The sequence below is a fragment of the Hipposideros armiger genome, unplaced genomic scaffold (assembly GCF_001890085.2).
Source record: "Hipposideros armiger isolate ML-2016 unplaced genomic scaffold, ASM189008v1 scaffold_29, whole genome shotgun sequence".
Taxonomy (NCBI): Eukaryota; Metazoa; Chordata; class Mammalia; order Chiroptera; family Hipposideridae; genus Hipposideros; species Hipposideros armiger.
The window spans coordinates 6364611-6435819 of record NW_017731379.1 but is presented as its reverse complement, the minus strand read 5'-3'; the positions used below and the strand labels follow the sequence as shown (position 1 = coordinate 6435819).

The window sequence follows — 71209 nt, the reverse complement described above, 5'->3', positions numbered from 1 at the left end:
CGAGGACAGGGCCTTGTTTTGTTCCCTGCTGTGCCTCCAGTGTCAAGAATAGTGCCTGACACGGAGAGGGGCTTGATGAGTGAACAAACTAAGTGCTGCACCTGACTAAGTTAGACCAACCATGGTCTAAGGGGATTCTTTTCGAAAGAAGTTCATTGGATCTTCACTCTTTTTTATCCTTCATTTTCTGAAGGCTCATTTCACAGCAACTGTGATGGTTACTTATGCTGAGTGAAAACACTCTCCGACTCCCTGGCCAGACTGAACTCCTTGAGGGTAGGAATTGTATCTTTAACATCTTTAAATCCCCAGCATTTCACATATAGTAAGTGCTTAATAGATGTTTGTTGAATGACTAAATGAATGTATTCTGGGCCTTGGACATGCAGAAAGGTGAATCAGCACAGAGCCAAAGAAGTTAGTAAGCAAATGCTCACAGAGTGCCTGCTGTGTGCAGTGCACTCTTCTAAGCACCACTGAGCAACACAGGAGAAAGTTTATTTCCTGTGCTTTAGGCATTTACAATCCACTTAGAGGAGGTAAAACATAGACTCAGATAGTGCCTAAGGCTATAGCTAAAAGTGGGTTCATGCTTAGTATAAAATAATAGGTTAAAGTTTGGGAAGGTAAGTTTGTAAGGCCCTGCTGGTCAGTCCAATCAATGAATATTGAGAACCTACTATGTGCCGACATTGCCTTAGGTCCTGGTGACACAAAGAATAATCAAAATGCAACCTTGCTTTAGGGGGAGCTTCCAGTCTAGACAGGTGGTGAGGTCATTCCAACAACATGGGCAAAAGAGCCAGGAGAGACATAAGCACGGAGGATACTGGAAACAGAAAGAGGGAGCAAATAACACAAGGTTTCTCGACCTTGCACTGTTGACACTTTGGGCCAGATCATTCTTTGTTTTTGGAGTCTGTCCTGTGCGTTTTAGGGTGATGCTTAGCAACATCCCTGGCCTCCACCCGCTAGATGCTGTAGCAACGCCTAGCCATAACACTTAAAAATGTTAGACCTTAAGACAAACTATGGAAGTTGTGGGGCCCACCCCAAAATGAAAATGTAGGACCCCTTGTTCAGAAAGCAGGAAAAAAGTGTCATTAGATACTAAAATTTAGATTTTTCATTTTTTTAGTGGTCTATTCTCTCTCTCTTTCTCATTCTCGCTCTCACTCCTTTCTTGTTCTCGCATTTTTTTTTAAGATTTTTTTATTGGGGAATTGGGGAAGGAGAACAATGTTGGGGAATTGGGGAAGGGGAACAGCCAAGTTGCTGTCCTTCAGTCTTAGCTGTGTGACGAGACCCGTTCCTCAACTGAAGCTACCCGAGTGGACTGGGTAGGAGATTAGAAAAGACAGACACAGAGACAAAAGCTGGGATCCAGAGGTCCACTGCTGAAGACGGAGCAATGGCCCAGTTTATTTTTTGCAGAAAGCTTATATAGTAGCAAGCAGTTGCAGAGAGCAGTAAGCAGCTGCAGGGGGTCTGTTTCTCGGATTAGATACAGTAAGTTACATCCTGTTATGCACTTCTCCAAGTGCACAAGCAAGTTACATTTTGTTACGCACTTTGCAGAGGTGCTTGCAGCTTTAGCTATTCTTTTCTCTTCTTGGATCAGTGGGGGTGGAACGTTTCCTGAACTGTTCCATAGGCTGTGAGGACCCTGTCAGCTAACAGCCTGCTCCCCACAGCTGTGGAGGGAGCAGCTAGCTCAGCTCGAAGTCCAGTGGCCATCCAGCCACCCGTCCGCAGCTTGCAATCGCTCAGCTCAAGGTGCCCTGTTCAATCTTAGTTGCAGGTGGACGCAGCCCAGCATCCCATGAGGGAGTCAAACTGGAAACCTTATTGCCAAGAGTGCACACTGTAACCATTGAGCTATCCAGCCGCCTGTGGGCAGCTCAGGGCAGCTCAGCTCAACGTGCCATGTTCAATCTTAATTGCAAGTGGGTGTAGCCCACCATCCCATGTGGGAGTCGAATCAGGCAACCTTGTTAGGAGCACATGCTCTCACCAGCTGAACCATCCTGCCACATGTTGGCGCCTCAGCGGCAGCTCAGCTCAAACACAGCTCACTGGCCCATGTGGGAATCAAACCAGTGACCCTGTTGCTCAGAGCTTGCACTCTTAATCAACTGAGCCACTCAGCCAGCCCTTGCTCTCGCTTTTTATTTGCTACTTAATGTCACATTCCCTGGGAAATGGGGGATGCTAGCAGGATTAGTGCAAAGCCTTGTAAATCCGAGGACCCCACTCTGTGACTCAGTGTGTACACATGCACTCAGCTCACTATCTGTCAGTTTCCCGCTCTGACCAGCCATTGGACCTATGAATTATGCCCCAGCTGAGGGCATGGAAGTCAAACCAGGCATCTACCCTTCCCACCGCTGCTGCTCCAACCCATAGCAGATAGGCAACTACCCAAGGGTACTGCAAGGATGAGGGTGGGTGAAAGGCTTGCATAGTCTCTTGCCTAATGTTCCATGGCTGCCAGCTTGAGTCAGGGATGGCCATTGTCATGCCCCACCCTGAGATACCACAGAGCTAGAGCATCCTAGCTCAACCTCCCCGGGTCCACCACGGTCCCCCTAAGGGCACAGAGAACAGCATTGGTTGTCAGGTGGGAGTGGGAAGACAGAAGCTTGGCAGGGCAGGGACACCAGGTTATAAAGGAGCTGGAGCCAAAAATCCATCCCATAATTTGGGGGTGCAGGGGTGCAGCGATGGGACCTCATGAGCTGAGGCTACAAGCTCCTGGGGTACGCTCCACTGTCCCATCAGATTTCACTTACAGAACAGAAATTCAAAGATAAAACTACTAAAAATTTTGGGATGGACTATAGAGCATTAAACCCCAAGAACTCCCAGGAACCTGCTAGCCCTGCCAGACATTGCCAAATTACCCCTCAGGGCAATAAAACAGCCTATGTTGAGAACCACTGAACTCAACCTGGGGTTAGGGGGTTGCCTTTCTAAAGGAGTGAGCCCTCAGCTAGTTCCAGAAGGTTACAAGGGGGAAAAATTATTAAAAGGAGCAGCACTAATCAGGAGAGCTTCCTGTAGCTTGTGAATTTTAAAGCAAGTTTTGGGGGAAGTTGTGGGACCTGGGTTGGCCACTAAGGCTTTGCTCAGTTCATCTTTCTTCCTGAAATGCCTGTGACTTTTTGTTGTCAAAATCCTATGTATCCTTCAAGGGCTCTGAGCCCACACAGAACTTTTCTGGTTCCCCTATTATTATTATTAGCATTTGCCCCGTTTATTAATTGTGCCAGGTAGTTTACATATATTGCAAGGATTTCCTGCCAAATCCTACACTGTTTTCCTTTTTGCAGTTGAAGAAACTGAGGTTCAGCGTGGCAATTTGCTCAAGGTCACACCTAGGAAGCAGCAGAGACCGATTTGAAACCTATTATCAGCCTGACTCCAAGCCCCACGCTGATTCCCTTCTTGTACCTGCCTCTTGGCTAGTACAGAAAATGTTTGAAGCCAGATAGAGCTGCTTTTGGATCTCAACTCCGTTTGGGCAACGACAGGCTCTCTGCAACGCAAGCTCTCTGAGTATCAGTTGAGAAAACTAAAAGTATAATGACACTGTCTCATGCTATGAGGACTAAATGAGATGCTTTCTGTAGAGCAATCAGCACAGTGCTTATAAAGCCGGCTCCATTCTATCCAGCCATAGAAGTAAGTGTATGTGTGTCTGTCTCTCCTACTATATAACCAAAGTCCTTTAGAGCAGGAATTGAATCTTGTTCACCCCAGTAGTGCTGGACTCCTCCTGCAGTGCCCAGCACATAGTGAGTGCTCAATAAATGTTTGCCACATTAACTCAGCAGCCCTGCATGGCTCTTCACTCCCAGTCCTGAAAGCAGGGTCTTTGTCTAGTCACCAGAGCATTAAAGGATGCCATCCCTTAGCATGAGGCCTAGTGGTCACCCTCATGCCCAAGGCGCATGTCGTCGACAGCACTCCTGACCAGACACAAGCAGGCCGAGCAGAGGGCAGCGTCCACCCTGATCCTGCCCTACAACTAAGAACTAAGAGGGGAGTAGAAGAGATGTACATGGGAGAGGCACAGAGTAATACTAAGTGGGTAGGAGTTTCTGACTCATAGAATGGACCCAATGCCTTTCCTGGCATCCTTTCAGCTTTTCCATCACAGAAACATGGCACTGGGCGTGGAAATGGGGGTCTCCTATCTTATCTTATTCCTAGGTCTTGTATCTGCTCCTGGACAGCCACTTGTGATAATCTTGTCATTACACAGAGGCAATGTTGTAGAGAAAACAGTGGAGTCGAGATTCGGACGACTTGGGTCAACAGGTAGCAATTCTGGCACCTTCAGGGGGTCATTTTCCTCTCTGAGCCTCAGTTTCCTCATCTGTGAATACTAATGCCCGCCTTGCCTTCTTTGTGGGACAATTTTGAGATCAAACAAAAAAAAAAAAAGAAAGATCTTTACACACTACACAACACAGAACAAATATAGTTCTTTATGTGACAGGTGTCTCCTTAGACAGGAAAAGACTTCTCTCTCTCTCACACACACACATAATCACAAGATTTCTCTCTGTGCTGAGGCTGTTCAGGGTGTTTCCATGTGCTCCCCCTCTGTTTGGGTGAGTAGAGACCTTGGAAGACGGGAAAGAGCCAGAAGGGAAGCACTTAGCATGGGATCAGGCAATCTGTCATCCCACTCCTTAACTCTTTGTGGATCCTTGGGCTAATTCTTACCCTCTTGGAGTCTTCATCTCCTCATCAGTCAAGTGAGGATGATACTGTCTACCTCATAGATTTGTGAGGAAGAATAAAGGGGAGAGGGTAGCAAGGGCACCTCACGAACACTTAAGGGCATTGCTTTTTTTCCCTAATCACCATAGCCTTGCCCATATCATTTAGTCAATAAGCATTTATTGTGCACTTGCTGTGTGCTGGGCCCACTGCCAATCTCACTTTTTATGGGTGTAGTAGAAGAAAGAGGAATAGATTATTGCTCTGGAGTGAAGGTTCTCTCTGCTTGGTGTAGTATTTATTAGTTTAATATCATACCAGATGGCTACTTTTTAATTTAATCTTTTACAACATACTGGGAACACCCTATTTCTGAAAATGGCCCAACAGGAGGATGTGAGTTGTTGAATCAAAATGAGAGAAATCTTTCCTACCCTCAGGAGTTTCCCTGGCAAAGATCATCTGATTGTCAGCCTGTTTGAGAACTAAAAGCAGTTAGAAGGGATTTCTAGAAAGGAAGCTGACCCCTGGTGTTTGAGATCTTCCCGTTTCCATTTGTTATTACTTCGCAGCTCTCTGCGGAGGGCTTCACACCAATTATAGTAGATCCTTTGATAGTGTTTGTCAGTTTTACACCAGAAACTGCGCATTTACAAGGAAGGGAGCTCCTGAGCCATGTGCTATGATTGAGAAAGCACTTGTGAAACCAAGCCCTGCTTGTGCCAGCCCCCATACAAGGTGTTTCACTGATGAGGTTATAGATTCCATTATTATCTCCATTTACATATGGTGATAAAGACTCAAAGAAATTAAGTAACCTGCCACAGCCACACCCTCTTCCAGAAAGCAGCGGGTCTGTTTAACTCCAAAGCCAAGATTTCCCTAGTGCACTGAGCTATATCTCTTAAAAAAAATAATTTCTCCTCCCTAAATCCGCTTCCTCATCCCATAGATGAAGTGAAGTGAGATGCCCCTCAGGTCTCCTTCATAGCTATGGATTTCTACCTACATACCGGTAGGTGTTTATACAAAGGTTGACAAACTGTGGTCCATGCACCAAATCCAGCTAGCCAATTGTTTTTGTTTTTTTTTAAAGATTTTATTGGGGAATCGGGGGAAGGGGAACAGACAAGTTGCTATCGTTTTGTTCTTCAGTCTAGTTGTGGAGGACGTTGCTTCACTGGCCCAAGTTGGCACCATCATTGCGCTCTTCCCGGGCGAGGCAGATCAGCCGCCGGCTTCTGGACTGCCGCTCATGGCGGCTGCTGGCTGCTCACGCTGGCTGCCGGCTACACCTGGTAGCTTATGGTAACCCACTGCAGCAGGGGCTGCAGCCCCAGCCTATGCCGTCGACTCACGGCAACCCAGCTCCAGGTTGAGCTGTTGTTCAGCATCTTAGCTGTAGAGGGCAGTGTCACTGGCCCTCATATGTGGGATCCGAACCGGGGCCCTCTGGCATCCCAAGCCAGTTCTTAACCAAAGCGCCACTCGGCCGGCCCGCCAATTGTTTTTATAAATAGAGTTTTATTGGAATACAGCCACGCATATTCAGTTATGTATTGTCTATAATAGCAGAGTTGAATAGTTGTGAAAAAGACTATATGATCCTCAAAGCCTAAAATAGGTTACTATTCGGCACTTTATAGAAGAAAAAATTCCAGCATCTGGCATATACTGATCTATAGGTTTTAACAGTGATAAACTACACATGGTACATGGGAAAGAATCTGGAGAGTCACACATCAATAGTAAACAGTTGGGAGGGAGTAAGGAGGTGGTCTCCACTCTTTCCATTTTACACTTTGGCATTACAGTAAAACCTTGGATTGCGAGTAACTTGGTTTGCGAGTGTTCTGCAAGGTGAGCAAACATTTCTAATCCATTTTAACATGGTAAACAAGCGATATCTTGCAATACAAGTATTTTGTTTCCAGAACGTATTATGCTCACAAAACAAGGTATTACTGTATTCATTTACTTCTCACAAAGTTATAACTTACAGCAACCCTCATAAATCCTATATGTGTAGCCTGATGATATAGCCACCATCCCAATCACCATCCCAATCAAGATACAGAACTTTCCTAGCATGACTGAAAGCTTCCATATGATCCATCCCTATGAATACATCCCCCAAAGTAACCTCTATTTTAAACTCTATCACCATGGATTCGTTTTTCTTGCTTTTTAACTTCATATGAATGAAATATACCCTTTTGGGTCTGGGAATGGTATTCTACAACTTTATTGCTGACGATTTGGGAAAATCGAGAAGTACAAATAAGGAAATAAAAATCATCCTTAATGGCATCATCCAGAGAGGATCACTCGTCCATTTATTCAACATGTATTTTATTGAACAACTGCTATGTATCAGGCATCTCTCTAGGCATTGAAGCGTAAGACATGAGACGGTCCCTGCTTTCGTGGAGCTTACTGCCTGTGGTGTATTTTTTCATGGGCTAGTCAAAAGTCCCATGTCCAGCACTGCGCAGATGTCTGGCCCGACCTTTTGGACCATCTGCCCAAAGGCCTGGAAATAGACATTCTGGTAATTTAGGACCATTTAGGAATTTCAAATCATAGAACAGTTAGGGAACTTAAATAGTCATCCAAACCAACTGACCATTTTTCAAAAGTAGCATCAGAGGCCCAGAGAAGGTACTCTCCAAAGCTTTTGGGAGGGTGAAGAGTCATCCAGAAAGGAATGTTGTATCCAGAGCTAGAAATTCAGGCTACTAACTCTGCAGTCCAGAATGTTTCTCAGGCTGCGACACTGCTAACAAGAAGGCCCTCAAACTCCTTCAGACCAGGTTAGGGCAGTATTTATGTTTTACTCTAGAGATGATTTCATTTTAAGGCGTCTAGAGACTCTCCAGAATCAATGGGAAAACCTTGGGGCCAGGGGCAGCAGAGGATGGGGAAGATCAGGCTCTCCCTGCTGTAAGCAAAGCAGGGTAACCATGGAAAGTAGGGGGAAGACTGTTTGCACACAAAAAAGAAGGAATATCAGTTATGCTGCAAAGTTACAGGAGAGGTGAGTCCCCAGGAATCATGTTTGCCATTTTGTGAAATTTCCAAGATGATGCTTTGAAAACCTTTGTAGAGTGATGAGCTAACTGATTTTCAAATTATACCAGGGACTGCATCTCCCATAGAACATCTTGGGATTTGAACTGCAGATTCATTTTTTGAGTAGAAGGACCTAATATGGTCTCTTCAAATTCAGTAAGTCTTAAAAATACAAGATGGGAATCAAAGAGCCCAAAGAGATCAGCTGCCTCACTTGGTGTGTTTTCATGAGGTGTTTCTTCTTTCTAAACATGTAAAAGCCTGTCATACTCCAGGAGCCTGCAGTTACTTATTTAATCTTCACAAAAACACAGAGTATTATTATCATTTTCCACATGAGGAAACCGAGGGTCAGCAAGATCATGTAAAGTGCCCAAGTCACACAGCTGGGTAAGCATATCTGAGACCAAAATTTAGGTCTGTTTGATTCCAACATCTACCCTCTCTTCTCCGCTGTGAATCCTCCACTTCTCCCTCATAGACCCTCCCGCCCCCCTTTCAACTTCCCATCTCCCAAAGCAGTAAAAGCTGGAGTCCTTTCTCTTTCATCCTAAAGACCCGTTCAAAAGTCCTGAGCCCCAGTCTCAGCCCTTCCATTAACTTGCTCCAATGGCTCCAAGCCACCTCCTTCAAATGTCCTGTCCTATTTTCCCATCTTTAAAATGGGGGCTACTATATTAGTCCACCACCATTTTATCCTATGTGAAACATAAACAAAGAGTATTTCCACTTTATTCTTGCTTCCTCTATTTGGGGGAGGTTTAACCGAAGGGTTTCATGAAATAATTCACTTAGCATTTTGGACTCATATCCTGAAGGTTGTCAGTCTGCTGGCCTTTCCTTTTCAAATTTCCATATGAAGGGGGCAGGTATTGGATCTGTTCACAGATCTATAGTTGCAGTCACTTGGTGAGCACCCATATTGCACTAAGTGGCATATACAAGGTAGATCTGGGCAGGAGGGTTATAGGAAGCTGCTGGATATAAATAGATCACCTGCACGACATACCTGGACACTCATAGGAAGTTTCCCTGTACTCTGTGAAACTTCCTATACATACACAGCATTTGCTTGGAGGGAGGGGGTAGAATGGGTTTACTCACACCTGAATTTTGAAAGATAAGGAAGCGTGAGCGTCAGGCTGGGCACACAGCCGTTGGAACTACAAATCAAAGCTTTGTTGTTAAAAGGGAAGTGATTGCTGGTTTTTTAATGGGTTTTCCCAGCGAAACACAGAAACTGATCTTCATTACACTTGACTGCTTCTATCATGATAGCAAGTGAGAGACAGAGAAAAAAAGATTGTTCTCCAGGGACATTTACTCTCAACACTTCATTATCCTGGTTGAGGGGAGCTGGGTAGGCAGAGAATGTTCTCTCAGTGTGCTGAATTGTTGAGTGGCAAGGACCTGCCATATGTTACAACAAACTAGAACACAATAGGTGACACGAAGGGCCCTCATTTCCATGAACTTATTCCTAGGGGAAAAGACTGAGACAGCACAAATCTTCCCAGGGCTCCATCACACAACCCTTTTTTTCTGGCTCCCAGCACAGGCGGCCCAAGCATCACTAGCAGATTCTATATTTATAAGAGGCAGCCTAGCTCCTCAACAAACTGCCTTGAATCAGTCATCCCTGGAGTATCAGCCCTCATGTACCTGGAACGTTTGATTCTGAGTCAAGCAGATTGAGAGCTGCTGATCCTCCTTCCTCCACACTGAAATTCCTGTCTTCCCGAAACTAACCCCAGCTTCCTTCTAATGATCTTTTAAAGGTGAGAAAAGTAGGAGAATTTGCTTAGAAGCTCCTTTGCCAGTTCCCTGCAGATTCCTAATTTTTGTCCCTCATCTCCCAGTACCTCCAACCCCAGCGCTAGATCTGCCTGATTTTGAGAACCCTAAGCCTCCAGAGGAGCTAGATTTTACTACTGGGAACTGATTTCCTGCCTTCCCAGACTGCAAAGTGTGAACGCTATTATTAGACTAAGGAGTTTCACAAGTGGTCTCATTCAATGCATATAAGTCTCCTCCCCGCCGCGCTGTAGGGATCAGTATTTTACGGACGAGGAAAGTGTGGCTTAGAAAGGGGGACGGGGTGTGTGTTGGCCCGGGAGCTATGGGTCTGTGAGCGGAGGAACCTAAAATGCCCTTTCCTCTGTCTTTTGCAGGTCAGGTTCCAGCCTGCAGGTGCGCCTCAGGCCTCCTTCCTCTCCTCTCCGCGCCTCAGGGAGATGCACGTGAAACTCCTATAGTACTGAAAGGTTCCCGGCTTCCTTCCTGGCTCGGCCCTGGTGGGGGAAAAACTTCTTTTTCTCAGTGGCTTTGTGGGCCCCTTCTCAATTTGCGCCTTCTTCCGCCGTTGTCTCCGTGACCTCACGGCTGCAGAGCGCGGTCCCTGACCCCAGGAACCGCTTGCGTCCTGGAGTTGCAAATAAACCAGAAATCAGTAGGTGGGCCAGGGGTCGGGGGAACACGTGGTTCTGACTGTCCATCCAGCTGCAGGCCAAGCTTTGCTTTTACTGCAAAGGAGGCTCCGCAATCCTAGTGTTGCCCCGAAAGCGGAGGCTCTTTGATTTTCTGGGTTTAAACAGGGGAGCATGTTCCAGGCGTCCGGCTCCCCGGCTGGGGTCACCCGGCAGCTGGGGGAGCTCAACTTTGGCTACTCCCCCAGCTATAACTTAGTCTGCACCTCCTTCCAAGGGTTCTCCCGGCCTGCTTCCCGTTCGCCTACGCTCTCGGAGCCCGCAGTTCCGCAAATCCAAACCGCCAGACCTGGCTGGTGAGGGCCTGGGGTCAGCAGAGTGGTAACCCAGGTAGAACTAAACGGTAATCCGCCCTCACCCCGCCTAACACCCCCCACTTTCTCCAGGTCTCGGCATCCGTTCTCAAGCGGTCGGTATCTCCTCCGCCCGCTGGCTCTCCTGGCCCACCGCCTGAGTCGGTCGGGACACCTTGGAGTCCCTGCTTCCCCATGCGCCTCCATCTCCTTCTTTCAAGAACACCCCAACTTCCTCCAGCTCTCACCTGAACCCCCGAAATGCAGTTTCTTCTCTCCAGACTAAAGCCGGACCGCGGCCGGTGGAAAAGCCCCGGAGTCTTCCACACTAGGCTGCAAGCTACTTTGCTTAACAAGTCCAAAGGTCAGCTAAAGTTTGGCTGATAAACAGAACCAGTACACGTAGGTCTCCAGCCCTCAGCGTGAGTACAATGGACCCTCGCAAGCCCCGCTCCCGCCCGACTCTCCAGCTCTCCACGTCTGTCCCTCAAACTCTCCCTCTCTCTCGGTTTTCCCCCCACCCCACAACCATTTGCATCTTGCCGAAAGCCGGGCCCTCCCCACTAATTTGCATATCTTATATGGCCTAATGGTGGCGATCATGGCAAGTTAGAAGTTTTCTGACTTCTCGGAGGAGACTCCGGGACCCCGGGGAGTAACAGGTGTCTGGAGGCTGAAGGGTGGGGGGCTTCCTGGACTTGGGGTTCTCTTGTGAAACTCCCCACCACCCTCTTCTCTCGCACCCACACACCCCCTTCTTTTTCTGTCTGTGGAAAATGGTGTCCAAGCTCACGTCGCTCCAGCAAGAACTCCTGAGCGCCCTGCTGAGCTCCGGGGTCACCAAGGAGGTGCTTGTCCAGGCCTTGGAGGAGTTGCTGCCATCCCCGAGTTTCGGGGTGAAGCTGGAGACCCTGCCCCTGTCCCCCGGGAGCGGGGCCGAACCCGACACCAAGCCGGTCTTCCATACTCTCACGAATGGCCACGCCAAGGGCCGCTTGTCCGGAGACGAGGGCTCCGAGGACGGGGACGACTATGACACTCCTCCCATCCTCAAGGAGCTGCAAGCGCTCAACACCGAGGAGGCGGCGGAGCAGCGGGCGGAGGTGGACCGGATGCTCAGGTAAGTGCGGTCCGCGTTGGGGAGTGCGCGCCGAGACCCTTGAGCCCTGGGCCTTGTGCCTGTTTCCCACCACTGTAGTCCCCCGGGGGGCGCTCCGCTTCTCTCCCAACACCTGGACCCCTCCCAGTCCCTCAGCCAGACAGCCCCGAGCCTGAGGCTTCACCTCCGCTTGCCCAGGCCAATGCCCGGGGCCCGAGGCCCCCTCCCGGCTGAGCTGGGGCTGGGCCTGGTTAGCACCCGAGCTGCGGAGCCCTTTCCCTGGAGGTTTGCCCACACAGCTGAAGGTGCGAGAAGGTACCGCGAAACATCAGTGGTTTCCCAGGAGCAGAGGCTCGGGCCGCACAAGTCCCAGGCGCATTTCTCCCGGGCGCCTCCTCTCTGGCTTGGGAAAACGCAGGCCGACCTAGGGCACAGTGTCCTGCTGTTCTTTGCAGAGGGACGGGCGGCACCCAGGCCCGGGACCTGAGGGACAAGTTCTCAGGTGGGCACTCCTATCTGCAGCGCCCAAGAAAGGCCCCAGGATTATCCGGAATCCCCCCCACCCCCGCCAAAAAAAAGGTGTAGATTTGCAAAGGGAAATGTTTGCATGTTATAGGGTCAGGGTGAACCCGCACGGAGCAAAAGAAACCACATATCTATGCAAGAGAGGAGTAAATGCGGGTAAAACCCCAGTTCACGGCGGATCTGGTCACAACCTGAGAAAGGAGGGCGTTTCTGGATCTTTCTGCTGACACCCGGCGTCCCTGGGAATTCAGGCGGCTGGCCGGTAGTTTATCTCCCGGTTCGGGATCGTTTGCTGGGCCTCCTCAACCGACCTAGGGCTTTGACAGCTGGTTACTAATTATTCAAGGAGTGGAGCGGTTCCCTTTGACCGCACGTAGCTCCCGGCCACTCCGCTTTAGGATCTAACCCCTCGCGTGGCCTCGGACACTTCAGCGACGCTGTTTCAAGGCAGGACCAGGACTAAAGTCGCGTCCTGGACTCGGGCAGCCTCGGTTGCACGCTCGCAGCGGCAGTTTGGGATGGGATATGACCTTGCATTTGAATTTGCGATCTGGGGGGACCTGGCAGCTTACTCTCTAGCAAAGATAATCAGAGGACTTCTAGATTTTCCCCCACAAAACTACTTTGCTAAAGTTCGTAGGTTTGAGGTTCTTCTCTCGTTTCCCTGCGTGGCGGCGGTTTCTCCCCTTCCGAGGTTCGTGTGCAGGAAGGGGAGAGAAAGGGGTGAGAAGGAGCAACTGAGACGCCAGGGCGGCTTGGCGAACTAAGGCCCATTCGCCCGGCCGCTGGCGCCTGCTTTGTAGCCGGACTCTAGGAAGACGTGGGAAGCCCAGGGCGACCGAAGGCGCCCCTCGGCACCTAGCCCCGCGCGGGGCTGAACGCCGCAGAAATGTAACATAAGCTGCAGCACGTGGAGTTAGGGTGTTATTAATTTATTTCTATAAATCATCAACAGAAAGATACACAAAGAGTTGTGATTAGGTTGAAAAGAGAGGCGGGTTATTCATTGGTGAAGTTGTAAACGCGGCTTCGCGGGGGAAGGAAATCAAACCGCGGATGCAGGGTTGCTTCGCGGCTCCCAGCTCACACGCACCGCGCTGCGGGCGCTGCGGCCAAGGCCCCCAAGGCAGCCCCGGGGCCGCCGACACCGGCAGGCCAGGACCGCGGAGAGCCGGGCCTGGCCATGGGTCCTGGACTTCAGCCTTCTAACCCTCTGCAAAGCCCTGGCTCCAGCTGAGAGGGGAGCGAGGCTAGGGGGCCCGAGACCCTCGCCGGGGTGGAGATGCAGGACAGAACCCAAGCGTGTTCTCCCCTCTCCAAGCGGGTGCTGCTTTCCTTCTCCCACCTTCGGGAGTGGTCAGACTTGATTAAAGTAATTTTTCAAGAAATCGCTAGCGGTTCCCAGGTCACTGCACAGTTGGCTCCTGGACGCCAGACACACGCACTCCCTTTTTTGGCCCACGTTGTTTCCCTAAGGCGGAAATAAAAGAACAGGAAAAGTCACTTTGGGGAGCGCTTGGAAGCTCTTTATACCTCCTAGAAGAGAAAGATGAGAAGGGAAGGTGGGGGACTGCGGACTGCCGGGTCCCCGGCTCCAGGTCCAGCCGGCCTCACTCGCGGGCCTCCAGGCTGGCGCGCCGGGTAGCGTTTGGAAAGTGACTCCTTGCAAAGAAGCAGGAGTTAAGGCTTCTTAACCAGCGCGCCGCCAGCTGTGCTGGGGTTCAGGGCGTTTCTGGTCGTGGGCCGCGAAGGCATTGTTTGAAAAGGAGCGTGCTGGGCGGACTGTGCGGGCCCCCAGGTCCCGCGTTTGACACCTGCTCTCGGAGCACAATGGCCGTGCGAGCTTCTCCGGATCCGTGTCCTTATCGGGGTTGGGAACCCCTGAACATGAGCTGTATTTTCAGTTTTTAAAAAGTAACCAGTTCACCAGGCTCTCCCCGGTGAATATGTGTACATTCTGGGGTCAGAGCTATAAAGGTAACTACGCCATCTTACCTCCAACTCTAGCCCTTTAATGCAGGCTTAAAGGTTTGCTATAGTTTGTAAGGTTTTCCTAGGTTTTTTGGGGGGTTTTTTAACCTTCCCAATTGTTAAGCTAATTCACTCTTTCCACAGAACCCCTAGCTCTTAGAACATTACACTATTTTGCTAGGTTTCTTAGACACACAAAATGAACACAGGTAAAAAAACAATTTAAGCAAAACAAAAACAGCCAAAGAATCTGTTAAAGTACTATTAACTTTTAAAATTCAAATACTCTTTCTAACTTTAGAAGCTATCGTTTGAATCTGTTGAAAGTGTTTTTCCACTCTTAAAATATCTGTGGAAATATTCGCCGGAAATAAGCTTTTAAATGATCTCTGATGGTTCTACTGGTATGTCCAAAATGGTACATTATTTTTCTCTTAACTCTAGGTGAATTCTCCATGTTTGAAATGAATGCATTTTCTCATTTTTTGTTCTTGTTGTTACTTCATTATATTGTATTACTTGAAAGTACCTTTATAAATACTTGAGAAATTTGTTAACTTATATATAAGTAATCTTAAAAGTTTGCATTTCTCAAAAACATTTCTATCAAAGCCTGTGTTCTCATGAATTTAATATCAAGGAATTGCTAATCAGTTATTCAAATGCTTACAAAATATCTCAGTTACTAGGTTTTTAATTCATTAAACAAAATTTATTTTATTTGCCATATTATAGGCACCATTTGGAAATAAATTGGTTATTTAATTTATGACACTATCTGTTTTTACCTTTTCCCTTCTGCTTTGCACCATTTTTAAAATTGTTTCATATGAAACTAATTTTTCCCCTAATTTTTTTCATGTTCTATCAGGCTATTATATACCTTAACATACAGTTATTTTTCAGTTAAATATGTACCTGCATTAAACAAACAGTATGTGTGGATATATTGCTTCTTTAATACTTTTGTTCTACACTGTGCCTTATTTTCATTATTTTTTTGTTTTAAATGACATCTCAGTTTTAAGTCACCTCTTTAACAAGCAAGAAATAATACTAACAAAATTGAAAACATATTAAATAAATAAACTCCAAAGGCATAATACACTGTTCTAAAGAAACTATGCACACCTGAGTTTATGAGAAATGAAAAGTAGAAGCAAGTTCTTATCTCAAGCTTGAAATTTAGGAGAAACATTGCCTTCCAGATACTCTTACCCTGTTAGAGCAGAAATGTAAGAATACAGGAAAACAAGGCATTGGGGATCGTTCATATCTTATCCAGAAATTGAAATTATTCATCCCCATTAGGTTTTATTTTGGAGGTGTAGCTGTTTTTGTGTGGTTGATTTTGTTGTTTTGTTTTTAATGTTACTTGCCTCACTTCAGTGGAGTGATTCTTCAGTCCCAGGAAAGAATATCATTGTACTTCTTAAAACTTCTAAAATCCTGGAAATCATTTAACATTTGGCTAAGAAGTCCTCTTTGTGTCTCAGGAGGTAGACATATGTGTTTTACTCCTGTTTTATAAGACAAGCAACTGAGCCACCTGTTTAGAAGGAGACCAGTGTGGGAGAAGTCTAGGTGAAGTTAGAAACTAATGCTATTCCCATCATTTTGGGATCAGCCAGCCCAGCCCCAAGCTAATGGCCTCCACTTTTCAGTGAGCCTCCTGTCGTTAAAGTCTCTCTCTCATTACAAGAAAATGAAGGAACACACGATAAAATAGGAACTTTTCTTCCTGCTGAACGAGAGAGTGCTGGTAGTACTTTCCCATTTCTGAAGATAGGAAGTCTTCTTCATATTTCCTCTCCTAATCTCAGATGAAAGGGGTGGAGTATACTACATAGGAGCTTTCATTTTCTCTTTTATTTAGGCTCTATTTTGGTCTCATAGCCCTCCCAAGGATGTAGCTTGGACAAGTAGAAAAACAGGTGAAGATCAGAGTTTTGCACAGAGTTTAGGTAAAACCCCTAGAAAGAGACTATTTATCCCCAGGTATATTCCACCAGCATCCTAACCGTCTATTTATTTGTCTAGTGAGGACCCATGGAGGGCTGCCAAAATGATCAAAGGCTACATGCAGCAACACAACATCCCCCAGAGGGAGGTGGTTGATGTCACTGGTCTGAACCAGTCACACCTCTCCCAGCATCTCAACAAGGGCACCCCTATGAAGACCCAGAAGCGTGCCGCCCTGTACACCTGGTACGTCCGAAAGCAACGGGAGATCCTTCGACGTAAGTGTTTTAATTCTGCCTCTGCCTCAGCCTGGAATGACCTTTGCCCTAACCCTGACCCCTGTGGGATGCCTCAGTTTCCCCTTCATCAAGAAGGCCTGTGTGGCACCTGGGAAATATAAGGAATCTGGCATGTGGATTTGGCCTTCACAGTTGCTGTACAATGGATTGGCTTATATCATTTTCTTCTTCCACAGTTTCTTACGACCCCACCAGGTGTTTTGACAAATCTTTCAGTGTGTGCAATGTACCTTGAATGTTTTGGTCTTTGCTTCCAACATCCTTCTCTTTGAAACCAAGCAGGTAACATGTATAAATACCGGGGGTGCCAAAAAAGAAAAATGTATACACATGACTTGTATTCATCTTTTTTTTATCGGTGTATATTGAGTATTACCATTTTAATACAGTTTTTTCCTTTCTTATTCTTTTTGGCACCCTCTGTAGATATATTCAGAACCTGACGCTGTTATTTTGGGGAGGGGCAAGTGACTAAGTTCTGAAGCAATTAAAGGTGCTTACTTTACCAAAACTGGTAGAGTTTGGGGTCCTCAGCTTGTGACCCTGACTAAAGAAGAAGCTACTTCTGGCTAAGGCAGGATACAATAAAAGTGTCTGCCTTTGGCACTCTGACTAATCAATTCTTGTCATTCCTATTCCTATCCCCAAATTTCCTTTCTGTCCCAAGATTTCTTCCATTCAGTAATACCGAGAAATTCTTGTTTTGAAGTCTAGGGAAGTTTGTACTTCATTTGAATGTCAAGAGTATGAGTGACATACTGTTTTTATTTTAGGAAACGATACTTTTACATTATATTTAATTATTTGGATTCCGCCCTTTTCCTAGGAAAATTTTGTATGAATTTTCACTCTTCAGCACCCTGTCCTCTGGGCTATGGGCTTCTCTGTCTTTGACAAGATATTAGTTTCCATCACTTTCTGGGTTGGGTTTTTCCCCCTCTCACTAGATGGCCGCTTTTAAAAATCACTTTTGTTTTCTATCACACACTGCTCAGAAGTGATTGTTTCAGCATTTATTGTCTCAATGTCCATGGGCTGGAAAGGCCTTCATGGTATTTTTAGGTATTCATCTCATATTGTGGTCGTTGGCTCTTTTGTTAGAAGCATTAAAATGGATAGATTAGAAGAAGCAAAGTGAGACCTCCTTACAGCATGGAGGGGTGGGGGTGGGGGGGTGAGGCTTTGGGTTGATCCACCACCCATGACTAGGTCTGTAAGAATTTGTGTTTCTGACATGAAGCAACTCTGTCTAATTCCTGAAAAGTCCATTATCAGGAGCCACAGCCTCCAAAGGCCAGAGAACCCTTGGAACCTGCCCTTACTCGAATCCAGAGGCCCACTCGACATCTTTAGTTTGAGCTGCCTCCCTATGTTCCATGCAAGTTCCCTCAGAAAGGAGAGGGAGGCAGGAAAGGCCAACTGGAAGCTTCTAAAAAGACAAGAAGTCCCAGAAACTTTCTCAAGATACTTGAGAAGGAACATTTTTCAAAATTTTATGATAGACTCTGCAAGGGATTTTTAAAAATTGTCATCATTGTTCAAAGTCACATGAGACATAAAGCTGAAGAAACATTTCTTCATCCTGTAAATATTATATGAGCACCTAACCAGGTGCCAAGCACTGTGCCTGGCTTTAGTAAAGGACACATAGGTTCTTTTCTCCAGAGACTTACAACCTAATGAAGGGATGAAATGTCTGAACAAATAATGACAACTGCTTTCTAAAGGCTGTTATAAAGGTATATACAAGAGGCTGCAGAGGAATTGCTAAACTGCCTGGAGACATCATGGAGGGCTTCCTAGAAGAGGTGACATTTGAACCAAAATCTGACAGATGAATATAACACACACAATCATGGGATAAAATTAGGCAAGATAAATAAAAGAGGGACACAGATAGCAATACTTGGTGCATGGAGAGAGAATTAGATGAAGGGGCCCATTTAGAGGACTTTGTTCAGCACTTCACCACAGAAAAGGGTCAATAAAAGTTAACTGTTGTGACATCTGTTCACATCAAGTGAAGAACCTCAGATTAATACCAGGTCCTTGGGCTTATCCAGACTTGCTTTGGCTCTTAGTCATAGTTATTCCACAAGCCCACAGGAGGAGAGAAGACACTGAGACAGAACCCTGCTGAGCAAGGAACTTCTCTCTGCCCCTCTGATTGTCCCTAAACTAACTGCAATTAGATTGCTGCTATGAATACCAAATAATATAGGAGGTGTGAAAGCATTTTGAAAAGAATAAAAGCCATAGGAATTTGGGTCATCATCGTCTTCCTGATGAGGCGTAGATGTTCTAAAGATGTTCTAATGTCGGGACCCTTAGGTTTCCACCCAGTCCCATTCCACAGATGGGGAAGATGAGAGACTTGGAATTTAAGTAACTTGTCTGGGGCCCTATATTATCTCATTGAGTCCATGACTTCCCTGCCAGTAAATTTGGCAGAGACTCTCCCAGGCATCTAAAGGAGTTGTTGGGAGCCAGTGAAAACAGAGCCCTAAGTGGCTTGAGAATCCTCAAAGTAGGTGGGACCCAAATAAAAGGGGGACCCAGTGACATGTGCAGTCCATCAACCAGGAAGACCGCTATTGACTTGGACAGTCAGCACCTGGTGAAACAGAGCCCTATACCACCAGCAGCTGGGGTCCAAGTGGGTTAGGGGCCCACTGCTCCTTGTAATGGACCAAAATGGAAATGAATCCCTTGATCGGTAGTAAGTTCCCCATTGCTGGAGGTACATAGACTCGAGGTGGAGTGTGCTAGAGGGGATTCAAGCATTAAGTAGTGGCCTGACTTTAAACCTTGAGGATTTTGGATCCAGTTGTCTCTGAGACCTGTGGGAGTGACTTTAGGAACCGAGAAATAAAAACATCAAGGTCCAGAACATGGAGGCCAGCCGTTAGGAAATGAATCTGTTATGTATCCTTGCTCAGCAGGGTGCTTGGCCTCTAAGCTTAGTCATCTGTAAAATGGAATCAATCACCCTGATGAACCCTGCTTCGTGCAGAGGTGAGGAAGAGAACAACAAAGCTCTCTTCTTCCATAAGTAAATATTAAATCTCACTTAAACCATATAGGCTAGGGTATCATCACCAGGCAAGCTGCCATCCTTTTACATTCATTCGACTAAAATGTACTGAGGGTCGTGATATACCTGGGTCCTGGGACTGGACGGACAGGGAGCATCATTCCATCTGCACTTATCTTTCTCCAACTTATTAAATGCCATTCCTAGAAGAGTCCTATGTTTGCTGTCATCTCCATTTGCCATGTTTAAAATGTGCAAGTGGGTCTATAAGACCTTTCCCTCATAAATGGACCCCTGGACACACACACACCACACACCATTGCCTTTGAAATTATCTGAGGTCTAAAGAGCTTCTGCTCTTTCTAATACAAAGCTCCAGCTATATTACTTCAAAGCTGTGGTCCAAAGGTTTGGGGTTTGGGGTTTTTCTAAGAGCATAACATCACAATGTAGATACCTAGAATATATGAAGAGAGAGAAGGGGTGGAGAGAGCTATTTTCAGTCTCTGAATATTTTGTCTAACTGCAAATTGTTACTACCTTTGAGTAGTTTCTCCCTAGACCTGAGACTTGGTTGAGCTCATCCGCTTGACATCAAAATACAAGAGTTCAGGAGACAGAGTGTTGCTTCATGTCTGAGGCCAGTGAGCCCATGGAAAAAAAATAAATAATAAATTGCTCTTAAAACAATGGTCGGCCACATTTGAGCTCCTTCAAAGAAAGGAAAGGGGTGGCTTTGGTGGAGTGAACTGAGGTGGGCAGTGAGGTGAACCTATCCTGAGCCTCCCCCTGCACCCTCCTATGCAATAACAGCAGATTGCAAAGCTTAAGGGAGGAGATTGGAAGTGTGTTTGTTCGTCTATCTGTCTGTCTGCCGAGTGAAGGCTACAGACCCTATCAAATCTACTCCTTTCTCTTTTCAGAATTCAACCAGACAGTCCAGAGTTCTGGAAATATGACAGACAAAAGCAGTCAGGATCAGCTGCTGTTTCTCTTTCCAGAGTTCAGTCAACAGAGCCAGGGGCCTGGGCAGTCCGACGATGCCTGCTCTGAGCCCGCCAACAAGAAGATGCGTCGCAACCGGTTCAAATGGGGGCCCGCATCCCAGCAAATCTTGTACCAGGCCTATGACCGGCAAAAGAACCCCAGCAAGGAAGAGAGGGAGGCCTTAGTGGAGGAGTGCAACAGGTAACACCACCAGAAGCTCACCCGAGCAGGTGGGCACACACATGGACCTGAGATCCAACCCCTCAGTCCTGGGATCTTAGAAATACTAGCTACCTAGATAAGGGTGGCTAAGCCAGGGTTTCCCAAAGTGTGCTCCACAGAACCCTAATTTTTCCATTTGTTAATATATAAATGTGAGGAACATCATATGCATACTTCCTTTTTGGGAGGCATGACATACATTAATATATGAAAGGCTCTGAAAAGTCCTGCAGTCAAGAAACCCACTCAGCTTTGTTGACTTGGTTGTTAACTGTGGAATCCTTTTTTTTTTTCTGGGGCATATCCCTGTGAACTATTATTCCAGGGAAGATACGCCGGAGAGTGCTAATCTAAAATATGATGCCAATGAAATGAGAATCCTGTTATTTAAACCTTCATATAAACCAGGGAAAAGATATCCCTGACACAGACTGGCCCTGGCCTCAACTAATTGTTATACACCTATTGGTCCAAAAGGAAAGTTGGCAGGAGAGCTAGAGGGGTTGGATCTGTTCAGCCCACTCTGACCACACTGATTAGAGTTCTCTTTGTATCTTAACAACTACATGTAATTTTATAGAGAACTATTAGAAATCCTTGAGATATCTTTTCGCGTCATTCCTGCTCCATCCCCCCTGATTTCAACAGTGACTGCCTAAAAAAATCTGCTCTTTGCTCTGGCCGAGACCTGTGGGTTCTCTCTCTCTCTCTCTGTTTCTGCACTGTCCTGGCTCTGGCCTTGGAAGGATGTGGTCGGTGAGGTCAGGCCAGAAAGTGGGGAGGCAAAGCGATCAGCTGTACATGTCACAGAGTCCTCAGGCTGTACCCTGTCCCCGTGCCAGCATCCAGTGGTGTCTTAAGAATCTCTCTGACCCCTGGAATTGGGGGTTCATCAGCAATTGATAAAACCAGAGACCAGCCATCTCTGTATGCCCTCCTTTATACCTCACCCAGCTTGCCCTTTGTGGGGAATTCCTGCAGTATGGAGAAGCGATCTGGCTTTTCAGGCATGCTTTTGGGGCATCTGGCCCCCAAAAGACAGATGTCCTTTAGAGTGCTATGAAGGGACTTAGACAGCCGAGGGAGAGCTTGCCTTTTGTAGGTTGAGAAGAGTAGTAACATAAGGGAGTGTCAGGAGGCCCGTTGTGGGCCTTCCTCCTGAATTGCCTGTCCCCAGCTTGGTCTCTTCCTGCTGGAGCCACATCAGAGCCTAAGCCTCTGACTTCTAGGCAGCAGAGCTTGCTTGGTATGTGTGCTCAGTCCCGCTGTAGTCATCTCATCAGAGAACTACACGGGTGATGTTTTCTCCAGACAAACATTTTCTCCAGGCTCCCAACTCTCTGCTGGGCCTTTTTACACTCCCATCCAAGACCCCTGTGATTGTATGTTTGGGGCCAAGCACAGCTGTCCTCCTCCTGGCCGCCCTTGCTCACCATCTCCCCTCTGTTCATTCTCAGGGCAGAATGTTTGCAGCGCGGTGTCTCTCCCTCCAAAGCCCACGGCCTGGGCTCCAACCTGGTCACTGAGGTCCGGGTCTATAACTGGTTTGCAAACCGCAGGAAAGAGGAAGCATTCAGACAAAAGCTGGCCATGGACGCCTACAGCTCCAACCAGACGCACAGCCTGAACCAGCTGCTCACCCACGGCTCCCCCCACCACCAGCCCAGCACGTCTCCTCCAAACAAGCTGCCAGGTAAGCAGGCCCCAGGCCCCATTGCCTCGGCTACCCGACCAGCCTGCTTCTCTCAGGGGTCTTATCTGGCTCAAGATTTCTCAGAGACGGAAATGCTTTGGGGTGGTCCAAGTGCCTGCCCCCACCTGTTGACAGAATATTCTTGTGAAAATAGTGTGTGACTGGGGTCTTTCTTCTGAGTCCTTCCTCGGCCTCCAGGGAGCCCTTTGGCCCATTCTTCTCTAGTCCGCTTTCTTCTCCCTCTGTGGCTGCTGACTCAGCGGGTCAGTGCTGCCATCAGATTAGTCCGAGGAGGCTACCTTGTTGGTAAGCCAGGTCCAACATGCAGGCAGAGGAGTTGCCTCCTTCACCCCTGTGCATAGCCCACCTCAGTGCTCTGTCCAGCTCCAGTAGGAGGAGCCCAGGGTCCTCTGGGGAAGGGCCACTCCATGGGCGGCCTCTGCTTGTTGGCTTCTGTGCTTTGCCAAAGTGAGGGCAGAGTCAGTCACTTGAAATCTTTGCAGGGCTGAATTGGCCAAAACCGATTGAGTATGTACTGTGTGCCAGGCCCCGGCCTGGATTAGAATGTCTCTGGTGGGGGCGGTGGAAGGTGCTTATCAAGATGGAATTCCACATCTTCATTGTGGGAAAACACCTGTATATGTGTGCATCAGGCGTAGGCTGGGATGAGCGCTTCTCCCCCTGGGGCTTAGTTCTTCCAGGAAAGCTGGCTTCCCAAAATGGGTCTGCTTATTGAGGCCGGCTTGGTGGCTGCATAGACAGTGTGTCATGGTCTCCTGTCTGCTCTGGGGAAGGGCTTGCAAAAGGAAGAGCCAAGCACCATTTCTAACTCGGGGGTGGTTCTGAAACCTGTTTCTCCCTTGTCTACTGGTCGCCCTTCTGCTTGGAGAGGCCTGAAATCTGGAGCCGACCTAAGTGTCGTGGGGGACAGGCTCAGAACCACCAGCTGGGCGCGAGCCAAGCGTTTGTTCCACGCTGTGCCCTCCCGTAGCTTGATCTCTTCAAGGGTCTCTGGGAGCTTGCAACTGTCCAGCATGAAGCCTGGGCCAGGGCTCAGAGCTTCTCTGGGCCCTGCTCCCCCAGAAGGGAAGGGTTTGTCCACAGGGGGAGAAATTTTGGCTAGTCTTGAGAGGCTCCCAGACCAACACTGGCCTGATTGCAGAGGAACTTAGTCCTCTTATGGAAATCCAAAGCAGGGCTCAGAGGGCAGTGGCAAATGGCTTGTGGTCCGCACTGAGCAGGACTAGAGCACTTGTTGCCTGCAATGATCCATGGAGCTGGAGCTGGGAGCTGCAGGGGGCGTGGCTGGGGCAAGGGGCATTATTGAGAAGACAATGGCTATTGTGCTGGGACTTGTGATCTCCACACCAAAGTCAGGGAGCCTGCAAGCCAAACAAAGGCCCAGCAGCTTTCTGACAAGCTGGGGTTGTGGTGAGGTCACCACAGGGTCATTAGCTTAGGCATCCTGTGTACTGACAGGAGGCCCAGAGAGCTGGGACTGGAGGGATGGCAGCAGGTCCTGGAAACTGGGCAGCCCAGAGACCCCTCTGATTAGTTTGAGAAGGCACATCCCACTGGAAGTAGACTCTCTGGGGTCCTCAGAAGTCATGGGATGTTAGGACTCGAAGGGACTTTAAAGAAGGAAACTGAGGCCCAGAAAGAGGTAGTGACTCGCCAAAGCGACACAGACTGATGGGCAGAACAGGGACTGGAGCTCAGGCCTGCTGAATCCCACGCTGAATTTCCACAGCACAGGTACACACTGAGTACGTACCAAGTCCCAGCATCATGCTTCTGGTGACTAACACACACATTCCTGTCCTTGTGAGCTTATTATGTGGTTGGAAGACATCACACCAGCGTGGAGTCCCCAGATCCAGCTGGGGATTGAGGTCATGTTTGGGGACTTTGGCCCTCAAGAAAGGCTGCTATTTATGGAACCATAATTGTGGGACACTGTATATTTTCAGTGGCTGCTTTTTCCTCTGTCTTAATTTTCACTTAAGGGTCATCAAGTTAGTCCTTGTCCACTTCTGGGGACTGGATTCTCTGGACTTAGTTTTTAACCTGGTTCTAACCAGCCAGGTTAATTCTCATAACTACAGCGTGGCCGATTCACATAACTTCTCGGAGTCTGAATTCCTGTCTGTAAAATGGAGAAATAGTACCTACCTCCTCGGGTCCATGTGAAAGTTAAATGAGAGAATGTGTAAACACCATCTATCCCAATAAACCGTAACTATTATCATTATCACAGAGGACTAAACAAGTGGCAGTGGAAAAAAATGACAGGCAGAAAGCTATTTCCTTTTAAGTTTCACATACTGGAGCCTTATTCCTAAGAGGCAGTGAGATGTGTCCTGGCCCTGGAACTGGAAGCTCAGGTGGCCCCTGGGCTGGTGGCTGGGGTACAGGATGCTGGGATCAGTGCCTGTGTCCCCCTCTGAGCCTACTAGGGTAGGCGACACATGAGCCATGACAGGGCTTTTCTGGAATGCGCCTGGGGCTAGGAAGACAGCAGGCTGGAGCCCAGTGCTCAGGGAAGGCTTTGGTCTGCAGAGTTTCATGGTGCACTTCCCATCATGGTCCCCATGACCAAGGTAAGGTCTCTTGGTCTCTAATCAGCCCCAAAGTAACTGGATGCAGAATATAAAGAAGGCTCTGTGGTGGCCAAGGAGAAACCAACATCCAGAGTCAGCACCTCTAGGGCTGAGCTGGGGAGAAAAGTCTCCAGTCCTCCTATCCCACATTCCCTCCCCTCCAAACCCCAGCATCTGAGCCAGGAGCACTGGAGGCACCTTATAGAGATAAATCTTTCCCTTGAAGCTGCTTCTTGGAGAGGAGAGCATCCCTTTGCTAACTGAGCCCCTTCCCTCCCAGCCACGCTTAGTGCGTCGTGGCCCACTTGCCCACGATGACCACGGTGTGACCCTGGTCCTGGAATGTCCTGCACAATAGGAGTGGCAGGAGGGGCACTTTGCCTCTGTCAGCAGCTGATTGGTTACAAGGTGCCCGACAAACACACTGTCAGCAGAATCAGCTGTTTTCAGCGTTGCCCCTCCTGGCTTTACAATCACACATCAGCATGCAGCCCAGGGTTGTCATGGCTTTGTCTCCCTTATGCATGCTTAATTGACAATTAAGTTGGGGCTTTGAACCAGCCTGGCTGCCGCTGATGGGCCTTCATCTTTCCAGTGAGTGCCACAGGGGCACCCTTTGTTTGCTCTTCTTGGGGGCCTGCAGTTACTGTAGCAGGCTGCAGGCAGCCATTTATCTTCAGGCTGGAAAACCTTTATCTGCACCACCCCCCCATTCCAACTCTCGCCAGCAGGAGCTGTCCCTGGTTATAGGCCCCGTGACAGCCCATTCTGAGGCCATTGAGCAGGCCTGGAGTGATGGCCCCTACCTCCATTCTGGAGCAGAATCAAGGGAAAGGCCCCCAAAAGGTCAGAGAGCAGCAGGGCTGTGGCAAGGAAAAGGACTGGTTGGAGACTGGTGCTCATATTGATCGGCTCGAGGAGGAGGAGGAAGTTGGCGCGGGATGGAAGCTGGACTAGCCTTGGCCCAAGCCATGGGATCCGGCTGCGTGATCTATGGTGGCCTTGATCACTGTACCCTTTGCTCCAATTGGCAGCAAACTCACCTGGCCACCTTCAGCACGCTTACCTGGCTGCCTTGAGACAGCCAGGGAGGGGCAGAAGGTCTTCATCAGCCTTCATTTACTCTACACATAATGTCCTCACTCTTGTATCACCTTTCAAGATGAAGGTTAGGGCTCAGTCTCCTGGAAAGAAAGTGAGACACAGAGGCAAGCGGAAGCCCTTCTGGGCCGCTTTCAGCTACCCCGAGCCACAGCCTCTTTACCTAAGAGGAGATGTTCATTTCTGGGGCTGCTTACCCCTCCCTCCCTTTGAGCTCTAGTCCTCTCTCTCCGAGGCCAGGGGACTTGATTGCCCTGATGGTCAGTCAGATCAGAGCTTGAAAACCAGAGCATCCTGCCTCCCCTTCATGCCCTGTCACATCGCCCAAGTTGCCTGCAGGAATCTAACCCAGGGTCTTAGACAAACCAAATTCTGGGCTAGGATATCTGTGTGTTGCTATTGTTTTCCCTGATGCTGAAATCCACAGGACTCAGGGAAATCTCAAAAGTGCCCACAATGGCAGGGTTGTAACTAAATGTAAATCGTAACAGCTGTAACAGTGTTGATTGAGCGCTTCCTGGGCACCAGGCCCTGGGCTGAGCCCCTGCCGGCATCATCTTCTTTCATCCTGACAACGACCTTGATGGGTAAAACCATCTGTATCCTTATCCCCATTTTACAATCCAGGAAAGCGAGATGGCTAGAATGTAAAGAATTTACCCAAGTTCATATAGTTAGTAAGTGGCAGAGACAGGGTTTGAGCTGTTGTTATACACTGTCCATCTCTCTTTTCTTTATACTGACGCTAAGAACTTTTCAGGCATGAAAACCAACTCTCTCTCTCTCTCTCTCTCTCTCTCTTCCCTCCCATAGGCTCTTCTCCCACGTTCTCACTGCTCCATACTGAGTGACAAAAAGGCTTTGGGCGAGCATGGCCAAGGGGGTGGGTAAGATGGGGGTCTCCCAGTCTGGCTAGTTTACTGCTTCCCTCCCCCGCCACCCAGCTGTTGCCCCTGACCAAGGTGGATTCTGTGCCACGTCCAGGGAAGAAATCAAAGCCCCCTCCTTCATGACCCCATCCCCATCTGGGTGGGGATTTGAACTGCCCTTGCAGCCGGCACTGTCTGGGGCACTAAATGTCTTAACAACTTAATGGAGCTTCTTAGACAGTGCAGGCACCTCAGCTCACCTCTGGAACCCCGCCCCCTCCCTGGGCAGCAGACAAGGGGAGGGGTTTTATGGGGGCAGTTGTAAAAATATTCATCTCCGCAGCAAACGTCCCCATAGTAAATAAGCTCCATTGTCCCTAAATTAGCAGATTATTTCAGTTCAGATGAGAAACATATCCTGCCTTGAAATGTCTGCTATTTTAGGAAACCTTTGTACTGACTTGGAGTTCAGTGGTGGACATGGCCCCAACATTCTCCTTCATAGGGACTTTTATCTGACTGCCATTTTATCTGTTAAATTTAAAGGTCCTTTTATCTTGCGGTATCACCCCTATGGGCTGCCACTAGCTTGGGGAAGACAATCAGGATATTAGTGAGATTAAGAGTCCTGGCCTTCAGAGCATTCTGTTAGCAGCCTTCCTCTGATAGGGGACCAACCCTGGCCTGCATACAAAGAAACCCGGCTGCTGAGCTGGCGGGGCTCCGGGCCTCTGCACAAAGGGGCCAGGAGATACTGGAGTCCTATCACTGTAGGCAGCCTATTGGCCATGCCTAATCCCCCTGAAGGACCCTTAGAGGATTCAAGGACTCCTTGTTGCCTCCAGTCAGCTCCGAGGAGGAAGGAAGTGCCTGCAAGCACATACCCCTGGCCTGTAGGTAATGGGAGAAGTGCCCTTGGAATTTGTTTGTTGAAAGTTTGATGAGAACTGACAGGAACTTGGAGAGAATTAAACACCAAAGGTGCTGAGAGAGGCAGAAATGTGTGCAAGGGTCTTGGAAGCGAATTGCTCGATGGGAAGGCACAAGATCTGGCCTTATGCCTCTACCCAAAATAAAATCAAATGAAGCATTCAATTATGGTCATCATCCTAGCTGTTCATAAGAACTCTAGCATAGGAGTTGGCAAACTTTTTCTGTAAAGAGTCAGATAGTAAATATTTTAGGGTTTTCAGGCCATACTGTCTCTTCTCACAACTACTCGACTCTGCCTTTGTAGAGTAAAATCATCCATGGACCATATGTAAACAAATGAACGTGGCTGCCTTCCAGTAAAACTTTATTTATGGAGGCTGAAATTTAAATTTTCTATAATTTTCACATATCATAAAATAGTCTACTTTTTATTTCTTTCCAACCATTTAAAAATGTAAAAACCATTCTGAGCTCATGCCATACAAAAACAGGGTGCTTTGGCCCATGGACCACAGTTTGCAACCCCCCACTCTAAACCTTACTAAACTTTAAAATCAACTAGGGAGCTTCTAAAAATCCAAGTGCTCAAGCCGTAACACAGATGCCCGACCAGCAACAACCTCGACATTTAATATACACTGAAGATACTCTGGAGAAATGCTTTTATAAATCCAGAGGGCGTAACAACAAAATCATAGAGGCTATAGAGGCAGATCTGAATTTCAGTCTCAACCTGGCCACTTATTAGCTGTGTGACTCTAAGCAAGTCTCTGGGATCTCTGAGCCTCAGTTTCTCAGTGCATAAAGCGGGGACACCCACTCGTGCAGGTGCTGGAAGGATTCATAAGATAATATATGTATTAGCCCTGGATGTAGCAGACTCTCATAAATGGTAGCTATTACTAATTCCTTGAAGAGCCTTGTTTGTTTTGTTTTTCCCTCTTGGAGCTTTCTTTCAGTCTGATTTTTAGAAAATTTGAGTATTTCCAACTAGATACTCATCTTGGTGTTGGTAGCAATCTCAGGCTAGCTTCTTGTAACACTTGGAGTTTGAGGCGGTTTCTCATTCTTCCAGGGGCTGCTCTGTGACATCCATTAGGCATCTCCAGTGCCAAGGCATTTAGTGCAAATGCACTAAACAGTGAGAGAAGAAACCTGCGAAGCACCGGGGATTGTAGTGGGGGACCGTGGGCTCGTGACCATGTAGCGGGAGGTCAGGTTCATAAGGTGACCCTGAATTCCCTATACCTAATAGGGCATTTTTCTCCTTTAATTAAAGGAGGTCTAAGTGAGTATTTCCCTGCTTGTTAGTAATTAGCCCTGGTAACCTGCCAATTGGGGTGGGGGTACTTTCCTTATAGAGGCTAAACCTGAGATACTTAATGGCCTTTGTTCTTAGGAGGGAAGCTCCCCCAAACTTCAGGCAAAGAGCAGTAAGAAGGGGAGGGTGGACGCAACCCTTGTAGTGAGCACAGGAAGCCTCAGAAGGCCCTTCCCTCAGCCTGTGACCATGTCTTTCCTTAGACGCCTTTCCATTTCCTCTGCTCTGGCTTCAGCAGCTCCTACGAAAGTACACCTGTGTGAGTTTAGCCACTGAGGAGTTGACCAGTGAGGCTGTTTCTCTAATGCTTTCAGAAGGTCAAGAGCCAAGTTTCTCAGGACAAGTACTGGGCATGGCCTTCCCAAGTTGGAGGAACACTATGCAGATGATCTTTAGCATTTAATGATTTTCCCCAGGGAAGTCTATATCCCCACCCCACCCCCCACCCCTGACCCCTACCCCCAGGCAAGGTGGTTACAGGCAGACCCTTGTCAGGACCACACTCAGACAGGTGTGTCTGGGTAGCAAGGTGTAGAACCCGAAACAGGCTTGGGTTTGAATTGTGGTTTGTCACTCTCTGGCGGTGTGGCCTCACACAAGTGACATCGCGCCTCTTTGAGCCTCAGTTTCTTCATCTATAATATGGGGGTCACGATATCTACCTCCTTTGGGATGTTGTAAGGCTTAAAAATATGATGAAATGTGTCCAGCGCCAAGCACAGTGCCTGCCAAGGAAGCTGTTATTGGGTTGACTCAGGAACTCTCAGGGTACTGCGAGAGGAAGTGCTTTGGATCTTCCTGGGTTCTTGACCTGGGTGTGGTTTGCAGTTTCTCCCTGGAAGAGTTTCCCTTTTCATGAACGCTGCTTATTCTTTGAGCTATCAGAAACAATGAAGCCCAAAGATTAGCCCGATCCGTGGTTCTCAACTCTCCTGCCCAGGCCATGTAAAAGGCATTTGGGGAGCTCATTAAAAATACCCATGGCTCCCCCACCCACACCTTTTAGAATCAGAATTTGGGATAGGGGGGTCGGGCATGTGAAGTGTCAACAAACTCTCTAAGAGATTTGGATGTACAGTCTGGGCTGGACATCACTAGGCTAGATGGAGCAAGAGGGTTCTGAAGGGTTTGACAATTATCCTGATGGCCCCTGAACTAGGAAAATTATCCAGCTGGCCCCTGAGGCAGCTGGGGTGAGGGCTGCTGGACTAGGATTCAGGAGACCTGAACCACTGAAGTACAGAGGAGGCCTTGGACAAGTCACTTTTGGAGGATTCTGGCAAATGAAGGTGTGGGACCGTTCAGCTCTGATAGGCTATTATTTGGAGACTGCGTGTAGCATCAGCTCTTGGGGCCCAGGACTGTGCTGCTTGAAGTAGCAGAGGGAGGTTTGCCATTGTGATATTTTATTGTTAAGCTCATCATCTCTCTCTCTCTCCACCTCCTGTTCTCCCTCAATCCTCCCCCATTTCAAGAACTGCGTGCTGTTAGAAGCCTTCCACCTTTATTAGGGACCATTAGAGCTTTACAGCACCAGCAGATTAGGTGGGGCCAGTCACAATAAACAGATTTATAATGGGTATAAAGGAGACACCTATAACTGCTGGAAGTTAACACTTTCAGGGCCTTTGAGTGGCAGCTTGCTTGCCCATGCCCACTGCAGGGCGCCTGTTCCTGGTTGGCACCTGTTGGACGGGCTTGGCAATGAAATCCAATGAGTTCTTGCCCAGTGAAGGCAGAAAACCTCTGCACCATATCTCCCATTTGGGTGACATCAGCTTGCACGGTGGGCACAAAATAGGTGCCTACTTTGTCTCAAGATGTTTTACAAATAGAGCCTTTTCCTTTTTCTTGAGATTCCTGGTGACGTATCGGGTTTGCATCCCTACCTGTCAAAGAAAGAGAAGCCCAGTAAGACTTACTTTCACCGTGAAGAAAGTAGCCACTGAAGTCTCTCAAAATCTAGCTCCCTGTGCATGCGTTCCAGATGGTAGAGTTATGGGTGGTAGCGACATCTAAGGCCAAGCTGGCTTTTTTCACCACTGTGTCTCCAGCCCACAGCCCTGTGCCTGGCATATGGCAGCCATTCCATATATTAATATTTGTGGGATGGAGGTATCTATTATAGAGGGCTCCCTGTCCAGAAGTTTAAAGTATAAACCCCCTGTTTCACAATCTGTTTGTTATTCAGATTTAGAGTTAAACTGAGCATGGAATTAGTTTCATTTTACATAATATACATGTATATGTATTATTACTTAAAGCATAGTTTTCCATTTTCTAGAAACACTGTTATCAGCTGTACCTCCATTAGTACTGCTTAACCAAAGTATACAGCTCTAAAAAAGAAAACAAAACCCTCAACATTCAGTGCTACCGGGAAGTTGCTGAAGAACATATTATTATTATTTCTCCCTAATGGCCTGGTAATTGAGTTTACTCGTTTAGTTCTATTAGTTTGTTTTATGTTCTACTAGATTAGTTTCTTTTATCATCTCTTGTGTAGGAAAGGAGCTAGGAAAACTCTTCCTGCGTCTCTACCGAGTGAACTCAGGGTCTAGAAACGGCACTGGACCTTTTGCAAATCAGTCATTTGGGGAGACAGAAAGGAAACTGCCCAGCTCTAGGCAGCCACCAGTTCAGGGGGCGGGGGGTGGGGTGTGGGGGGGTGCGTCCCTGAGCACTTAACTGGCGCTCCTGTTCAATGGAAGCCAGTAATCATCCACCTTCCAAAGTCTTAGTGCCCAACACCTTGTGCTCCCTGGGACCAGCGTCCATGAGCTGGTGATCAGTGGCTATCTGTCATGGTGATGGTGATGATGATGGCAATAATGATGTCGATGGCGCTGCCCTCAGTGACGGTGATGAAGAGGCCGGGGTCTGGCCAGGCAAACCCCCATAACCAGGCAGCTCTGACACTTGCCAGGCCTCAAAGGGTCTTCTCCCTCAGTGTCACCTCCCAGTAGGGTCCTGCTCATGAATAGGTCGCAGTGGAAAACCTCTCTTTTCTAAGGCAATTTTATTAGCTCTTTAGTCACAATACAGATGTCTGTTTATAGGACCTAACTTTTGTGTGGATACCCAGTGGCTCAGTCTGCTGATGGCTTTATAGCCTCCCCCCATTGCCCAGACCCACAAGAAGCATCACCACTCTCCCGGTCAGCCAAGCCTAGAGGCCTTTGTTGCAGCCACATTAGCCCTGCCCGCAAAGGCAGCCTCTCAGAAAAGAGACCCCAGGAGTCAGGCTGCAGCACGGCTCTCAGTCTGTCCCCACAGCTTTTAGGCCTAATGATGTCCACCATTAACCCTTCTTAGTTTTACTCTAGATTCCTCTGGAGAAAAAGGCATTTAAGTTACTCATGTTGCCACAGTAAATCCTCATTAATTGACCCTCCTTATCCCAAAATCAACCCAATGGGCCTCAAACTGGGTTCTAACAGGGTGAGTCTAAATTTGGGGTTTCCACCTGCAACCCAAAACCTTTCGAAAAGGTAAGCCTGTGCTAATGGGAGTACCCATTTCCATCCCCCTTACGGCATCCTCGGTAATGGGTGCTACGCTTAGGCCTCAAGAAGTAGAGAATGGGTGGGTTCCTCGCAGGAATCCCATGGCCCCTCTTTACACTAAATAAAGCACTGTCCAAAATCTCAGGTGTGAAAAGGAATACTTACTCCTCAACGCACCCACCTCATATCTTCAAGCACAAAATTGCCCAAATGTGCCAACACTGTTTCTTCATTGTGATTATATTTTATTCTCTCTTTCTCTTTCTCTCTTACTCCCCCTATTCCTCCTTAAAAGTGTATGCCTCCCTCTAACCTCAGAAAAACTGGGAGCTTTAGAGGATCAATGTATGCCACTATCAGTTCTCCACTGCTCAACTCAGCAGACTGAAGGTGAAGGGAGTGTCGAGCCCTTCGTCAGAGATGAAGTGTGTAGGGCATTTATCCATCAGTTACTTATTCAACAAATACTTGAGAGAACCTAGCACAGGCTGAGCTCTGTGCAAGATGCTGAGGAGACAATACGTAAAATAGACAAGGCTCTGCTCTCACTGGGCTTGTATTCCAATAAGAGATACAGCCAAGAAACAAGTAAACAAAGAAAATCATTTCAAACTATTGGTGGGTCATGATGGAAGGCTCTGTATCTGGAGTCAATATATTTGGGACTTAAGGGGAAGGGGACGAAGGGTCAGCTTCAAAATACCACTGACATGCTGGGAGGTCCTTAGCAAGAGGAAGTGAAAATGACCTCCTCTTCTTCAAACCCCAGCTTTCCACTCTGTCAAATGGGCATCTATGACACACTGAGAAGCAGACTGTGTAAAACACTCACAGAGAGGACTGCTCAAATTCTTGAGCGCCGGCCTGGTTTCTTGCCCCTGCAGCCTCGGTCTCTAGGCCGAAGTGTTCCTTGCAAACCATCTGATGTTTGCCTGCAGAAACCAGCTCTCTGGTAAGGACCAGGCTCATGGCTGGTGGAGCATGTGGGGAGGACAAGCAAAGTTTGTGTCCCTTCTACCTCTCCACGTGTGCAATTTTCTCAGGTGCACCATGTACATTAGCTTCTGTTCTCAGCCAAGATGCTTTTGATGGGAGACTTTTTCTTTCTTTTCTTGGTTACATTTGCTTTGATTTTTATAAGAAAACCAGTTTGTGGGCTTCCCTTAAGTATCACTCAACTTTTACTCCTTGAGTTCAAGAATGTTTACCGTCCCCACAGGCCTGTCTGTGTTTCTCCTCTTATGAATTGGACTCCTAACTAGGCCACCTCAGGTAGAAAGGGATCTGGAATTGAAGCCAGACCAGTGTTTAAATTGCTTTCATCTTACATCAGCTTTTTCTTCCCAGGCTTTCAGATTTTTAATCTCCTAAATTCTTTGCAAACATTCATCTTTATCCCCACAGAGGAGGTAATATCAATAAGAACTGACAACAGTCCCGTGTTACCAAAGAGGAAACTGAGGCAGCAATACTAATTCATTTAAAGCCTTCATTTCTGGAGTTCCCAGTTTCAAGTCGAGGGATGGTTCACATTCTTTAATCCCAAATGAGTGTCTCAGAAGTTCACCAGACTGAATCATGTATGTCTCTGCCTCTCTCCTCGAGAAAGTGACTCCTCTTTGGAAAAAAAGGGAGTGGATTTCTAAGGATGCAAAACGGGCCTTGTTGCCTCCTGGTCCCTTCCCAGCCCTATGTTTTGGCTTCCTAGGAAGGACAGCTCTGTCTACGCCATGATTGATGGGCATGGTTGTTTCCTTTTGGAAGAGTTTTCTCCTTCGCACAATCCCTCATACTTGAGTTTAAATTCCCAGTTTCCAGACCGAATAGGGTTGGGCTGCGCTCTGCATGAGGTTAGGAACACAGGGGAAGAATGCGTGTGACAGAGCCCTGGCCAGTTGAGTAATGTTTACTCTGTTGGTGGCTGGGACGCTCGCTCACTCGCGCTGGCAGAGATCCACCAGCCAGAACATTCCTGCATTATCAGGGATGGGAGATTGGCTTTGAAATGTCAAGGGTGAAAGGCATCCCACCAGATTCTGGGTGCAACTCACAGACCCCAAGGAAAGGCCCCCCTCGCCCCTACCCCAGGCTTCAGAGCCGAAGGCCACACTGGGCACGCTGAGCCTCTTATTGGCCAGGAGGCCCCACCTCCCTCTTCTCTTCTTACTAAAAGAGCAATTCTGGTCATGCTTTCTGGGCTGGCATTACTCTTCTGTTTGCCCAGCATTTTCTCTCCCAGGAGAACCCAGTGCTTCTGGAACTTTATTTTATTCATTCATTATTCTGGCTTCTGAGGAAGGGAGGTCTGCATGCCCATTTTATAGACAAAAATGCCAAGGCCCAGAAGCTGACTGACATGCCTAGAATCATCAGTCAATCAGAGAGATAAAGAAAGAGTATTAGCTTAAAGCATCTAGATGCGGGTGTCTTGTTGATTTCTGGAGTTGTGGGATTGGGGCCTCAGCTGCTTTTTGAAGTTCTTAGAGAGCTGGATTAGGTACCAGGGGCTCTATGTGATTCTGGCCTCTGAAGCACAGGTTTCTGAGAAGCCTTTGTGGTTAATTACATGCTGAGCAGCTCCCCTCTGGGGTCCTCCTATAAGGCATTTGCTGCCTGTCTTTGAACACAGGTGCACAGTCAGTCCTATAGAACCCAACATATATATCATAAAAACCACCATGCTTTGCAAAGTCATGCAATAAAAACCACAGGGCTTATGGGGAAAAAAATGGGGTTAAGGGTACAATACTCAAAAACTTCGTCGTGACACCTTTTAAAAAGATAAGAATCTAATAAAAACATTAGCAGAGTTTTACATCTGTTAAATGCTTAGAAATCCAAAAATGCTGTTCAACAATAAATACGGAACTTGACCTTGAAAATGTCTTGAAGTTTGCCTATGGATGTGGGTGTCGGAAAGGTTGTAGCTTGTGAGTTATTGCGAAGTGGTGGACAAAAAATTATCTGAAATCCGAAGGAAAGTTGTAATTCCAGATGTGGACAGTTGTGGCTTATAGTACATGCAGTGAGCTGTTGGTAGATGGTAAATGTTTGACGTTTGATGGGTGTGTGTGTGTGTGTGTGTGTGTGTGTGTGTGTGTGTATGCACGTATGCGCAGAAGTGCATTTAGTATATTCCTGTGTGGTTCCATTCAGCTGGGTGGAGATTTCTGAATTTTTCAAATGTGACATTTATGTTGCATTCAAATTATTCCCTAATATATCAGTAGAATTGGAAGAGGCCCACACTTTCAGTACAAGCATTACCGCAGAACTGACTGCATTTTCTCCTTCTGCCAGGAGGTTGCTCCCTGGTTGTGGGGTATGGGTACTCAAAGTCCCTGAGGGTTCGTTTCCTCATTCAATAAGTATTCACAATTTCAGGCTCTCTGCTAGGCTCTGAGGATGCCACAATGAGTAAAAAGCTGTCTCTTGACTTAAGAGGGAGAGAGAGGTAAAGATATCATCAGAGCGTTATTGTGCAGGGTGTCTGACTCCAGCTGTAAGAGTCTCTACTGCATGTAAGATACAAAGGACAGAGCCGATAACTACTAGGATGAATCAAGGAGAGCTGCACTGAGGAGGTGGCGTTTATCCCTCTTAAAGGATGTGACATGGAGAAGAAGGGAAGAGCTTTCCAGGCAAAGGGAACAGCATAGGCAAAGGCACAGAGGTAGGAGAGGGCAGGGCCTGTGTAAGGAGTGGCAGATGCTCTGACATGACTGTGTGGGACGTGGTGAGAGATGATGCAAATAAGACAAGCTGGAGTCACAAAGGCCCAATTCTGCCAGTCTTAGGTGTTTGGGCTTTTCCAGAAGGCAGTGAGGAGCCATCATAGGTTTCCAAACAGGGCAGTGACATGGTGCGATTTTGTTTTAGAGCGAAATTCCAAGCTGGAGCAGCGTGAAGAGTGCCCTGGAGATGGGTACTGGTGCAGACAGGGAGGGCATGGAGATGCTAGCTTCTTGGAACCATAATCTTCTTTCATGTTTTGACACTTCCAACCAGTTACCAAATGATTTGTTTCTGTCCCACATACTGTCAGGAATTCAGGAATAGCATCATCACCCATGATGCTGAGGACTAGGAACAGATGAAAGTAGGTAATCTCATCAGGGCCTCCGGGATGTCTCTAGATTCCAGCTGAGATGCCTTTTGCTGCTGGACACGCTTGCTGTGTGGTTCATAGGGCCAGTGATGGGGACATGGCCAGTTGGTGACTTGGGCCAGGAAGTGAGTGGAAGGTACATGGCCACCTTCTGGCATTGTCATTTTCTTATGGGACCTCTGTGGCTATTAACCTGGCATCTTTGGCCAGTCGATATATATATATTTTTAAAGATTTTATTGGGGAATTGGGGGAGGGGAATAGCAATGGGGAATCAGGGGGAAGGGGAACAGACAAGTTGCTGTCCTTTTGTTCTTCAGTCTAGTTGTGGAGGATGCCGCTTCACTGGCCCATGTTGGTATTATCATTGCGCTCTTCCCGGGTGAGGCAGATCGGTCACCGGCCTCTGGATGGCCGCTCACACCAGCTCTTGGCAGCTCACGCTGGCTACCAGCCGCTCACACTGGCTGCCGGACACACACGGTAGCTTATGGCAGCCCACTGCAGCAGGGGCTGCAGCCTACGCCGTTGCTGGTGACTCATGGCAGCCCAGCTCCAGATCGAGCTGCTGCTCACCATCTTAGCTGTAGAGGGTGCAGTGTCACTGGCCCTCATGTGGGATCCGAACCGGGGCCCTGCTGCTCAGAGCTGGCGTCCCAAGCCAGCTCTTAACCAACGCGCCACTCGGCCAGCCCTGGCCAGTCGATATTAAAACAGAGCCCTCGTTATCTATTCATTTTCAGAGCTTGCCATGGTGAAGGAAGAAGGAAAGATGCCATTCCACTTCTTAACATAGGCTCCTACCTGGCACATAATAGTTGCTCAATAAGGTTTTGTGAACTTAGCCTTCTGAAAAATGCCTTTTAGACAAAGGCAGCCTCAAAGTAGGAGAAACTGATGTGTCTTCAGCAACTGTTATGTGCCAAGCATGGTCTGGGTACTTTCACACCCATTAACTCATCAGTCTTCTTCCCAATAACCTAAGGGGTGGATATTGTAAACAATAAAGAAACTGAAGTTCAGGGAGGTTAAGTAGCTTCCCCAAGGTCACACAGCTATTATGTGGTAGAGCCAGGATTGAAACCCAGGTCGCCTGGCTCCAGAGCCTACTCTACTTTTGTTCTCATTTCAAGCACTCTTCTGAGTTTATTGAAATAACCAAGGACCTGGCCTCTCCTTCCTCTAACAAGAGCACCAGCAGATACCTTGTGATATACCCTCCACCTCCACACCCCCCTTAAGGTGGCTGGCTGATTACAACCACACTCTCAGGGGCCAGCATGATCGCGCAATTCCTGGTGAGAGGGGCATCAGTGGGAAAGATTACAGGTGGATCTGGAGCTGATGAGCGGCCTCATGCCTAGCTCCCACCGCACTCTAGTGATAATTGTCCCCTCCCCACCATGGGCAGTCCTCTGGCTTAGAGATGAGGAAGCTGGAATTCACCCAATACATTGATGGCAGAGCTGCGATCAAAACAGGGATCCCTAATTCCCAGCCAGATGCTATCCCTTAGCCAGAGGTCTTTAAAGGAATGTCCAGAGGTCTAGGCCTACCTGTCTTTAAACAGAGTCGCTCCACCATTACATTTCTCATATAACGAAGCTCTGCCAGGGGAGAAATAGCAAATCTGAAAACCAACGCAGCCTTGGGCTGTGCTGCCTGGATTCCAACAAATGGCTCTTGACTTTCTCTTGCCAGACTCCCTTGTAAAGAAGGCTTTTGTTTCCTGTGGATATCTTTGGTTAATTATTTTTAAATAAATAATTATGTAGCGTGTGGTAAGGGAGAGAGCCTCCCCATGACCCATATTTGATCATCAGGGGGCTGGCCCTCTCCCTTCAGCCAAATTAAATAGGCTAAAACCAGAGTCTGTTTGACTTGAGACTGAATCGATGATGGGGACAGGCTAGGGGGTGAAAACACACCTGACTCCCAGTGTTATCACCACTCTCTCAGGAGCAGAGCATCTTGGGGAGGTAAATAGCTGGTCAGGGAGTCAGAGACTGCAGGAGAAAAACAGGGTGAAGTCCAGTTCCTCAAAAGGAAAGAAGAAGACGGCAGGGGGCAGGGGCCAGGCCTCCTTCCCAAACCGCTCCCAGGGCAAAGCATCAGTGGTCCAGCGGGTTAAGATGCTTTGGAAACTATTCTCTATGCAAAGATAATTCCATGCAGTACTTAGAATTTGCCCCATGTGATCTAGAATTCTGGAGTCTTAGGGCATATATCTTGGTGCCCATCCCTACATTAGTTCCCTCCCCCCACCCCCCAGCATCCCCACCCCTAGTTGCCATTTATTTGGCATGGCGCTAGGAGCTTTATAGATATTATCTCTAATCTAAAAATAAGGAAACATTCCCTCCGTTTTTATGAGAGGAAACTAAGGCTCATGGAGAGGATTTTCCCAAGATCATACGTCTGTTAGCGCAAAGTCGAGATTTGAACCCGAGTTTGTCTAGCTTCAGAGCTCACGGTCTTCCCACTGTCCTTCCTTGTTACAAAATTCATCCTTTTATTGATTTGAAATCTGCCTCTCTCTTTTCCTTTGGACCTAGCTCTGCCTTCTGAGCTCACAAGTTTCAGATCTTTCTCCTTCTATATAACAAGACTGTGAGCTAATGTGAGTGGAGAAAAAGGACCTAGTTTAATCCAACGGGACGGAGTAGAAGGCGATAAATAGGAAGGCAGCGGGGCTGCAGACAGATGCAGAGGGAGAGAGACAGGACTTACTGGGGGTGTTGGTTTGAAGAGGTGGAAGCCTTTCCTTCTTTTAACTTCATGGCTCCTGTATCCCCCAAAATGGAGTGCCCCAGACCAGTCGCCACCAAATTCCAGTACTGCCCCACTAGCACCAACACCCTACACTAACAGCCCCTTGAATCAAAGGATGAGGGAAACAACCGATAGAAGAAGACCACAGAGCATGCATAAAGCCACTTCATAGTCCAACAAGTTGGTCTTGAAGGTCAGAGCCCTGCCTTAGCATTTGTTTGTCTTCTCCCCAGCCTTCTTAAGCTCTGGGCCATGTCAGCATCGGGTAATGTCCTTCGGAGAATCCTAGGAAAACTGGTTTGGGTCTGCTCTTGACAAGCTTTGTCTTCGTGAATTGGAGGCTGTGGTTACGGCAGCTTGCCTGGCCCCTCGGGGGGACTTCTGTGGCCTCTTCAAGAAGGAGGCCGGGCAGGGGGGAAACAGACCAGCAGAATCAATATACTTTATACAGTCATGGTTCATCTTGGGACACTGGGCGCAAGGAGAAGTACAGCCAAATAGTTGGCCCTTCTCTCCAAATAATTCCATGGTTAGAGCAGTTGGTCTCCCTCCCTTGCAGGTAGTAATAGGGTCCCCCCTCCACCATCCTTTCTGTCAAATCCAAAGTGAAAAACAAAACCATTCTCTTTCTAAGGCCTGAGCTTCGGGTGAGAGGCTCAGCTATGCCAGCGTTATCTTTGGCTGTTTCACGGGCACATCTAGCAGAACTTTGACTCTGCAAACTGGATTCTTTGCCTGGCTTCTGCTTCCTTCAGTTGCCTGGTCTCTGCCCAGCACTCTCCCTTTCCCGAGCACAGACCTTCATTTTGGTTCCTGAACAAGAGGGCGTGTCAGAGCAATGAGGTTGTAAACATGCTTGGTTCCCCCCGCCCCCACCTTGCAGACCAAACTATAGTTTATAGTGCTGTACTATGCACCGACGTCCCACCTTTGTATGTGCTGCCTGTCCCACCTCCCCGGCAGATGCACCTTCCCCTGTGCCCTGGAAATCAGCCAAAGGGGACCCCATCAAGGGAATGTGAGTTCCAGAGCCAAAGACTGCTAGCTGCAGCCCCATCCTTGTTTTGCTCTGCCTGGGTGCTCCGGGCCTCCTAGGCTCTGGGAAAACAGTGGTGCACAAAGACATAACATTTTTTGTGGCTCTTACAAGGGTCACTGGGCAAGTGCCTCTGTGTAAAATGGGTCAATTCATATTTTGCAGCCCCACGCAGCCAACAGATGCCAGGGAAACCTTTCTAGGTGTTTTGAAGAACAAAACGCTCCAGCCAGGAAGAGAAGGCCGTAACTCCTAAAAGAACTATACTGATGCCACAACAAGCAGAATTCATTCATTCATTTATTCATTCATTTGACACATATTTATTGAGTGGCTACCAAGTGCTAAGGTACTGGGGCTATAGCAGGGAACAAAACAAAGCAGATAAAAATGCCCTGCCCTCACGGAGCTTACATTCCAGAACTCAAGAAAGGCCATAGAGCAAGACAGCCGTGGGTAGATAGGGGTGGAGAAGGCAACTTTGTTTTGTTGTCAATCCACCCTTGAAAACAAGGGGAGGGGCGGAGTCAGTGTTCCAGGGCCCTGGTGGCACTAATGTTCGTTGTTGGGTCTGCCTTGTTTTGCAGGAGTGCGCTACAGCCAGCAGGGAAACAATGAGGTCACTTCCTCCTCAACAATCAGTCACCATGGCAACAGCGCCATGGTGACCAGCCAGTCTGTTTTACAGCAAGTCTCTCCAGCCAGCCTGGACCCAGGCCACAATCTCCTCTCACCTGATGGTAAAATGGTGAGTACACCTGGGCCATTGTAGCTATGGAGCTGATAAGATAAGGGGCAAAACAAACACAACTTCTCACAAGGCCTGCCTCAAACAATGAACCATTGTAGCCCTACCAGGGAAGATGGGGGCTATCCAGAGTTAGACAGGAAAGGTAGAACGGGTGACCCAGCCTTCGATGGGTGGAAGAGGTGTTCGGTTTGAACCCAGCCAATAAATCTGACAGAGCTCTGCTCTCATTTTATTGATTGAATGCCTCATAAAGGAGCAAGCCGGGTGGGACACTGTTTGTTTTGGGGCTGCCAATGACATTTGTGTTGATAAAATGTTCATTCACCACTACCCCCAACCAAGGCCTCCGAAGCTAGTTTTTTAACCCAGAGAGAGCCTTGCTTTGAAACAAGCCCCCCTTTCTCTTCACCACCCCCTGGTGCTGGCAAGGAGAGTGATGAAATCAGGATTTAGAGGATGGCTGGAAGTGGGGAGAGGTTTCTTGAACTGGAATTTTGAAGGACCTTGGGTGGCATGCTAGTGAAGATCACCGCACAAAATGGCAGGGAGGGTGGGGCGATGCTTCCAGGGCAAGAGAGAAACACCGACTTTCAAGTTTCAGTGACCCAGGTTCAAATCCCAGCTCCAGCACTTAATAGCTGTGGGCAGGTTAATGGAGCTACTCCAGGTCTCTCTTTCTCGTCTACAACATAGGGGTAATAACAGTGGGTTGTTGCGGGGACAAAGGTGATAATGAGGGAAATACTCAGCACAGTTTTTGGTAAGGTAAATATTTAATAAGTGACAGTGTTGTTGTTACATTATTCTCTTTAAATGAAATTTTCTACATCCATAACCACCGTCCACACCCAGATGTGAATTTAGCACACTTGGTGAGGAATAGGCTGTTTGAATTTCAATTTTCAAGGTTCTAACCCTCTAGCAACACAAGTGCAGGGGAGAGCAGCCCATGAGAAAATACAAGCATTACGACACTTGTAAGCGTAGGAAATGGAAAACTTTAGTCTTTGGTCATGCTCTCTGTTTCAGGGTGGGGGCACAGCGGGGAGAGGGGAGCAGGTTCCCGGCTACCACGCTCAAGGTGGAGCTGCACACATTCCCTCAAGGTGTCTGACCCAGAGGCGGGTAGGGGCCAGAGTGGGGGGAAGGGACAGGGAGCAGATGCCATTTTAGACCTTGATGTGTGTGCTGTGTAGGCAACACAGGAATGATTGAGTCACAGGTGACTGAGTCCCCAGCTCCCTGGAGGAAAAACAAGGTGTAGTTTCTGAGGGGAGAGTTGGCCCAGCCAACTCCAGTATCAGGGGACCTGAGCTGATCTCCCTGGTGGTGGCCTCTGCAAAACATATGAAAGAGTGCTCCTGTGGGAGGGATTTCACAGCCTTCTTGAATGGTTTGTCTCAGCTACCTTGTGAGAGGTACAGACAAGTCTTTATGAGTTCTCAAGAGTCACTTTGAGACCCAAACAAGTAGGAATAAGAATTACCCAGGCTTCCCTTGGAGAAGGGGACAGAGGAAACAGGTCTTGACTTCTCAGTAGATGGAACCCTCCAAGTCTCCACTCGCTTGAAGGTCCTTAGCATTTCCCTTTGAGCCCTCCCACCTCCTCTCCTAAGAGGAGAGCTGCCGCACCCAGGCTGGGGCCGCTCCAGCGGCAGCCTGCAGACATGCTTTTTCTCTTCCTGTTCTGCTTGGCAGTCCCCGAATGGGCAGTATGTTATTGGATTGATGATTGACCAAGACAGCACACCTCAACGTTAGCAAACACCTGGAACCTTGTTTGCAGGGACCAGCTTTTTACTAGCCTCCAACACCCTGGCTCATACGTTATGTCACTATTGCTGGAAGCCCAATTTCAAGAGCCTGTTTTCTGTTAATACATAACAAATCCATCACAGATCTTGGTCCACTAAGGCAAGAGGGGAACATGGTTAAAATTAGTGCAGGCCAGGGGACCAGTGTGTCCAAGTCTTGGGCTCCGTTATTTGTCAGCAATTGGACGGACATTGCTTAACTTCAGTTTTCTTATCTGTCAAATAGGGAATAATAGAGGTGAGGGTTGCTTGTCGCTCTGCTGTTCTCTAAGTAAGCCCTGTACAAGGGAATGACAATCTCTGGGTGCCACGCATTTGAAATCTTCCCCCAGATATTGGTTTTAGAAATAATACAGATCCATGTGAGCTTTCTTGTGCACTATTTGTCCCCCACCCCATGCCCAAATGGCATGCATTGACAAAGAGCTGGCCAGGTTTATGGTTGCAGTCTGCGCATGTTGAACCTTGTTTTTTCAAAAAGCACGTACTGGATACTTTCACAGTATTAAAACAGTGTGACCTAATGATGAAAAGCTCAGGCCTGGGAGGCAGGTAGCTGCTTTCGATGCCAACTCTACCACTTGGGCACATTTCTTACCGACTCTAACTTCAGCTTCCTTGTCTGCAAAGTAAAGAGAATAATACCAACCTCATAAGTCGTGGACACAAAAAGCACTTAGCATCATGAAAAGACTGCAAAGGGCAGCATTTAATGTAATTCAAGCTCTCTGAGTTATCAAGTAAGGATCGTGACTGAGATCCTTGGCAGTTCCCTGGCTTCCATCAGTCCTGGAGGCAAATAGAAAATAAGGGTTGCATTTTAGAGGGGGAAGGAACTTGACCAAGATTACCTAAACATAGTAAATGAATGGGATTTAAATTCCAGCAAAAATGAGTTTGAATTCTGGCTTCCTCAGTTACTAGTCCAGTGGCATAGAGCTGGTTTCTCCACTCCTCTGAGGACCTGTTCCTTCATCTGGAACATATGGGCTGTAATCATAATCTCTTCCCTATTTGTGTCATTATCTGTGGATGACAATCAGTGGAAGCACTTTACAAACTCTGAAGCCACACACATTTAAGTTGTTGTTATCATTGGCATCTACGTTTTTCTTTCGCCATTAAAATCAAACATTGAAATGGCAGAGATTACAGTCCTTACTTTGTCATTTCGTTGACTTTTTCCAAAGGATTGCATTACCCTTTGGGAAGGTAGGTTACTGATTTTTTTAATTTTTTTTTTTATTTTTATGACTCTGACATTTTGAAAAACAAGTCCAGCAAATAGGCTGGTTCTCTCTTGTTTGATGTGGCTGGAATTCCTTCTTTGTCACATGACCCCTAACTCATTTCTTGATGCTCATTTTAAAAACACAAACAAACCTGTTTGGTTTTTTTCTTTCATTCTTTTTCAAATTAACCTTGGAAGCTATGGGGTTGACCAGAAGGGCAGGGCAGGAGGTAGTGTCTTACCTGGGTGTGGGTGTGAGACCTATAATCTGAGGAGCTGTGGGTAACGAGAACTGGAAAAAGGGAAACTGGGCTACTCAGACATCTGATGTATGTATCCCAACCCTAAAGCACGTCTCAGGGTTCCTGTGCCATCAAGAATGTCAGGGTTAGTTCAGAATGAGGACAGATGTCCTTTCTTATTTCTTTTTTAAATTAAATTTAAAGTTTATTGGGGTGACAATGGTTAGTAAAATTACATAGGTTTCAAGTGTACAATTCTGTAATACATCATCTATATATCACATTGTGTCCTTTCTTTATAATAATCGTAAAAAATAATTTAAAACTGTAAATAGTAAACTACTTTGTCATGAAAAAAATGGTTTTTGTGTAAAACTGACAGCTCCTTATAACTAATGGAGGAACATTGGAAGCTTTTCTGATACCATCAGAATCAAAGCAAGCACATCTGTTACAGCTGTTATTGTGTAATACTATTCAGAAACTTCCAACCAATGCAATATGACATGTATACATAGTAGTACTAGCACGGAAGAGGCCCCATTGGCATTATATGCTTGTGCTGTCATTATACACTTGGAAAAATGAAGAAAATAAAAAATGGGAAAGACTCTATTAGGAATAAATAAAAGGATTCGATTCTCAATGAAAGGATTCAAAATGGCACATACAAAGTAAACACACCAAAGTCAGTAACTTTCTCTTACTAATCTGTCATTAAAATATAATGGTGAAACAGAATGGGGGTACCTGGGACCCATGGCTTATTTAGTAGCTTTATCACTACAATATCAGCTCCTTGACCAAAAAAAAAAAAATAATGGACAATGGAGATTTGGAAAAAGTAGAGAAGCTCAGTAATCGCTGATCTCTCCCCAGCTCTTAGAAATAATTACAGGGGTGGGGGGGGGGAGAAAACTCTACAAAAGGTAAGGACATGAGTTCTAGAGTTAGAGAGCCCTGGGTCTGAATACCAGATGGACCATTTACTAGTAGTTGAATCTTAGGTAGTATCCATATCTACTCTGAGCCTCAGGTTTTTCATCAGTGAAATGGGAAAGGCAGAAGTAGCTACCTCATGGGGCTATGGTGAGGTTTGTGAATTAATACATGAGCAGTGCTTGGTAGAGCCTGTAGTCAGTGAGAGCTTCCCCGTGCTCCTTCTCGGTCCCTAATCTGCTCTCACTGGGGAATCCCAGGGCGTTTTTTCAGTTATTATTTTTAACAATCACATGTCCTTAGCACCAATAATATAGAAGGCATAGAGCAGAACAGAGGAGACTTCCAAAGTGAGCAAGTGACAATCATACTCTTCATGGGCAGAAGAGTATCTAAGGCAGGCAAGTAACTCAAAGATAGTCAACAAATGGAAGTGTCATAAGGGAAGGGATTATTGTCTGTTTTTACTTACTGCTCTATCTTCATTCAGCCCCTAGAACAGTGCCTATCCCACAACAGGTGCTTAATAATTGTTGTTGAGTGAATGAGTGAATGAATGACTGACTGACTGACTGAATGAATCCATCCATCCATCCATCCATCCATCCATCCATCCATCCATCCATCCATCCATGAATTAGCTGTGCCAAGGAGTTGCTAAGTGATGTCATTTTGGACACTGCTCTTTGCAGTCCCAGTTCCATTCATGCTTCTCTTGTTTTTTCTCTCCAGCAGATCTCAGTCTCAGGAGGTGGTTTGCCCCCTGTCAGCACCTTGACAAACATCCACAGCCTGTCCCACCATAATTCCCAGCAATCTCAAAACCTCATCATGACACCCCTCTCTGGAGTCATGGCCATTGCACAAAGTAAGTTCTGTTCTTGGTCAGAAAACTTGGGGGCATGGAAAGTGAGTCATCTGATTTAAAAAAAAAAAAAAGGACTAGAGAAAACCCCCTTTAAACTCATTCACCACTTTTTTTGTAGATTTTATTTACCTCGTTTACTTCCTTATCTTTCTCCTCAACAATATTTGGATTGTTGAGCTTAAAACAAGAGAAAATTATGAAACGGAGCTGAATCTTGGGCACAGCTTACCAGCTTTGCATCCTAGGTCCAATCATTGAACCTTCATGAGGTTCAGTTTCCTCATCTGTAAAATGGATTGCTGAGGCAATCAAATGACAGTGGGTTTAGACATGCTTGTAAATCTATAAAGCATGAGTACGTATAATATTGTAGCTTATATTTTTGTCTAGTGTTCATGCCTATCCCTAAGTATGTGGTCGGTTTTCCAGGAGGGTGTGCAGATGTTTCTTTGTGTTGGTGAAGATGGAGCAAGACATGATGGGCTTCCTTCTAAATGGTCCATATGAGACCACTTTGGCCAGTGGTAAAAATACAGTGAGAGGAAACTCTGAGAGAAACGGTCATAGCATCTCCGGGGCTTTAAGGAGAAAATCGGTTGTTTCAGCCTTGAAGACGGGGAGATGGGTCAGGTCCTTCCAGCTTCAGGAGGCTCTTATTCCACAGAGAGCCTGTACCCCATGTCAGATGGGCCATGTCAGGGCATGGGAAGGCTGACGCGGGCTGTGTCTGTGGATGCCTCTTGGAGTTTTAATGTTAATGAGTACTCAGTGTATTTTCAGCTTCATCATGACAGCTCAGGCCAAGTCATCATTGTGACCCTGGGAAGTATTCCTGAAAAGTCTTGGGACAGATCTAAGGGTGGCACATTGCTCATCTTTTTTTCAGCCTGGAACTGCCCCATTGTCCTCGTGGCCTCCCTTGTGTCGAGTGCCCACGTTGACCACCTCTTTGTTTTGTTCCAGCCTTTTCCTCTCCTTCCCTCCTCTCTCCTTAAATCAGCTTTAGCCAGGGTAGCAACTCGGGTCACTTCTGAAGAGAATGACTTATGCGCTCTTGAAGGGCAAAACTAGTGCTAGGCCCATAGGAAGCACACTGAGATTTGCAGAATGAGGATGTGTGGCTCTCACTCTGTCCTTTTTTTTTTTAACTGTTCAGAAATTGGTACACTCCACATTTATTTTTTCAGGGGGAAAAATAAAAAGCCCTCAGAAGACTTTCAAAATAAAACATTATTATAAATGTACTGCCTTTTCACTGGGCCCTCTCCAGAAATATGGTAACCATACTAATACCATTGAGAATGAGATAGGCTACCTGACACCAGCTTGCTTGCCTGCCAGGAGATTTGATTAAAAGGCCCATGGTAAGATAGCCCACCTCTTTATCCCTGCCACCAAAATGATACACAAACCATCCCACTTACCTTCTTTCTTCCCATGTCAAGCGTTGGCGGACACACAAAGTTATATACGTTTTTAGGCACGACCTGAACTAAAATTTTCCCTGAGGTTATTCATATTTTCAATTTAGTTTCTCCTAATTTTCTTCACCCATGCTTTTCTACCTTCTCACAATAATCTTAATATCCTACTGCAAAATGGAAACACCAGAGTATACATTGACCTTAGAAGGGTGTGTGTGTGTGTGTGTGTGTGTGTGTGTGTGTGTGTGTAAACTTGGAGTTAGGGGGGGGTGTATGAAGAATAGTGAGGTTCACCGGAAAATTTGGCTGAGACACAGTGGTCCTGCCTATGGAGTGTCAGGATGAAGAATTGGTTGCAGGCATCCTCATTTAGCTAATTCATGTCCTGTTGAGTATGTGGACCCTGTCTCAGGACTGCAGAAGCCACGGAGAATGTGATAACAAATTATTTGGCAGTGCCAATTCCTCATTCTCTACTCATCTACTGGCCTGGGCAACATACTTCTTAAGCAGGAACCAGTGCCCAGAAAACAAATGAAAAGGCCAAGAGTCACACTCCATGGGAGCTAGAATGACATCAGTGGCTCTCAATCCTGGAATTGAGGCACATCAGGGTCACAGACTGTGTTGAAAATAAGATTCCTGGGCCTCACCTCTAAAGGTTCTGACTCATTAAGTCTTGGGTGGGGCCTAGGAATGTGTATTTCTTAAATTGCTCACCCAGATGATTCTTAAGCACAGCCAGGTTTCCGAACTATGCCCTCAAATGTCATCCACTCTACACAGGATAATTTGCTTTTCTGGGCAGAGATTTCTCAACAAGAGCAGTGACAATGGGCTCTGGGGAAAACAGCAAATCTGTGGGGCCTCCTAGGTGACTGAGACCATAAGTAGCAGGTAGGAGAGGAAAACAGTATATCAGGATATCAGGTGAGACACTGGCTTGAGGAGAAGCTGAACCCCTGTGGGAAACGAGAGATAGTGCTGTGCAGAGGGGGATCTGAGGACCCCACGCCCCAGCCCCACCTAGGAGAGCCAGGAGAGGGGGCTTACTCCCCCTTCATTCTCCTTCCAGGTTTCTGATAACAGTGTCAACTAAAGCTCTGAGCAGGCAATTGTTGAGGTTTTCATGCTATCTCCATGGAGGACTTCCCACAGATGTGCTTACGTGCTTATGAAACCCTCTCCATTTCAGGAAAGGCTCTTTAGGTGTCCCTTCCGCATTTGCCTAAAAGAGACCTTTTTCTGGATTTCCTTTTTCATTTCATTCTTACCCCCCACTTCCCAGAAAGCAAGGTCAAAGGAATATTGGCCACTCCAGGAAAGGGGTTGGGGTGTCTTCCTCTTGTCCCCACTCCCACTTGACTCAGCTGTCTTCCCCAGAGTCCCACCCAGGGAGCGGATGGAAGGTGGGTATCAGGGACCCAATCGTGGCAGTACTGGCCCTGGTTCTAAAGAGACCTCAGGATATAAACAGTACAGAACCGCAGAGGTCCTCATACCCCCAGAACAGAAAGGTGGCAAGACCCACTATAACTGCCATCCTTTAACTTCCTCTTCCCAATACCTCTTCCTTTTGATGCCACCAGCCTTGTGTTGCCAGATGAAGTATGCCCACTTCATAGACTGGCTGAGTTCTCTGCTACAGTCAAGAGAATGAGCGCCTGGCCCCTCTCAGGCTCTTTACACAAGGTCATTAAACGAGTGTCTTCAGGCTTCATATTCCCAGGACTGTGGAGGTTGTTTTTTATTGTTTGTTGGTTTGTTTTTGTTTTTGTTTTTAAATCAAAATATGGGTCCCTGCACACTCTTGCCCCCTGCTGGACAGACAGATCTGAGCAAGACAGATCTGCACCTCGGAGCAGACACTTGGAACTCTACCCTACGGGCACTGCCAGGGCAAGCCTTTCTCAGAGGCAGGCATGGATGGAGTGGGCACGTAGAATCAGCTTTCCCGGGGCCCTGGCAACCTCAGGGGAGCTACATTTGGGAGATCAGATAACTTGGGGAGACTCTCCAGCCTCAGTCAGATCTGTGTAAAGCCCATTTCCACTACAACTCACCGTGGAATGTGAGCAAGTCCCTTAATCTCTTCAAGCCTCAGTTTCTTTGTCTATAAAATGGGTCTATAAAATCGCTTCCCATGCAGTCTCTTATGTAACAGGCTCAGCCCAGCACCTGGCACATAGCAGGGGCTCAGTGGACGACCTCTCCGCATCCCCAAAGCCATCTCTGATCTTTCCCTCTTGCTCCCACAGGCCTCAACACCTCCCAAGCCCAGAGTGTCCCCGTCATCAACAGTGTGGCTGGCAGCCTGGCAGCCCTGCAGCCCGTCCAGTTCTCCCAGCAGCTGCACAGCCCTCACCAGCAGCCTCTCATGCAGCAGAGCCCCGGCAGCCACATGGCCCAGCAGTCCTTCATGACCGCCGTGACTCAGCTGCAGAACTCACACAGTAAGGACATGGATGTGCTGGGGAGGGACACACAGGGCCCTCAGCCGCCACCGTCTTCTCTCTCTCGGCCTGAACTTTCTCCAAAGTGTACTGGTTGGGTCACTTTTTCCTACTTATGTTCAACCAAGACAGTTTCCCAGGCATAGCTCTTGTGTGGTGCTGTGTCTTTTTTAGTCCTCTGCTTTATCCCCAAGACTCCGTAGGGGAAGGTTTGAAGGGGATACTGGAGGCCTACCTGTCAGGGGACTTGGAGATAGAGAGCAGGGATGGTGTGTATGTGGAACACATGCCACCGTTTCCCACGCTGGTACCCATGAACGGTAGCACCGGTCAACCACAGCGCCTTTCCCAACGAGCCTCAACTTAGCCTTTTCAGTACAAAACTTCAAGTAGCCATCACCAAGCGATTAGAGTTGGCATATAGGTTGCATCTTGTTTGCCTGCCCTGAAATTGAAGAATCTTCTAGAGTCCCCAAGCCGTCCAATTTATACACTCCAAACATTGCTAATCACGAACATGAATATAGTTGGAAAATACCATCTACATGCCATCCTGGACCAGGAATATTAGGGTTTCTGCCCCCCCCACACAGAGGCTATTTCCCATCTCCAATTTCTACCCCTACCCTAAGTCTACCTTTCAACTATTTCCCTCCTGCCTCCCACCCCTGTATCTCTCTCTCCCCACCCCCATGCTGAGCCCCAGGCCCCCAGTGTTCTGGCCATATTAAGGTATAGCCCCTGGCCTACTAATCTGGGGAGAAATTGTGGAAAGGATGGCTTCCCTGCTTCAGGCACGGCCCCATAAGAACATCAGAGAAGTCTCTGGAATAGAGTGGCAGTCTTGGAGTCAGACAGACCTAGATTGAAATCCGGGCTTTGAGACTTATGTGGCCATTGGTACGTTAGTTAGCCACTCTGAGCCTCAACTTCTTCATCCGTAAAATGGAAATAATATGCATGTGGAATGATTATGGAGATGAAATAAAAATAGGTATGAACTCTGTTTGGTAAGCATCAAAAGTGATAGAAACACCAGTGACTGTTTGTTAAGGGACCCCTTAATAGGAGGAGGCGGGAATGGGGAAGACGATCTTAGTTTCTCCCCTGGCTGCCTCAGGCAGAGCCGCAGGTCTGAGGGAGACAGTCAAGTTCAGCCTTCTTCTGTGCTCGGGGCTCTATCCCCCGTCAGGCCTGTGGAGCTGGTTCCTAAGCACCATCTCACATTCCAATCACATTTTCGTGGCTTCTAAAAAATCTGCCACAGCTTGTAGCAGAGTCTGGGACCACATGTGCCCTACTTTCCTTCTTCTGGGGGCCTGACCATATCCTCCCCATTTGGCCCTCTCCCCTTGCCTAGGCAGGCTTCCTCAGTGGCCAGGCCTGGGTGGGTGGGATAGTCAGAGAGCGATCACCAGTGACTATGAACTGCCAAGGCCCAGCTGTCTTGGCTGGCTATGAAGAGATAGCCCAAGGGGCCCCAGACCAGGAACTAACCAGCCTCCCTCCACAGAAAGGACAAGCTGAGACGGCAGACACAGTGACCTTCACCCCTGTTCCCTACTAGAGGACTCCTTGGTAGAACAGGCTAGCCCCTCCCTCAAGGCCAAGCATTCACATGCTTTCATTAGTTGGCCATGTGACCTAGAATTTACATAAACATTATGGATAACTAGTGTGAGTCAAAAGGTTCCAGTCTTGGTGGCTAAATATTAGAAAAACTAAAAAATGATCACATGTTCCTGGAAGTTTTGTTTGAATGCAGCCTCCTTTTGTCTATCATCCTTCATATTTCTGGGGTATCATAAGGCTATGATGTCACAATGCCCTTTAGTGCCAACTGCAACAGCCCAGAATGATATAATTAATTACACCTATATCTAATTACAATGATTAATTAACCTATAATTGCTAGCTTAAGACCTGGTGCTTTGAGTCCTAGCAGAAATGGTAAGCATGTGCTGGCCAGCTCCAGTCACATGAGTTTGTCAGCTACTTCGAACTTTTTTGGACTTAAAATCCCCGATGCACCACGTACTCCTAAAGATTACTTGTTGAGGTCCAGGCCTCTCACACTTTATTGAAAGTCAGGGGGACAGAAGTGCTCCCACCACAGAAGCGTTGTCCACTACTACATACTAGGCACTGTGCAAGGCTGTTTATTTGGAACAAAGTGCTTTAAACATGATGTCTTCTAATCCTGTAACAGATATCATTCCCATTCTACAGGTAGGAAACTGAGGTTAAGTAACTTGGTTAAGGAGCCAGGATTTAAACACATGGCAATTCTTTCTACCACATAACGCTTCCTTCCCAAACATCACCACCACTTTTATCTGCCCGGGGACATGGGCTGTGGTGAGGGATGGTGTGGGATGTGCATACACCTGTGTGATCTGCACCTTGATTTCATCTTTGCTCTGTCTCTGCAGTGTACACACACAAGCAGGAACCTCCCCAGTATTCCCACACCTCCCGGTTTCCATCTGCGATGGTGGTCACAGATACCAGCAGCATCAGTACGCTCACCAACATGTCTTCCAGTAAACAGGTAATGCCAGTGGGAAAGGGGAGTGGGGTAATGACTAAGGCTACTGATGTGCAGAGAGTGTGGTGGATGTGGACTCAGCCACAAGTCTGGTCCTTCTAAGGTTCCCTGTTACTTGCTAAAGGAATCTCTGAGGTCACAGGGCCAAGAAGATGGGCCACAGGTTCAAGGGGTTTCTTGTTCCTCCCATGTCCCCAACAAGAGCACTAAACGAGGACTGAAGTTCAATAAGTCATTGGAGACTGGCTCACACAGAGCCTGTAGGCATTGCGATTGAGTATTTCCCAATAGCTTGTCAGTGATCCATGGAAAAGGTATTTCCAAGGAGAGCTCAGGAAGTCAAACCCTCTGTGGCGTTCCATGCTTTGCAAGAGGGACCCCTAAGGATTTTCACAAGTTAGTCAATGGAGAAAGTGAGTAATAAGTCAGGGGTCCTGGGGTGGCCGAAAAGCTCAGTTGGTTAGAGCATGGTGCTAATAACACCAAGGCTGCTGGTTCGATCCCTGCATGGGCCACTTTGAGCTGCACCCTCCTCAATAAATTGATAGATAGATAGATAGATAGATAGATAGATAGATAGATAGATAGATAGCTAACTGCCTGATGCCCAGTAAATTTGTTTAAAAAAAAAAAAAGCCAGGGGTCCTGAGGCTGGTTCCCCCAGTCCAGGACTCTAGGCTGTAGGCTCGAGAGACTGTCCCAATTCTACCAACCCATGGGGACTCCTCAGCAGACAGCCTAGCTGTTCAGGGGCCTGCGTTCACTTGGTGTTTTATCAAGAAACTTAGAATGGACTCCCTGCCACACTGAAAGTGACGAAACCGGAGGCTTAGTCGCTGTTTCAGTTGGTAACTAATTCCCACCTCCACACAGAGGTGACAGAGTAGGAAAGAAAACAAACAGCAGGGCTCATCGCTGAGCTTGGACAGCTGGACTGTAATGGGGCACCGAGAGTTAGAAAACAGGACAAGATGTCTGAACACACATGACAACTCCAGAATAATACAATAGGACCTTTTAGTAGCTGGGGTCTATGCAGTGTGGGAACTGTTTGGCCTTTATTGATTACTAGATAAGTAGGCGACAACCTTGAACTTCATGTCAGAGGCTCTCAGCAGGGTTTGGTCTTGCTGATGGTCTGTGTTCCATCGGAGCTCTGTGAATCACACCTCATCCACTGCCACGTGCTTCCAAGCAGGTTCTTTCCTGGGCTCAGGGTTCTCTGCTCTTCCCTTTGCTCCTGTCTCCTCCTGGATCTGCAGTGTGTAGAGCAGGTGGGTTCTGTTCCTGGTTGTACCACTCTCTTGGTGGCCTTGACCTTTCCGAGCCTTTGTTTCTTCATCTTTAAAATGAGAGTCGTAATATTTACTTATTCTGAGGCTTCGATGAGGTCATGCAGATTAAGTGCCTGGCACGTCTTGGGTGCACGTGTGCGAGCGCGCACACACAGCCTAGGCAGCTGGGTTCTGGAGTTCGGGGGGCGGGCACGGGAGAGGTGTGTGGGACCTGCTTTGCTACTCGTCTCTCACCCAATGGAAGATGAAAGGACACCCCCTGTTGCCCTGCCCTTCGACTCCCGACTCCCGTGCGATTTCCCATTCTTTGTAGTGAGCAGGGAAAACATTTATCTGTGCTCACAAATCTCAATCAGGGGGGCAGCCAGGCGCAGCAGCCCTGCTTGGGAATACCTTCCCCTTTGAAAGGTTTATCAATCCATCTGCCGCTTGGTCAGCCCTAGACAGGACTGTGATTAATTATTCCTGTCTTTCCCAAGTTGACTTTGATGCTTGCTTGTTGAAACAAGTCCTCTGAATTCAGGAAATGGTCTCTTAATCAAAATACTTCAAGATGCTCTCCGAGACACTGCACAAGCCCCCGAATGGCTTCTCCCCTCCACTAGACAGAGTGGCCAGTCGACCTTGAAGCTATATGCGTGTCCCTCTAGAACTACCTTCCGTGAAGTTGTCTCCAAGTTCCCGGATATTTCAGGAGTCTGAAGACAGACTCACGTATGGGATGATGAGGATGATGATTATGCTTAGTAAGAATAAAACTAGTCATGTAGCACTTGACAGTTTATACTTCTCATGAACATTATCTCATCATTTTCTTATTATTAAAATCTCCTAAGAAGTACAAAAAAAAGAACGAAGGCTCAGAGATGGACAGCGTCCTGCCCAAGGTCACACAGACTTTGCTTTTTGACTCTAACTCCTGTACTCTTTCCACTTAAGCAACGCTTGCCTCCCAATCCCTATCTTTAAAATACCCACAGTAATTGCTGCTCTTGTCGTCTCTTTAATGGTCAGGTACAAGAGTAAAAATGATGCCCACTTACTATCTTCCAATCAGGAAATGTTCTTCCTACAAACTGGAGAAGAGGGAACGGGAAAGGCAGAGTGAAGTGGAATGAGGTAAAGGTGCTGCCTCCTGGCAGCAGAAGGAACCCAAGGGGAAGACAATTTGTATAAACTCTGTTCTGGAGGCAAAAGGTCAGAAGTGAGTTCTGAAAGAGACCTGGTCGTGATTCTACTTTTCCTTTGTTTTAAGGTGTTATTTTCCAAAAGGAGTTTCAAGACCCTTGCTAGGAAGCAGGGGCGTGGGGTATGAGGACAGGAGCATTCCTCGGTCAGATCTGTTGGGGGGATGGCTGGCCTAAACGGTTAAACCCCACAAGGCAGGGCTTCCAGAACCTTTCACGTGCTGATGCGTGCATTGAACAGACCCTTAATGTGCACCTTGCTCTTCAATGACTGAGTCAAAGGCACACAGCCAGGACAATGCTACTTCAGAGGCGTGCTGGAGTGCTAGGAAAAGCCAACACACTTGAGCTAATTCCAGCTCCTTCATCCCTGCTACGTGACCGTGGGAAGTTAACTCACCGCTGTGAGACAGTTTCTTCATCTGTAATGAGGAAATCCCAGCCAGCCCCCATCTCACAGAATACTCAAAGTACCTAAGAGAGTGGTTCGTAGGTACAGAGTCCAGTACTCAAAGTGGTAACTCTCTCCCTGTTCCTTCTCTTTCTGTGACCCTTTAGGGGACACCTTTCATCGACTCCTTCAATAGTTAACTAATTGCTCAGTCTACATGTGGTCAAAGGAGGTTCTGACAGTAAAATTTCTCAGGATTAGGACCATCTCTCAAGCACATCCCACCTCTTGGGCCTGAGCTCCAGTTCCCTGCTTCCCTTTCTTTTGCTGATACACAGGTGCTCTCTCACCCACCTCCCAGAATAAAAGCAAATAGTTCAGGGGTCTTTCACAGCACCCAAGTCCTTTGTGCTTAGCTAAAATGCTTGGGCTATAGTAGGTGTTCAGTAAATATGAGTGAATGAATGAAATTAATTCAGAACTAGCATTTTTTGAGTGCCTCTCATTTTCCAAATAGCACTCTAGATGCTTTTCCATCTTCCCTTTCCTGGCTAACACTCCCACCCATCCTGCAAGGTAGATATTTTTATGCCTGATCTACAGAGCAAACAACTGAGTTTCAAAGATGGGGAGGGATCTGGCCACGTTCACACAGATGATAAATCTGGCGCTGGACTTCCAGACTTTGGTCTTCTCATTCCAAATCCATTCAGCAACACTCATACCTTCTAATAGCCATTTCTGTGCACCCATAAAAATGACCCAAGGTTATGCAGGTATAAAGGCTAACGCCAGAACTTGAACTTGTATATGTCTGATCGCAGTATTTCCTCTTGTCAAGATAGACATGCCCCAGGGCCTTGAGGATCATGTTTCAGGAACCTCAGGCCAGGACTGTCCCCCTGGGAATCCTGGTGCAGCTCCTGCCAGCAGCCTCCCCCTCCTCCTCAAGCCTCCGGTGCTGGCGAGTTACCATCTGAGTCGGTTTGTGCCTGAGCTCCTGCAAAACAATGTCTCGTCAGTCTGGAAACAAGACCACAGCAGGCACCTCGGTTAGAACAAGTGTGGGCAGGCTGTGAGCTAACTCCTGTTTCCACTACTTCTCTACTCACTGCTTCACTTCCTAGTTTATAGAGAGGTCAGGAGAGGGCCCCCAGAGTGATCACTAGTCAGGGGTGCTGACAAGAAGAGGTGTGAAGCCTCATCATAAACCCCCTGCAGCTGTTCCCCACCCACCCAACCTTCTCCACTGGTGGTGAGGCAGTATCATCTGATGATTAAAAGTACCAGCTTGGGAGTTAGGCAGACCCAGGCTGAGTTTCTTCCACTTTCTACCTATGTGACCTCAGGGAAAAGTCTTAGCCTCTCTGAGCTTTTGTTTCTTCCCCTGTAACATGAAGATAATGTTTCTTCTTTCACGGGATCCTTGAAAGGACTAAATGCAGTAAGTGTTATAAGAACACTTAGCTCAATGTTTGGCCCGAAACACCCCGCCCATGGCAGCTGGGTCAAACTTGGCTTTCCCTGATGGCAAGAAGGAAGTGATCTTGCTTGTGGCTACGAGCACAAGCTTTCTGTTGTGAGACCCTGGGCAAGTAACCTATAATCTCTCGAGACCTCAGATCCCTCATCTGTAAAATTGGAATTATACTAATTACTTTTCATTCATAGAGCCATAATTAATCTAAGTTAATAATAGTAGAAGTGAGTTCTGTATACTCACTGTCTCCACTGCCTCACCCCTAATTCTCTCTTGAGAAGACTCCAGACTGGCTTTTGTCTTCACACGCCACTGAAACCTCCCTTGCCCAGCTCACAAATACTTCCATGTTGCCAAACCCAGGGGTCATTTTTCAATCTCTTATCTCTTGACACGGCTGACCATTCTTTCCTTTTTATCATTTGGATGTTGGGACAGTACCCATTCCTGGTTCTCCTCCTAAGACACTCATTTCTTTAGCAGGAAACTCATCTTCCCAACATTTACTTGTTGGGGGTGCCGTAGGGCTCATTCTCTTCTCTTGTCACTCCTGGGTGATCTCCTCCAACCCCAGGGCTTTGGATCCAGTGTACATACTGATGGATCCTATAATTCTGTCTCCAGTACAGATCTTTCCTCTGAATGCCCATTCAGAAACCCATTGCAACTTTGGCATGCCTAATATATCTGACAAGCCTCTCAAATTGAACCTGCCTAAAATAGGAACGCTTCCTTTTACCCCTATATCTCCCTACCCAAATTGCTTCTTCCTTGGGCTTCCCCAGTTTCAAAAATGGTACTAGTTGTTCAGGTGAGATACCTGAGCGTCTCTTTGATTCTTCTGTCCATACACCACATTCAGTCCATCAGTAAGTTCTGCTGGGGAGCCTTCAAAATGCATCCTAAATCTTACGACTTCTTACCACCCCATCAGTTCAGCTCCCCTGTCTCTCAGTGGCCTCCTGCAGTGTCCCCTAACTTCTCGCTTCCACTTTCACTCTTGCCCCACTATGGTGGTATGCTCTGTTAACCACACAGCAGTCAGAATGATCTCCTTAAAAAGGAGATCAGTCATGTTAGTCCCCTGTCAAGCTCTCGAATGACTTCTCACTGCAACCGAACTGAAATGAAGACTTCCAGGGCCCTTTGCGATCGGACCACTGCCATTCTCACCTCCTTTCTTTCTTCCCTCTTTCACTTGCTTTCAGCCGAACCAGAGCTGAAGTGATCGCACTGCAGGACGTCTGCATTTGTGGTATCTTTTGCCTGAAATACTTCTTAATGTGCATCTTTCCATGCTTGCTCCCCTCCCTCATTTCATTCAGCTCAGATGTCACCCCCTCAAAGGGGCCCTCCTGATTCCCTTCCTTAAATTATTCTCTTTTCCCTCAAGTCATCCTAACCCCTCGCACCATGCTTATTTTTCTGCAGTATTCATCGCCACCTAAAATTTTAAATGTATGTGTGTGTGTGTGTGTGTGTGTGTTTCTTATTTATTGTTCAAACCCCTCTCTAGAATGTAAACTCTGAGGTCGTGTTCACAGTTGCATCCCCAGTGCCTAAAAAATGCTAAGCATGTAGAAGGCACTCAGTGTGTTAAACGAATGAATGATAATTACCTGCCTCAAAGTGTTGATGTAAGAATTCAACGCAATGATGCATGTAAAGCCCTTACTTAGCATGGTGCCTGGCACACAGTCGGACCTCAATAAACGTTAGCTATTATCATTACGTAACAATCCTCTTAGAATGAGGACATCCTTAACAATTGCCACAGACAACACGCCTTTCAGACGGCTCCATAGTTGCTCAGAGATCCTCTGGGCAAGGCCCCCCGTGGGGCTCCGCGTGTGCTGGACCTCGATTCTAAGGGACCACCGTGTACCCCTTATCAGATGTTTGTGTTTAGACTCCGAAGGGGGCAAATAACTCTAGTTCCTTCGACAACATTTAGGGCTCTGCCACCATTTTATTATGTGAGCAAACATTTGATAGCTGGGAAGCCCATCCCTAATGACAGGTCATAGAATCTCGCTGGCGTCTCCTTATCTGCCCTTCTTGTTTGCTCTTCTATTGAAACCGGCAAGGTCACCAGCCGTTTTCTCTCTCCGCCATCTGAAATCTGAAAATTGGAAAAAGGCTGATAGTGGGAAGCAAAGAGACTCAAGAGTGGGGGGTGGGTGGAGGGAAGAAGAGAACGCAAGAGGTACCGGAGGACCCTGAGCAGGGCCTCAAGAATTTAAAAGGGTCAGAAACCCGCCTCCTCACACGAATGCACAGCTCCGTCCCACTTGGAAGGGCACTCGAGAGCAGCCTGGTAGGGTAGGGCATCCTGTGCAGGCAGCAGTGATAATAAGAACAGTTATTATCACTGTTATTATCGCTGAGCACCACGCTGAGTACTTCACATGTATCAGCTCATCGAATCCCTCAATAACCTCTGTCTTACAGGTAAAGAAACTGAGCCACAGAGGTTATAAGTTAACCAGGAGCACAAAGCCAGTGGAAGGCTCCTAACTTCAGAGCATTATAGAAAGAGCACATGTTGGGAGGGCACCCTGAATGGGTTTGAATCTGGCTCCACGCTCTCCTAGTGCTGAAACCTTGGGCACTTCACCACCTCTCTTTGAGCCCTGTTTTCCTAATCTGCAAAATGGACATCAGGGCAACCTCATATAGAGTTATAGTTGGGAGTACTGATTAATGAGATAATAATGAGATAACAGGCCTGCAGTAGTAGTGGTAGAGGGTGTGTGTGTGTGTGTGTGTGTGTGTGTGTGTGTGTGTGTTTGAAGGGGAGTCTTGAGAGAATAAGCCACTAAGCCAAAAGGCAGAACCTTCCTCTGAGATGCCAACCAAAATGAAAGGGCAGGAGGAGACAGAGGGAAACAAAAAGGAACTCCCTGGAAGGAGAAGGAGAGGAATGATGTCCCATGACAGTTGAAATGGATGAGGCCCAGGGCTCTGGAAGGAAGACTCCCATGATGGGGAGGTGGCTCCTCTCAGAGGCTTTCCCCGTCCATTCTGGGGTCTCCCACAGGAAGTCCAGCATCAGACGCCTTCACCGCTTAGATCTTTTCCGCGATCCTCCAAGCGTCTTTTCCTAATAGTAACAAACCTTAGAAAGCACGTTGCAATTTCCCACGCTCTCATGTGCTTGATGGCCTTGTTGCTCAAAATACATCAGTAGCCTCGGCACAACCTGGGCGCTAACAAGAAATGCAGATTCTTCAGCCTACCCCAGGCCCACTGAATCAGAATTTTATCAAGATCTCTGGTACTCATAGGCCCATTAAAGTTTGGAGAGCAGTGGTCTCAGGGACCCTGCCCTTAGAGGTCTTAGAAAGAGGCCCTTACTTCCACAAGAGGCAAGAGTTCCGCATCCAGGTGCTGTTGCAATCACACTGAGCGCTTTATAAACACCCCTCTCACGGAAAGAGGAGTCCAACCTCATGGTAAAGGTTATGACTATTTCAAAGTCTGCAGCAGTTCACCTCTCTTCTGAAGTGGATGGAAACGCTGGCCGGCAGGTTTGGCTAAAAGGAGTGTGCTTCAGGACTGACACCCCAGAACTATACACCCCAGAGCAGGCACTAGGTCCCCAGCCCCCCACCTCCAGCTCTTGGCTGGCTGAGTTGGGTCTCAGCTCCCCTGGAGAAGCCAAACTGACGGCCCATTTCCCCACCCAATGAGCACAGCTGAGCTCTCTCTCCTCTCTCTCTCTCTGCAGTGTCCTCTCCAAGCCTGGTGATACCTACACACCACTTGCTTTGTGCACAGCAACAAAGATCCTATTTTCCACACCATCACCCTCCGGGCAGCTGTCATGGAAAAGCCCAGTGACCTGACACACACCTGTTAAGAGGTCCCTGCTTACCTGACATCCTGCTGGCACCTCGGACAATCCGTTCTCAGGAGGCGCAGCCCGAAGCCCAGCGTCCCTTCTATGCAGTATTGTCACGATGCCTCTCCCAAGATGTCAAGTCTGCCCATCCGTCCCAGAGGTGGGAGACAAGAAACCACGGAAGAGGAAGAGAGAAAGCCGTAGTGTCTACATTATGCTCTTTCATCGAACAAACTGATGTGAAAACTTGAATCTGTTACTGAAACGAGGAGAGGAGGACACGTGCTATTGAACTGAGCCAAACACACTGTAAATATCAGCAAACTCCCTCCCCCCACCCCCTTCCCAATTGATCGTGAGATTTCTTTTAAAGAAGCAAATTCGTCCAATGGGTGTAAACGATAAACGACTGTAATTAAGTGCAATTTCCCCTCCACTCCCTTGCCCCTCTGCCCTGTATATAATACTACTAAAGTGTTTTCTTTGTAAAGGTCAGAGTTGAATTTTCAAAAGGATTTGCTCCCTTTCTTTTCCCCCATGGAGAAATATCCTAAGTCGGAAGTGAAGCCCTTGCCCGCTCCCTCACGCCTGGACACCCACGAGAACACTGTATATTTTGGACTGACTGCCAGCTAATGCCAGTCTCCTGATGTTAGGACACACCTCTGGATCTGTGGCAGGGATGAACATAGTGTCAGAGTAACGTCCTACCTTCTGGTGGGGCTAGGGGTTCAGCCAGGGCACCCCCAAGAAACCCCAAGGCAGGGAAACTGGCTGTTTGATAGCACAAGAAAAAGTTGTCCTTTCAGAAAGCCTCCCATTAAAACTATTTTATCACTGCCCAGAGTCTCATATTTCTGTCTCTGACACTTGTCCTTCCGCGGTTCCACCAAGAACCCCTGGCCCCTGTCTCCTTGGAATTTTCCACTTACTCCACTGGGCTCCCTGCCACACAGTCCCACGTCTTTGCGCCGGCTTTCCTGCTAAGGTAAGAAGAGTGGATTCTCCCAGTCAGACTCCACAGGTCCATCAGAGGGCATCTGGCCAGAGCAAGAACCAACACCTTTTTCTTCTCTGCAACTCACAGGAGTCAAGTGATAGAGCCAATTCTTGGTGACTGTGGTCAGAGGAACAGATAAAAACGCTGGAAGAATGGAAACCCGGTGGGTCACTTTTTCTACTGCATCTTAAACATTAATTCCAGCCTTTCCTCCCCTCTGTAGGATTGTCAGTCACTAGGAGAGTGGGCTCTTGTGGGTGTTGCCTCCTGCCTGGGTTTCCCCCTCTAGTGGGGACGCAAATGAATACAAATAGTCCAAAGGGGAAGAGCCAAAGGCAAGGACGCTGCCAGCAGGGACTTGGCCATAAATAATCCAGGGTTGACTCAGGAAGAAGGAAAATTGACTTGTCCTCTTTGCCGCCTTATCTTTTGTACCGTGTAGATCTACTGGCATTTCTCACTTCTGATGGTTTCTTACTTCTAGACAGAGTATTTCCCAGTCAAAGTGTAAGCAAGGGAATTGTGCCTACCAGGCTCCAGGCAACAGGCTTTTCAAAATTGCAGTGTAGTGGAAGATGCAATTCTCAGTGAGCTGGGCACATTTACCAAGTACATACTATGTGCCCGGGGTAGGAACGGATGGATATGGAAAGGCTGGCCTCCTTTGGTTCCTGGCTCCCCTAGACAATGTAATTTCAGCTGAAGTGGTCAAGTGAAAACTCATGGTTGGGTTGAGAAGGGCTAAGGCCAAGACCAAGTATCATGTGTCAGGAGAGGCCAACTGGATGGCCCCTGTGAGTTCTAGGAAGAGGAAAGGAATATAGGCCTCAAGCCTTAGGCCCCAGCCTCAATCGGAGCCCTATATCTGGACTCGTGTTGTTTCTGGAACAGCAGGCATCTACATTTGACAGGCTTTAGATCTCGCATTGTTGCAATAACCTTGAGAATCCAGAAGGTTTTATTCATCCAAGAGGCCTTCTAGGCAGAGGTGGAGGTGGCGGGGAGGGAGGATGGGTGGTTTGGGGGAGTTGTTAGGGACTATGTGAACCAAGGCATGTAGAAGGTGACCCCGTCAACTGAGAGCCCCTAAGAAGGTTAGCACCTCCCTTCTAAATCCAACAGAAACCAATTGGTGCAGCCTCTATGGATAACAATATGGAGTTCCTTAAAAAATTAAAAATAGAACGACCTATGACCCAGCAATTCCATGTCTGGGAATTTATCCAAAGAAGTCCAAAACACCAATTAGAAAAAATATATGCATCCCTATTCTCATTGCAGCATTATTTACAATAGCCAAGATATGGAAACAACCTAAGTATCAATAGTCAACTGGATAAAGAACATGTGGTACATATATACAGTGGACTTGGCCATAAAAAAGAATGAAATCTTCCCACTTGCAACAACCTGGATGGGCCTAGAGGGTGCTATGCTAAATGAGATAAGTCAGACAGAAAAATACAAATACCATATGATCTCACTTATATGCGGAATCTAAAGAACAAAATAAGCACAGCAAAAACTGACTCATAGATATAGAGAACAAACTGATGGTCGCCAGATCTGGGAGAGGGGTTGGGGGGCTGGGTGAAAAAGGTGACGGGATTAAGAAATACAAATTGGCGGTTACAAAAGAGTCACGGGGATGTATAGAACATGGGGGATAGAGTCAATAATATTGTAATAACTATGTATTGTGCCAGGTAGGTACTAGACTTATCGGGGGATTACTTCATAAGTTATATAAATGTCTAACCACTATGCTGTACACCTGAAACTAATATAATATTGAATGTCAACTGTATTTGAAAAATAAAAACAAATGAAACAGGGACCTCCCTCCACTGGCTCTAAGAGGCACTGGGAGGCCCACTGTGTGTGGATCCGGGTGGGAATTCCCACTCTGAAGTTTCATTTGCAACTAAAAACCCCACACCTTCCTCTAGCACCTTATGCACCAACATTTCCAGGGCCTCTCTTTACACCCTGAGCCTAGGCTAATAGACCGATGGTTCCATTTTTACAATGATCGGCTGTCATTTTTCTACGGTGAGCTCTGGTGAAGGCAGATTTCATTTTAATATCCATGGATAAGAAATAAAATCAGCAATGAAACCTGCCTTAAAATGTATTCAACTTTTCCAATGCAAACAGTGGATTATTCCCCACAAAGGCAGAGATAGCTGGAGTATTAACTGCTGGATTCAGGTGGATAAAAACACAATGCAGCCAGCCAGGGAATGTGAGCTGTTGGCCTCCAGTTGGGGGCAGGTCTTTGATATTCGTTTTAGAGCCAGAATGCCTTGATTAGAAGTTCCAATTCCACCAGCTAACCCCGTCCTCATTGTCCTCCTACATAAAATTGGGTAATAATAATAGCACCTACTGTATTAGGTTGTTTGAGGGGTAGTAAATTAGTTAATACAAGTTAAATGCTTAAAAACCTGCCTGGTATGTTGTGAGCACTGGTATTCATATTCTTTCAGGATGTCTTGTCATGCGGTCTTCTAGATCTGGTTGATATTTCCAGATAACCTCATCACACAAGTGATGCTTTGTAAAGGAAACTGCCAATAATTGGTTAAATTATGTTGTTCGTTTCTGTGGGGGTATATAGCGAATCCAACAGTAACCCAAGGATGAGTCAGCAAGGGAAGGTCTGAGGAGAGGGTTAAGGCTTGACTGGGGAGTCTTTGTTTCCTTAGGGAAAGAAGGTCAAATGTGGTGGTCTTGCAATGAGTGGAGGCCACAGAGAGCCAGGAGGCTGGGACTCAAGTGGCTTTGTGCTCCTAAAGGTGGGTAGAGGGTGTGTGTGTTTGGATCATGGAGAAGGAGTGCAGAGAGCAATAAAGGGTATGTGTCAGGAGGAGGCAGGCAAGAGTGAACTTCTTCAAGGAAAATGTCCCCTTTGAATGAGGAATTATTATAAATCAAACAAATGCCATTGAAATCTGCTCTGGAAAATAAGAGATTACCAATAATGGACCACACAGTGGCATATGTCATATCCATGTTTTCACTTCACACATGTCCCAATTGCATCAAACAGGTTGAATATGCATGAGAAATTCCAATTGGCTGAACCAAACACCTATAAAGCCCCTCCTACCCCTCCCTTCCCCTGTCTCTCCCGCTCCCTCCTTCCCTCCCCCTCCCCCCCCTCCTCAATCTGGCTAGGCAAATACTAGATTGTCAGCCAAGATTTATATAACATGACTGTATTTTATAAATGAAACTTTGGGATGTTTGGGACTTCACACGTGCCTGGATGACCAATTTTTCCTGGGTACATGTAAAGTGCTGTGTGCAGGTGTGTAGAGGAAACACTTTCTAAGGGAGAGAGAGCAGAGCAAACATGAGGGAGACAACATCAAAAGCAGGAACCATCAAAGCAAGTTTCCTGCGGTCCGCATGTGTACGTTTATGCCCGCAGATCACACAGTACAAATACAAGATATTTCTTTGCTGTCTCCACATATTTAATTTCCTCACCAGAGAGATACTGTGATGTTCCCAAAAGGCAGGTTCCTGTGCCCAATTGTCCAGACATCCTTAGTAAGCCAATTATATTATTCCCAGTTAATTATGAAAGGGATAAAAAGATAAAGCTAATTTTTTAAAAGACAAAAATCCCACTCTAAGGAAAGCAGACCTGATTTCCTGAATTATAAGACCTTCTGTGTATCCCTTCACTTTTGGAATCACCACCTAGTCCAAAATAACATTTTCCATTTATTCAAGAAATACTTACTGACACCTGCTGGGCGCCATTGTTCTAGATACTAAGGGTACATTGGTGAATCAAACAGATAAAAATCCCCTCCCTCATGAAGTTTATATTCTAGTAGGGGAGTGTGTGTGTGTGTGTGTGCGCATATAAGATGATAAAAACATCTATGAAAAATAAAGCAGGGAAAAACGTGTTGGAGTGAGGGTAGTCATTTTAAATAGGGTGGCCAAGGAAGGCTCACTAAGAAAGTGACACCCAAAAGCCCTGAGGTTGTTGAAAGAGCGAGCCATGTGGATGTCTGGGAGGAGAGCATTCCAGGCAGAGGGAACAGCCAGTACAAAGGCCCTGAGACAGGAACAGAAAAGCAGGGAGATTAAAGTAGCTAGAGCTGAGTAAAAGGGAGAGTGCTGGGTCAGGGAGGTGAGCAGAGTGCGGAGCGTGATGACAAATGACATAGGGCCTTCTTGCCATTTGTCAGGATAGCTGTAAGGACTTTGGGTTTTATTCTGAGGGAGCTGGGAGCCATCAGAGAGTTTTGCACAGAGCAGAGATAAGATCTGACTTATGTTTTAAAAGGATCCCTCTGGTGGACCTGAATAGACATTTCTCCAGAGGACATACAGATGGCCAATAGACATATGAAAAGATGCTCAACATCAGTAATCATCAGGGAGATGCAAATTAAAACCACAATGAGGTATCACCTCACACCAGTCAGAATGGCTATCATCAATAAACCAACAAATGACAAGTGTTGGTGAGGATGTGAAAAAAAGGGAACTCTTGTGTACTATTGGTGGGATTGCAAATTGGTGCAGCCACAATGGAAAGCAGTATGGAGTTTCCTCAAAAAATTAAAAATGGAACTACCTTATGACTCAGCAATTCCACTCGTGGGTATTTATCCAAAGAAATCCAGAACACTAATTTGAAAAGATATATGCATCCTTATGTTCATTGCAGCGTTATTTACAACAGCCAAGATATGGAAGCAACCAAAATGTCCATCAGTAGATGATTGGATAAAAATATAGTACATATACACAGTGGACTATTACTCGGCCATAAAAAAGAATAAAATCTTACCATTTGCAACAGCCTGGATGGTCCTAGAGGGCATTATGCTAAGTGAAATAAGTCAGATAGAGAAAGACAAATACCATATAATTTCACTTATCTGCAGAACCTAAAAAACAAAATAAACAAAGCAAAAACAGACTCATAGACACAGAGAACAAACTGATGGTTGCCAGATGGGAGAAGGGTTGGGGGGAGGGGCGGGCTGGATGACAAAGGTGAAGGGATTATGAAGTACAAATTGGCCATTACAAAATAGTCACAGAGATGTAAAGTAAAGCATAGGGAATATAGTCAATAGTATGGTAATAACTTTCTATGGTACCAGGTGGGCACTAGACTTATTGAGGGGATCACTTCGTAACTTATATAAATCTCTAACCACTATGCTGTACACCTGAAACTAATATAATATTGAATGTCAACTATGGCTGCTGAGTTGTAGGGAGGGACCAAGAGCGACAACAAAGAGACCATCAGGAAGCTCTTCCCGTCACCCAAGCCTGAAGAACAGGGGAGGTGATGAGAGGTGGTCTGATTGTGGCTGTTGTTTTGAAGGTAAAGGATTTGAAGGCACCAGGATTTCCTGATGGTTTAGATGCTGAGTGTGAAAAAGAGAAGCATCAAAGGTGATTGCAAGGTTTGGGGCCTGAACGAAGTAGGAAACAGAAATTGATGTTGTAGAAAATAGAAAAGAGTATTGCCTGAACATAGATTCTATCTCAGTTATTTTTTAAAGTGATACTTTGGGAAGCATGTCATGCTGGATGTCTGCTATTCCCTTATCTCTGAATTGATGTCAGGTCTCTCCAGGTGGCAGTAACATGACATTCAATCATTTCTCCAACAAATGTTTATTGAGTGTTTACTATGTGTTTACATACTCTTCTAGGCCCAGGGAGAAAAACAATTTAAAAATGTCACTTTTCCCATGGAGCTTATGTTCAACTGGAGGGAACCAAAGGTAACTAAACAAATATACAATATGCCAAGTATTGATAGGTACTAGGAAGAAAAACAAACAAATTAAGGGCACAGGGGTGGGAAGAAGGTAGATTCATTTTTTTTGTAGGGAGAATCTCTATACCCTTGCTTTCCAAGGCAGGATTTCTTTGGGGCATCCTGACTAAAAAGATACGAGATTGTATATTTCTGAATCACCTACACTGGTGATTAAAGACTTATTCCCTCAGCTGCCTCCTTCTCTAGAAGAGTGTATTCGTTTCCTGTGGCCACTGGAACAAATTACCACAAACCTGGTGGCTTCAAAGATCAGAAATTTATTCTCTCCCAGTTCTGGAGGCTGGAAATCCAAAATCAGTATTTTTGGGCCGAAACCAACGTGTAGGCAGGGCGACACTCCCTCTAGAGGTTACAGAGGAGAATCTGTTTTTCGCTTCCTGCAGCTTCTGTTGGCGGCCATGTTCCCTGGCTTGTGGCCACATCATTCCAGTCCCTGCCTTCTCTTTTGTATCAAACCGCCCCCTTCCTCCTCTTCATAAGGATGCATGTGATTACACTTAGGGCCCACCCGGATTATCAGTTCTGTAAAGACCCTTTTTCCTTTCAAAGTAACATTCATAGCTCCCAAGGATTAGGACCTGATATTTTGGGGGGTCATTATACAGCCCAATGCAGACACTTTACCACACACCGTGACAACAGAACTGACAGTGACCATTTCTTTCGTACAAGGTTTTCAATTATAATTCATCATTATTTTTGTAAAATAGGTAGCCTTGCCCAGAAAACATGGATGGTCACGAGAAAGATGTTTGTTTCTTAATCTTTATGAAATCTACTTTCTTTTTTGTTTGTTTGCTTTTAAAAAAAATTCTTTTGAAATCTACTTTTAACAGGAGGCACACTTAAGAGAAGCTTGAGTCAATAAGAAAATGAAAAACTTAAACAGGTTGCTCATGTTTGTATCATGGAAACAAAACAACAGGCTGCCACTGTAGTTAGGGTTAACCATCCATCCGCCCCTTTGTTCATCTAGTGAACATTTACTGCCGCCATAGAGAGTTATGGGAAAGAACTCAGGCTGAGGAGTCAGGCAAATCTGGGTTCAAATCCTGGCTCTACCACTTCCTAGCTGTGTGATCTTGGGAAGGCTACTTAACCTTTCTGAGTCTGTTTCCTAAATGAGATTTATGGTACATAGAGCCCTTTGTCTGATACATAAGAAAGTGCTCAGCAGATGTTAGTGATTAGCATCCAGTCCTGGGACTACACATGAGAGAACATGATGTATCCCATCCCCACTGTCACTGAATATCTCTCCCCAACTACAATGTAAATTCTGTGAGAGCAGGGACTCAGTGTTTTGTTCACTGTTTTGTCCCCAGCATCTGGTACATGGCACATATTAGGCTCTCTGTTAATGTTTTCTGAATGAATGAATGAGTGTATGTATGTCATGAAGTTTGCTAGTTTTATGTCTGGAAAATGGCTCAGATGTTCAGCTACTACCAACACTATCACCGTCACTCTCTGGGGCCTCCCAAACTTCAAAGGAAGGAGCAAGTCGTTGTTGCTATTACACATTTCTCTTTTATAAATGGGAATAAGGAAAAAGGAATGAGAAAAATGGAGGTCTTTAGGTAATTCGTCACGACTAGTGTAGTATGAGGGTTAGTTAGATCAGCTCAGAACCATTCTAGCTTCTGAGCTGGCACTCAAAAAAGAATACCGACAACAAAACACTTCTATCTACCTGTGGATTTGATCTCTATACCCCATCTGCAAATATTCCTACCATCCGCAGAAGATGACCAGATTGCAAACTTCTCAAGGACAGAAGCCCTAGGTTATGCCTCTCTTTACCAGCCTAACCCTGCACTTCATTCCTTTGACTATATTTTTTTGTACATTTTCAATATGCAAAGCATCTAAGTGTGGTGGAGAGATACACAATAGGTGCTCATTCACTCATGCATTCCACAAACCTTTTTTGCACACTGACTTTGAGGACAGGAGCTATGGTGGCTGCTCGGGATTTCAGATGCCCAGAAGGAGTTCCCAGCCTGTCTGGGGAGACAGATTAATTATTCAGTAATGACAATACAATGTGTAGGTGTTAGAAGATAGAGTGGTAGGACAATGGAGGAAATTCTGTTTGGGTAGACATCAGAGAAGCTTCCTTGGAAGATACTCGAACTTGTCATGAAAAATGAGTGACAGTTTTCCAGGGGGTACAGGGGTGGGGAAGACATTCCAGGCCAAAGAACCATAAAATGCAAAGTGAATGTCCACATCTTCTTGCGTCTTTTGCCTGCCTGAGACAGCTGCCTGAACTTCTCTTGCCCTGGCTCTGTAAATCGTGATCTAGCACAGTGAAATATGTTCTCCAGGCTGCAGGGTCCTCAGGTCAAGGTAATGGGTCACTAGCCAGCCGGTGCCTCCGAAGGGTGAACCAGGGCCTGAGAATCAAGTATGTGGGCCCCAAACCTCGGGTGAGCTGAAGTGAGGCATGGGGTAAGGCATGTGATGTTTACATTCATGAACCTCAAGCCACTAGTTTGCAAAGTGTCATTACATCTGCAGGTGGAGGGTCATTTTTCCTGTTACTCAAGGACTCCTGATCAGTCTCAGATTGGTCTCTGGAGAATTGTTTTATGACCCAGAGCTAGGTAGATAGGAGATGTGGTTTGCTGGGCAGAAGTTTACAGGGCAGGAAATTGCTTCACTGGGCACAGCCATTCATAAGAAACACCTCTGGGAAAAGGAGACCCGGCTCCTGGCAGGTCCGGCCATGGCCATTTGTTTACATCAGCAACAACCCATGTTCCTGGTTACACAATGTGGCAACGTCACTTTGAATGGGGATCTTTGCTCCTTGGAAGAATAAACACATTCCTCACTTGCAATGGAATTAGCAGACCTCACAAACTTTTCAGTGACTCTCCTGGAGGCCTTAATGTCATAGGAAGGTGACTGTAAACAGGATTAGCTGTATAACCTAACTTACTCTGACATGGGTTGAATTTTCCTTTAAATGTCGGTACAGGCTTCAACGAAGATACTCCAAAGCTGAGGGGTGGAAAAGGGTGACAATCCTTTGCCAGGCAGTTGACAAAGCCACACTAGATTTCTTAGGAACAATTCAGTCACTGGTTTAGGGGTCAGTGGTCAGTGTTTGGGGAGGAGGGAACAGGGCTGTGGGTTGTTTGGATACATTCCAAAGCCCACATTGCCACTGTCCCACCAGCTCTTAGCTGAGTTCTAGAGTCCAGAGTTTTTCCGCACTAGAGACATCAGATCTGCATATGTCATGTAGAAGAAAGATAAGGGGCAGTGGCCAGAGTCTCCA

General features: G+C 46.9%; 1 protein-coding gene across 6 annotated transcripts; it reads left to right on the top strand.

Moving 5' to 3' along the window:
- The first annotated feature begins 11174 nt into the window (after positions 1-11174).
- HNF1B (HNF1 homeobox B) lies at positions 11175-61926 on the top strand. 6 transcript variants are annotated; one of them, XM_019636778.1, is made up of 9 exons: positions 11175-11702; positions 16218-16417; positions 20474-20660; positions 22139-22374; positions 41208-41368; positions 46333-46465; positions 50148-50342; positions 52775-52893; positions 60974-61926. In XM_019636778.1, the coding sequence occupies exons 1-9, from the start codon at positions 11359-11361 to the stop codon at positions 60992-60994; spliced, it is 1596 nt and encodes a 531-aa protein (XP_019492323.1). In that variant the 5' UTR covers positions 11175-11358; the 3' UTR covers positions 60995-61926. The 6 variants fall into 6 exon arrangements, with proteins under 6 accessions (XP_019492323.1, XP_019492320.1, XP_019492325.1 ...); XM_019636775.1 differs by having other exon boundaries at positions 20396-20660; XM_019636777.1 differs by having other exon boundaries at positions 11340-11702; positions 46330-46465; positions 60974-61921.
- Positions 61927-71209: the final 9283 nt, after the last annotated feature.

What these genes read in the sequence shown, in the direction of transcription:
- HNF1B (XM_019636774.1), top strand. Translation starts at nt 11,359, where the DNA reads ATGGTGTCCAAGCTCACGTCGCTCCAGCAAGAACTCCTGAGCGCCCTG. An exon ending in GAGGTGGACCGGATGCTCAG is followed by an intron (nt 11,703 to 16,217) that starts GTAAGTGCGGTC and finishes TTATTTGTCTAG; the next exon opens with TGAGGACCCATGGAGGGCTG. An exon ending in TCCTCCAAACAAGCTGCCAG is followed by an intron (nt 22,375 to 41,207) that starts GTAAGCAGGCCC and finishes CTTGTTTTGCAG; the next exon opens with GAGTGCGCTACAGCCAGCAG.